The sequence below is a fragment of the Phragmites australis genome, chromosome 5, assembly GCF_958298935.1.
Source record: "Phragmites australis chromosome 5, lpPhrAust1.1, whole genome shotgun sequence".
NCBI lineage: Eukaryota > Viridiplantae > Streptophyta > Magnoliopsida > Poales > Poaceae > Phragmites > Phragmites australis.
The window spans coordinates 45,580,152-45,649,626 of NC_084925.1; the positions used below are offsets into that span (position 1 = coordinate 45,580,152).

The following is a 69,475-nucleotide window of genomic DNA, read 5'->3' on the forward strand; positions in this document are numbered from 1 at the left end:
TCTAATTTACCTCTCAAGTAAAAAAAGCTTCGCTTGTATGGAACACCCCAGATGAAAACTCACCGGGCAAGCACCTATTAAACCCACCACTGTCACTTGAAAAGAAAGCATCTAGCCTCTTATCCCATTTTCACTAGCAAACAGAACACTTGTAGTCTGAAACTGAAAGTGCAGAACAATTGCTTCGTTTTGGGCACATTTCAATGGTATAAGGTCACAACTCAATACAAAAGATATGCCAGTTGCCACTGAAAAGGCCAGCATAGAAAACAGGACAAGACCCCTGCCTCTTGTGGAATAGTCTAACCAAAAGGTTAGTCGTATTAGGTACAGTATTACTTTTGAATTATTACATTCTCTGAAACTGAAAGAGAGGCTCGATATGTAGCTGTTGCATGACGCTGTCCACTTATCACCAACTAATTGTTGGCCCAAAACAATCAAGGAAGGGATGCTATTGCTAATTTGCTATGGAGTCTAGCCTTCTCTTTTCTTTTCTTTTTGACATAATAGAGAAGTAGTCCAACTAATTGATTTGGTCTAACTTACATGATAAGTTAATTGCTTGCTTCTGTTCTCTTCAAGAGGAGGCCGTCTAATGTTCTTTTCTGATTTTCTAATCCCATGGCAGCATATGTTTTCACACAATCACATTCCTCTAGACCTCTCTTTCCATATTATGCAAGTAAAGGTCAGAACAGCCATTTCCCATCGGAACTACTGACTGGTCTTTTGGTGTGCACAATAATGTATTTGGAATGCAAGTACAGTGCTCATTACTCAACAATGATGCAATGCTTGCTCATTGTATTGTGGTCCACTCTTTTGTGAAATTTCAAACCTTTTGATTCCATTGTTGACACATAGGACACAATGTTGTTTCTCTGTCTAAATGCTGTTGAGATAACTATTGTTCATGTGTTGCTTAGTACGTAAATCTAAATCCTAATCACTAAATTAACCAACGAACAGCACATGCACACGTACCAGGTACACCTCCGTGACGAGTTAATCTTTTGTCATCCTGTTGCACGTTCACGTCCATGTAGCGCTAATTTATCTGAACAACCGGCATGGCAAGCAGTGTATAGATGTATCTTATACTGCTTATATTCTGACTCATATGGTACACCTACTCAAATGGACAAGAACTGCAGCATTACAGAGATCGCAAGTGTTGCCCACACACAAGCCTGTCCATGCATTTCTTGCCCCTCTTTGCTTGCCATGCCCGCTACTCTCCCTTGATAGTAACTGCCTGCATAGCATAGCAACAAATGAACATCGATCACATGGTTATTTAGTAGAGGAAATATGAGGTGTCCAAAAGTATATTAGTGAAAGTATGCACAAACTCAATCTCGATCATTGAATCCAATCTAGGTGGTCTATGTGGGAGGTAGGAATTCTCTAACCTAATTATCCACCTTCTCATTTGATAAGTTAGATTGAGCCTAAGTCCGTCCAAGTGGGATGGATGAATTTCCACCTCTTACTTGGGTCACTCAAATTAGATACAAGGCAAGAGAATGAGTTTTTTTTGTATGTTTATCAATATACCCTTGTGCATCTGATATTTACTCTAGTTAGTAACAGGGACAAGCAAGCCAAGAAGATGAGCCAAGACCATGCAATTGCGTGTACATTTTGTTTGTCCTGGATGTTGACTGGATGCGTATGTTTATGATGTTATGTCAGGTAGTAGTATATCGATGTTGCCATGTACCTCCCTTGGCTAACACCTGATGCCATCTATGGGTTTGGTTAGGTGTGACGTCCATCTCCCATGGCGAGCGAGCCAACCAACCAAACCTATCTCGTCACTCGGTTGTGCCTAGCAGCTGGCTAGTCTCACCCACAAGCAAAGCAAAGCAAGCCATGGCAAAGTCAGAAAGGGTAAGAGGCATTTCTTGGATGGCAAAGCTAGAAAGGTGATGCATATTGCAATCTGCAAATTCTGCATGGCATGTATAGATGTCAAAACTAAAGGTGATCTCCCCTGCATTGCAAAGCAGAGAGATGCATGTAGAAGATGGCATGCCCTTTCACCTGTGACGATCTAGAAAAGTGTTTGCATTTGGGTAGCATGATTGTAACGCAATTAGGACACTGTTTAGGAGCAGGAGTGAGCAGTTTTGCATTATTGTACTAGCTCAATCATTCGCACGACATGCGCCAATGTGAGCTTATGGGCAATATATGCCAGTCCTGCATGTGCCATCTATTATTGGTGAAAGGCTCATATGCTCCATTCTGAAAAGGACGAGATGCAGAGTGTGCTGCAGCTTAGGATGACATGATTTTCCTGACCTGAAATAAGCATGGTCAAGGTTCACTCTTCTGACGCCATAACTGAATAATTGCACGCATAAATAGGACAAGATCATGGGAGTAATTATACATGGGGCAATATAACTGCAGACAAATAGACTCCAGTACTCCGCAATAAGATGGCTGTTTTGTGACATTGTGAACTGTATATGAACACTGAATGAACCCTAAGCTATTCGTCATGAATGTTCACAAGCACTTCATTTTCTTCCTGTTCTGTCGGCTCTGCTTATACATCCCTTCTTCTTACTCTTTCATCTTGGGTGATTTCATCAGAATTTCCTAGTATTCTTTGACACTTTACATCCTATCACAAACATTGGTCACGAAACAGCTCGTGTCAAACTGCAGCAATCAACACACCCATCATTGTCTCTCAAAAAAAGAAGAGCAGCTAATTCTTCTCTCTTCGGAGAGAGGGAAAAAAATAGTCCTGCTGAAGAAAGGTAGGAGGGCTGAAAAAAAGTCACAGAAAGAACGAGTATTATAAGGTGATTTTGGTATATCAGGCGCCCCTAACCTGACGAGCTTGTCTGTTGGGACATGGATGTAAGTTTTGTATTATTTTATTATTATTGGATGATCCAAAACTCACTCAATTGAATTAAAAATTCGCTTTCACCTAATTAACTTAAAAAAATAAACTTAGTGATCTAGAACTACCTATTAGGTAACTACTTATATCCATAATTGAGAGCAGATGATATTTGGTGGTGACCACACCATGGCATGGAATGGATAATGCACAAGCACAAGTAGCTAGTTGCACATCTCAAGAACTAAGTAATGATTCAGAATTAATCACTAGATACTCACTTACATTCCTAGTTAAGAGCATATGGCATTCGGTGGTGAACCCACCATGACATAAAATAGATAATGCACAAGCACATGTAGCTAGTTGCACATCTCAAGAGCTTGCAGCACACCAGCACCAAACATCCCCCCAGAAAAGCAGCAAACCCTAAAAAGTTCACGGCAATCAAGAAATCATGTCGACAAATTTGAGATGCCAACATATCCAGGCATTTACTTTACAAAGATCGGGTCTAGTTTGTCCGCCGCAACAAGATTTCTCCCCACTTGCTACATGGAGCTGTTCTGCCCGTCCAAATTCATCCACTTCACAGCTAGGAATGAGAATAGGATGACAAGATCATCGATCGTTCCTCTTCGTTACTAAATTCATCTAGCTGAGTGCCATTTCACTCAGTCCCAAGACCAAAATCCTAAGCTTCCCAAATGAAATATACATACTACAAACTTGTAAGAGCGTTGTCAAAGGACGGATGAATTCGCCTGGTCGTACGGGATGAACAGAGGCCAAAATCCTGGCCTAAATGAATTTTGACTTTGATCATTGATCGATTCATGCAACACTAGCCATTCATTTAACACAAGCAGCATCACCAACAGTTTGTTTATCAGGAAAAAGAATATAAGGTCCACATGTAAAAGAGTATAAGCAGTAGTATGAGACTAGTGGTATCAGGAAAAAGAATACAAGGTCCACACGTAAAAAGTGAAGGTGTGGTGGATTCCTAGAGACTTTTTACTCCATCTGTCTGTCTTCACGGCTGCCAAAGATGAACTTTCCAGCTCGGCGAAAGCAGGATTCATCGAAAGAGCACCGTGACGGTACTGTCAAAATTTGGATATTTTTTACTCTCTGGCATTAGTAACGAGCTTCTGCAATAGGAGTACTTGTGTTTGTTTCGCCAGGACATAGTATAATCTTAAATGCAAACGCTTGCTGCTAAAATGAAGTACTACCAAAATCTCACCAGGCATGCATACTGCTAAAATGAAGCACATCACATCACAGCTCATGCATACTGATCTTGATAAATGATGAAAGAGAACAGATGTGACAGTACAAGAGTTGAAATTAAGCTAAGCTAAGCATGCCAACTGCAGTACTGCTACCACCTCTGTCGACGATTTATTCGACATTTTGGGTATGGATACGACCTTCAACTTATATACCTTCGACCATTACTTTTCTAATATACAATAACAAAATCAATAAATTTATAGTGGTAGAGATATATCATTTTTTAAAAAAAATTGACTGCAAAATATGTTGTAGCGATGTATTTTTAAGATTTGACTGTATGCAGGCTAATAACCAGTCTTGTTTTAGACGAGACTAGCAACAACGCACGTGCTCCACACAAGTGAAATTACTAATATTACGACGGAATCAGATATGTTCATAGAAAAAATCTGAAAAACAAAAGTCTAAAGATACACCTCTATAAATGAAAGAAAATAATAGTGTATTAATATAAAATGTATTAGTTATATCTTTCTAAATTAATTAGAAGTTTCAAAACAAATATGAAGGAAAGAGACGAAGGAACAATTTTAATTATAGACCCTTTAATCATATAATATATATGTTGAAGATCATTCAGATCTAACCCAACTTACCTATTTTAAATAAATATAGATTTACCACCGCTCATGATCCTGCTCGGTTGCCTTCTTCCCTCCTTCCCCATATATAAAGAAAGATTCTTCCCCCACCAAACAAACCATTAAAGGCAGCAGCCCATCTGCCCCGCCATCTCCTCCCCAAACCACCGAGCTCTGCTTTGCCCTGCCCTCCACCCCGGAGCAGAGCTTCCCCGCCTTTAAGATGCTTTACATGGTGTAGGCGGCAAGAACCTCCCCTCTTCCTTTTAAGGGGCATTGCCCTTTCCCCTGCATTTTCCCTATGGTTTAGTGCTTTGGTTATAGTCCCTTGCTCTGGCTGCGAAATGGCGGCGGGGTTGCTGCTGAAGATGGTCGTGTTCTGCGTCTGGGCCCTTTTCTGGCTCGGCGGGTCGGCCACCGTGAGCACTACCGCCGGCGCGGCCTTCGGCGGCGGCGAGGCGGTGGTGGTGGACTCGCGGTCCGCCGTCGCGGTGACGGACGAGGACTTCGTGTGCGCAACATTGGACTGGTGGCCGCCAGACAAGTGCGACTACGGCACCTGCGCCTGGGGCAACGCCTCCCTGCTTAACCTGGTCAGCCCTTTGAGCCTCTCTCTCTCTCTCTCTCTCTCTCTCTCTCTCTCTCTCTCTCTCTCTCTCCAAATTTGAGATTTTAAACGCTTGAAACTTAACCAATGCTCAGCATAATTCGTTAGAATCTGTAGAGCATGGACGGGGGTCTTCAAGGATGTTTCTTTTCCTTTTCTTATCTGGTCGGCAACGGCAAGGATCTTTTAGGTCTTGGGAGCAGTGTTTGATAGGAATTTGACAGCCTAGGGAGTTTCCATGAACCTATGAATCATGTCGGGCCGTTTGCAATTGTAGTTTTATACAATTATACTGGTAACTTTTTCCAACCAATCATGTGCAAATGTAAAAGCCTACCACAGTACAGGAAGACCATTAGACTCATTCACTATTCTAATGCTCGTTCTTAGAGAATGCTTAGAATTTCACCGAAAAAAGAACAGAGGTCAGGCAGTAGAAATTTACTACTTTGGTACGTGCCTCTTCAGCTGTGTGATTACTGGTATTTTTCAATTCAATTGTGTGTATAATAATCCGTGACATGGGTGATTGACAGAGGTCTGTAATGTTTTCCTCCCTGCAGAATCTTTCCAACAAAATCTTGCTGAATGCCGTCAAAGGTAAGCCGTCATGATGATCATCGCTTTCTCTTCCATAAGTGCTGATGTTTAGTGTCCAATCAAGAAATTGAGGGTCTCTTCCTCTTAATGAAAAAAGCGTTCTAAAAAAAAGAAAAAAAAATTGAGGGTCTTGCTTGAGACATATTTCAGTGGTCGATTTTCGATCTGACGGTTTGAGACATACGAGCGGTCGCTTTGACGCTGTGGCCAAGCGACAGCACAAAAATTTCCACTAGTAGTACTTTGCAAGCCATGATGTATTCTTTTCTTAAGATGTAACCCATGGCATCAACATTTTGATACTTTGCTTATTCTTGCACAAAAATCTAATCATTTTTGCAGCTTTCTCCCCGCTTAAGCTCCGGCTGGGCGGTTCTTTGCAAGATATGTTGATATATGGCACCGGCGACCCTCGGCAGCCATGCACGCCATTCGTGAAGAACACGTCAGCGATGTTTGGTTTCACGCAAGGTTGCCTGCCGTTGCATAGATGGGACGAGCTCAATGCACTCTTCAAAAAATCTGGGTACTTTCAGCATGCTTGTTTATCTCAGGCTCAGGTCAGTCTCAGAAGTTGCATTATCTTTGGACATGATAGGCTTACAGGCAGCTTGCCATTGCAGGGCAAAAGTTACCTTTGGGTTGAACGCTCTGAACGGCCGGGTTCCAATGCCTGATGGTTCGTTAGGGGGGCCATGGAATTACACAAATGCAGCTGATTTTATTCGCTACACTGTCGACAAGGGATATGATATCCATGGATGGGAGCTTGGTAAGATATCTGTAATCTAGTGGATCCTTCTTTCACGAAAGAACTTCTCTTTATTTTTCTATGATATGGTTTTGAAGCCACTTTATTTAGGGAGTTTTGATAAGTATGTTCAAAAGGTATTCTGTTAAGCATGTAGAAGAATCTGGAGAAGTATGTCGACATCGCTTTAGATAACTTTGAGCTATCAGTGGTAAAGAATCTGGACAAGTATGTCAACGTTGCTTTCCTTGGCTTTTCACACCTCAGTGTACAAAAGGCGTACTAATCTAAGCAGTAATTTTGTTTGAGAGCATGGGAAAGAGCATAGTATCCTGTTTTGCTCGAGAGGCAATCTAATCTAAGCAGTAATTTTGTATAGGCCTTAACACACTGTTCTTGTAGGAAATGAACTTAGTGGCAGTGGAGTTGGAGCTCGGATTGATGCAGACCAATATTCAGCCGACGTGATCACTCTAAAACACATCATTGACAGCACCTACCAAGGCTACCCATCAAAGCCACGGCTACTTGCACCAGGAGGCTTCTTTGACGCAGCCTGGTTCACCGAACTCGTCGGCAAAACAAAGCCAAATCAACTGGACGTGATCACTCACCATATCTACAATCTAGGCCCTGGTATGCTCACTTTGACTGACCATCAATTCGGTACACTAATTGGAATGATAGATTCTGCATAATATGGATAAAATGTTGAATGTGTCAGGTGTTGACGACCATCTGATTGAGAAAATTCTTAATCCATCTTACCTCGATGGAGAGGCGAGCACGTTCAGCAATCTTCAGGGGATACTGAAGTCTGCAGGGACGTCGACCGTCGCATGGGTCGGCGAGGCTGGAGGGGCGTACAACAGTGGCCACCACCTTGTAACTGACGCATTTGTTTTCAGCTTCTGGTGAGCCAAGAGCATTTTTGAAGTAGCATACATCTGTGCTCAGCAATTGAAGTTACCATCTGAAGAAGTATTTATTGACTATGAACTGGTAATGTTTCAGGTACCTGGATCAGCTTGGGATGTCATCAAAGTATGACACAAAGAGTTACTGTAGACAGACCTTGATTGGTGGGAACTATGGCCTGCTCAACACAACAACATTTGAACCAAATCCTGATTATTACAGGTCAACATACCTAACTTTTTCAAAATTTTCACAGCAGAAGAAAGTACTTTTTAGGAACAAAATCTTGTCCTATACTGAACCAGAAACAGGTGTCTTGAATCCATGGAGATTCACCCCCATTATCCGATCTGTCACCACGTTCCTAAAATCCAAACTAAGCATTGCTTCCACTGCATGTTATCTTGTATAATGAAACAAGGCTTCAATCTTACCATCTTGATTTAACATCTTTCTGTCTTTACCTGCAGTGCTTTACTATGGCATCGCCTCATGGGAACTAAGGTTCTCTCGACAACATTCAACGGCACAAATATGATCCGTGCATATGCACATTGCACAAGAAATTCGGTAAGGGGACGCATGCAACTGAAAGTTCCCTTTCTTTTTGGCAATACCTCTTATTAACTATCCGATGAATCCTTAATTATATCTCCTTGAATTTTTCAGGATGGGATTACTCTGCTCTTGATCAACCTCAGTGGCAACAACACAAACCACATTTATGTGACAAGCGAGGGTGCACATGCCCAGGGTGCAAGGAAGGAGGGAAGAAGGTTTGGCCACATTCCTGGGCTTGGCGAAGCAGCTGAGCTCACAAGAGAAGAGTACCATCTCACTCCAAAAGATGGAAATCTGCAGAGCCAACATGTGCTGCTAAATGGCAATTTGCTGGCTACTGATTCCAATGGAGACATCCCAAAGCTGGAACCTGTACAAGTTGAAGGAACACGGCCCATAACCGTGGGTCCTTACTCCATTGTGTTTGCTCATATCCCCAGCTTCTATGCTCCAGCCTGTAGGTAGATCTAGATCTTTGGTTTGATTGTTTTTTCGCTTTTTCGGTGTGAATGATGCTATTGTCTGTAGATTAGATGAAGTCCGAGTGAACGGCGAAGCTTGTTCACCTGGACATGAAGTAAGCTGTAAGGCTGAAGGATTTGTGATTCGTCATTCTTTTAGGAAAAGAAATGATCAGAAAGTGTACGAGCAAAAAGGAGGGAAATGAAATAAATTAAAAGAAAAAAAAAGGATTTGCGATTTTGGTCCACATTCTCTCATTTGGATTGAGAAATCATAAAAAGTGGACAAGTTGGCAGGGAATCATCTTACGGTTGAAATGGACAGAAGGATATATGAGAGATAACTTTCTCCCCGGAGATACGCTGTTGTTGTGCCGATCATTACGCATCACTATAGTGATCACACTATATTTACCAAGGGAGGGTCTAGCAAAACATGCATACGTAAAAAAGATGAACACGATATGGTCACTCTATAAAGAGCCGGGAAGCTAAACTCCTCGGTGCAATGCGCCTCAGGCAGAGTAATGGAGAATTGAACACACAGGCAGGAAGTGCGCCGTTATTTTACAGGGTTTATTAATGCCGTGGAGTTGCTTGCAGTTGTCCGGGGAGGCAGGGTCTCTTCTAGAAGAGCTTGAAGAGGAGGCCCCCGTGGGTGGCGAAGAAGGGGGCGAAGACGAGGGACTCGACGGCCATGAGCTTGATGAGGATGTTGAGCGACGGGCCCGACGTGTCCTTGAGCGGGTCCCCGATGGTGTCGCCGATCACCGCCGCCTTGTGGCAGTCCGACCCCTTGGGACCCAGCGACCTCGCGTGCTCACTCGCACCCGCCTGAAACCATCAACACAACGATTTTCACGTCGTGCTACTCATCAGCAAATTAACCGTCGAACGACACAAGAACATGCGGTGTACCTCGATGTATTTCTTGGCATTGTCCCAGGCGCCACCGGTGTTTGAGGCAGAGATGGCAACCTGTACGCCTGAGATAAGAGCGCCGACGAGAACACCGGAGAGCGTCTGCACGCCGAAGAAGGTGCCAACGATCAGAGGTGTGAGCATGACCAGAGCGCCGGGTGGGATCATCTGTTTGATGGAGGCGTCGGTGGAGATCTTGACGCAGTTGGCGTAGTCCGGCTTGCCGGTGCCCTCCATCAGCCCGGGGATGGTGTTGAACTGCCGGCGGACCTCCTCCACCATCTCCAGGGCAGCTTTCCCCACGCTCTTCATCGTCATGGCCGAGAACCAGTACGGGAGCATGGCCCCGACGACCAAGCCGATGATGACCTTTGGAGACAGGACGTCGATGACCTTCACTCCGGCTCTGCTGACGAACGCGCCGAAGAGGGCGAGGGACACCAGAGCAGCTGATCCAATGGCAAAGCCCTGCAAAGGAAATTAAAAGGATTAAAAAACAGCTTTTTTCATTAAAAGATTGTTTGATCATTTTTGTGTGCAGAAATGGGTAAGTGCAGTATATATATTACCTTTCCTATAGCGGCAGTTGTGTTTCCAGCAGCATCAAGTGCATCAGTTCTCTCACGAATTCTGTGGCTCATCCCCGCCATCTCAGCAATGCCACCAGCATTGTCACTGATAGGACCGTAAGCATCAATAGAAAGACCGGTTGCAATTGTGCTCAGCATGCCAAGAGCAGCGACAGCTATTCCATACATCGCAGCAATAGTGAAACTGACATAGATGCCAACAGCAATAGCAAAGATCGGAATTATAACAGACTTGTATCCTAGAGCAAGGCCGAATATGACATTGGTGGCAGCACCAGTTCTGCAGGCATCGGCGACATCTTGCACGGGTCTGCAGTATGTCGAGTTAGCAGTTAGCACCACGAATTAAAGCACCACAAACTAGCAGATGAAAAAAAAAATGCAGTAGAAGACTTCTTACCTGTATGCATTGCTAGTATAGTATTCTGTCACGTATCCAATAATCAAACCAGCCCAGAGACCAATCGCAACACACAAGAACAATCCCCTGCAAAGCGGTGTCACAAATAATCAGACAATAATGCATTTCATGATAGTAGTAACAAGCAAGCAGCGACTAATAACTTACCAGTTGCTGACTTCCTTCTGTTCACCAAAATTGAAGATTGTGAATTTAGCTGGGAGTGCCAACCAACTAATCAGCGCAATACCGACAGTCATTAGAGCCGTAGAAATGACGAGCTGCTTCTTCAGTGCAGGTTCGATTTCTTTCACAGCCTTTATCTCAAAAATATCGGTTGCAAAGAGTGTGGTGATCAGGCAGACAATGATGCCAACGGAGCTGACTAGCAGCGGGTAGCACATCCCAGTAAAATCATGGTTGACCCCAAATGAAGAAATGGATGCCACAACAAGGGCGGCACAGGAAGATTCAGCATATGACCCAAAGAGATCTGATCCCATTCCAGCAATATCACCAACATTATCTCCGACATTGTCAGCAATGACCTGAGAAGGAGAACTTGCAAATTCAGTAAAGTAGCACCAATAAACCAGTGAATTGTTATATTACTGCAGTTAAACTGGTATGTTTAGATTAAATAATCTTTTTTATAATACACTTAAATATTAAATTATCAAAGTAAGATGAAGTAACTTATTATGCTTAACAAGGGTAAGAATTCAGGCAAAGGAACATTCTGTATAAAGTAAAAATTTCCATCACATGAAAAAAAAACAGAGAATCTGTGTGTGCCACTTAAAGCAATTCAATAAAGGGATACACTAATCCAGAAGATGAAAAGCTAGGAACTTACAGCAGGGTTTCTGGGATCATCTTCAGGAATGTTCAATTCCACCTTGCCAACAAGATCAGCACCCACGTCAGCCGCCTTTGTGTAGATACCGCCTCCCACCCTTCCAAACAGAGCCATTGAAGATCCACCAAGGCCATAACCGGTGATAGACTCAAACAGACCCTCCCAATCATCTCCATAATACAACTTAAACAAGTTTATAGCAACGTAAAGCACCAAAAGGCCATTTGATGCCAGCAAAAAGCCCATCACCGCACCTGATCGGAAAGCAGTGATAAATGCTTTGCCGACACCTCTCCTTGCTTCCAGTGTAGTCCGGGCATTTGCGTACGTGGCAATTTTCATTCCAAGGAAACCAGACACCACAGAGGTGACTGCTCCGAGCAGGAACGAGACGGTGCTGAAGATGGCGTTAAAAAGAGCAGGTTTGCACTCCTTGTCCTTGCTGTATGTGCACGGGTGGTTCTTTGTACTAAATCCCTCAACGGAGCCAAGGAAGAGGAAGATCACGACGGCAAAGATTGACATGAAAATTCCAACGTATTGATATTCGGTGAAGAGGAACGATGTTGCTCCTGCTCGTAAGAGTCGGTGTCAGACAAATACGATCAAAATTTCTTATTTGATCAGAAGTCAGAACCAATTTCGTAAGCTCAGATATCAAGAACGCGAATACGACATCACTGCCGACCAACGGACCAAGTAAGTTCCGGATTAAGGCTGCTCACCTTCGGCGATGGCGTTCTGTATCTCGGCGCACTTGGCGACGACGTTGTGGTCGTTGAGGCCCTCCTCCTCCTCGATCAGCGAGTCGCCGAACCCGTCCTTGTCCCTGTCACCGCCGGCGCCGCCCGCGGACGGCACCACCTTGACGCGCGAGACGAGCACCCACTGCGCGACGGCGAAGGCGATGCCGATGACGGCGGCGATCGGGATTATCACCTCGGTGGCGCCGTCCGACAGGATCGCCATGGCCGAAATGCGGCGGCCCAAAACCCCAAACCCTCGAGCTGGAAGCGGGGACCTGGAGAGCGGAGAAGATGCTGAAGCTTCTGCTGTGCGCGATGGCGTGCAGAGCGTAGTGTACTCTCTCCGGTGCGCTTCGGAGGTGCGGGGATTATATAGGTGCTCGGTGTTGGAGCTGCCTAGCTTACAAGGGAGCACTGGGACAGGGAGTAGTAGCAGACGAGCCGAGGAGACGAACAGAGCAGAGGACAGGTGGTCATCGCAATTACGGTGGGCTCCAGGGAGTTGATTGTAAAGTTTCCAGAGGAGACAAACAAGACAACTTAATTAATTAAATAGTTATTTTAATCTAAATAAAATAATTAATTAGTTGGTAAGGTTAAATTAAAATGAATATACGGATTGCTCCATGGCCGTCTATAATTGTAAAACTAGAATTTTGTGAACTCTTTGTACGGAAGGCCCTCGCCACAAGAGGATCGATCTGACGGGTGCATGGCAGCGAACAGATGTCGAGACCGACGCGACGGCCATGCCAAAGGGAACGAGAACCGTTGATTTGAGAGAATCGGGTCCCATGTCATAGTGGGGTCGGTAAAATTCGAGGAAAGACGAGCGGGCTGACGTCGTGTGCTCGCGGTTTCTGGGAGATCGTCCTTATCCATCGCCTGCGGTTTCACAAACTTTATTCTTCCTCCGGCCACGCTGCCTCTAGTCACCAGGACGGGTAGCGCCGCCGGTGTCGGCTTTTGATTCCTCGGCGACGCCACTGGATTTCCTTCGACTGCGACCGGCGATGACAGGAGCGGTAGCGGGTTCGTTTTCGCCTCTGCGCGCGCGCCAAGTCCGACAAACTGAGGCGGCGCTTTCACGGCCGACGTCGCTGGCGATGGCAGGATTGCTAATCCAGGGGCCAAATTCCGGACATGTGGACTTGTCGTGCAGCAGATTGCAGAGATGTATTAGCAATTTAGCACCGTGAATTCAGCATGATGTGATGGAGTATATATATGACGCTGCTATATTTTAAACCCCTGAAAACGAGGCTTCCTTCCATCGACGCCTCTTGACCGTCGAAGGGAGATCGATCGTCAGGCATCATTTTCAACCTCTGTTCACAGCTAGGGTGAGCATTCGGTTAATCCGGATATTTTATGTTGGTTTATTTGGTTTATAAAAAAATTAGTTACTGAAAACTAGAAAACGATTTAACTTAAGGAAAAAAACTAAACTAATTAACCTATTTATTTTGGTTCAGTTATTTCATATTTCGGTTTTTAATCGAAATCTTCAACAGAATGAGAAAGCGAGGAGTGAGAAAATAGATGGTTGTGAAGTGGAAGGGTTGGGAAAGATTAGAATATAGTTATAAGTATTAGGCTAACGAGATATTTTCTTGTGTATATATCTATTTGTTTTTTTTATCAATTCGGTTTTTTAAGTTAAAAACCGAATTACACATAGAAAATCACTTAGTATCATTTTAGAAACCGAATAGAAAACTAGAAATTGAAAAAACTGTTAAATTTGATTATTTTGGTTCAGTTTCAATTTTTTGTTTGATTTTTTGAATTATTTTTTCACCTATATATTCGACCATCTTTCTACGACACCCTATTTCTCTATAACGCATGCTCCCTATTTCGTCCACCCGTATCATCTTTGATGGCGCTACCACCATCAGATTCACGCCCACCACCTCTGCCACGCTAACCCGGCTGTACCGACCGATCGTCATGCCTCCCCACGCTGCACCGTCCAACTGGTGATCCGCAGCCACCAACATCCCCGCTGCATCACCGCCCCCACTATCGTGTTCGCCACCACCTCATATGCAGCCTGCTGCCCGAAGGCACCCCTCTAAGCTCGGAGAACGCCGAAGCTCGCCGGCGACATACAAATGAACCTCGATTGAGCACAATCCCGTTTTGATTCGATTGAGATTTTTTAGATTTAGGTGGCGCATTATTTTATATATGTTGGTCTTTAATATTTGTGCACTGTCCAGCTGGTACAATGGCTATACAGTACAAGCCAACTATGCGGAAGCTCCAAACATCATCGCACATACACCTACAAGCTACAACAATTATGTGTAGCGTAGCAGTTTACAGTGGATTGAGCACTTGACCAGGGAAAAGTCCAACACCATTTTTTAAGTGATCGAACCAGATCGACACAACTGCATAAGTGCATACAATAATGCATCAACAGTGTATTCTGATTTCTGAATATCAAGAATTTCCTCGAAGAGAAAAGGGGAGAAGAAAGTCACACTAACTGGGCCATCAACAGTGTATTATCAGTAATTGAGCTCGAGAGGCCCGTAGATCGTGGAACTCCCCGATGGGCCTGGACGTCTCACAGCTACTAGGCGGAGTGGCGCCGCGTCCCTTTTTTTTGTCCGGAGCATGATAAAAAAAGATTAAAAAATTAGATACATCAATTTTGGGAGTCTCAATATTTATTTATGAATTTATCAATATTTAACACATTCATTTAATTATGAAAAAATAGTGTTGCTTTGATGCATGCAAATAATTTTAACATGTAGACGACACTAATACGAACATAACTAAATTTGTTTCATATTTTTTGAGTTTATATATTTTTCTATGCATTTTAGAATATTTTAGTCCATTTATCAATATAACTATTAGTAGTTTCGCTAATTTTCTGGAATTTTAGAAAAAAATTATGTGTACGTACACATGTATACACATATATACGTACATATACATATACATATATACATACATGTATATATATACATGCATGCATGTATACATATACGCATACGCATATGTATTCGTATATATGTACATACATATAACTTGCCCCTATAATTGCTCCAAATCTTAGACCTTTAATATATGTAAGCATTTTAATATTTATTGATGAATTTATCAATATTTAATACATCCAATTAATTATGGAGAAAACAGTAGTAGTTCATGTATGCATATAATTTTAGCATGTAGAAGACAGTAATACGAACCTAACTAAATTTGTTTTATATTTTTTGAGTTTTATATATTTTCCTATACATTTTAGATTGTTTTCAGTCAATTTATCAATATAAATATTATTACTTTTACTATTTTCTAGAATTTTGGAAAAAAAATATGTACATACATATATGTGTATATATATACATATACATACATATATAAGTGTATGCATGTATATACATATACACATATATGTTTACATGTTTACATATACACATACGAATATGTACCCATATATATGTGCTTACATATATGTGTGACATTTATAAACAGCAGCTACAGTACTTAACCTTGAATTACTTTAAATCTTAACACTTTAATATATGTAATAGATTAGTGCAGTTGCGGCCTGCAGTCTGGTTCATCCCGATCACCAAAGGCCTCTTGATTTCCTAAAAAAGAACAAAGGCCTCTTGATTTCCTCGAAAAAAACAAAGGCCTCTTGAATCCTCTCGAAGAAGAAAAAAAAAAGGTCTTAAGTGTTTGGTTGATCTTTAATATCAATTTTTACAGTAGAATTAATAAGAGTTTTGTCAAACAGTTCAATTTCAAAAAGTGATTCTATAAAGGTGATTTCTAAAATAAACTAGATATTGAGAACTGAAAAATTAACTTTCTTTATTTTAATTCTCTTATAGAATCATTTTCCCAGTAGAGTTTATCTTAAAACAATATTAGAGAAAATTATAAAATTATTTTTTATAAAGAATTTAGATCCTATGTGCTCTACCAAACATTCCTGAATTCTCTAGAAGAAGAAAAAACAAAGGCCTCTAGTACAAAATGCTCAGCTTTCACGATTTCATTGGGCAGGCGAGATGATCGCGACGTATGTGATGTCAGGTCAGGAAAGGAGATCCAAACATTCGTAGATTTCCTCAAGGCTTTTTGTCCTCTCGAGTTCATGCATCTGTAACCACACGAGTCTCCATTAGTATTTTGCTTTGCTTGCTTGAAACATCACCTCTGCTGCTCCATTTGTAGCATTTATTTTTCTCGTGGCGACAGGTAACTGTACATCCTTGAGACCTCTCGCTGATGAGTTCAACAGTCAGATTCAGGAGATGGATCTTGTTTGCAAGCATTAGGCGTAGACATCCACAGATTGTGCATCTCACAGTAACGTCACGAGCCCACAACGCTGAGAAATATCAACCGGTAGTACTCGCTCCGTTTACAAATAGTCGATAACTTTGATTTTTACTATTCACATTTTGATTAATTATAGTTTTTAAAATATTTAATTGATTGATATAACATAAGTATCATTTGATATGCCATCAAAAGTATTTTTATAACATTATACACCTATAAATGTATGCTCATGTATCTGTGAAAAAATCGATGGTCAAACTTTAAACGGTAAAGGTAAAGTTGTTAATTATTTGTAAATAGAGGGAGTAAATATTAAGCGTTAGACCGCATGACGTGACGCTAACCGATGACCGCGTGGCGACGAAGAGCGCAGCGTGCTACAGTGAACTCGGCAGAAGCTTTCAAGAGAGGCCACGCAGGTCTGAACTCGGCAAAAGCTTTCAGGAGAGGGAGTAAATATTAATCGTTCGGTGCACGCAGGTCTGTACGAATCTTCACGAGAGGCCATTCCTCGTCCCTTTCCCTTTCAAGTCATGCATGTTATCTGGGTGGCCAAAGACACGGTGCAATCCTGGGACGGCGATGGTAACGCCGAGAAGAGGAACATTCTCGGGCTTCCAAGCAAGGCCGCGCGTACCAGCCTTGCACGTAATCCATTCCAGTCACCATCCATCGAACCCCGCCCCTAATATCTAAACACATATATCTCTCATATATATACAGAGAGAGATATTATTGTCTCTGTGTAGTCTATAAATCTAGATATGTACATAGGGTGTGTAAGTAGACGTGTGTGTATATATATATATATATACGAGAGAGATAGAATTATCTAATACTTAAGTAGACAACGAGTATATTATAATTCTATTATGGATCGACACATAAAACAACTGTAACGATATTAAATATGAGTGAGTCCATGGCTCGTTTTCCCCCTCTATCTATCGTAGGCCATCTCCAGCGAATCTCGCAAAAACGAGCGGCATCTACTGTACTGCTAGATTTATCATCGTTGCTGGCCGCATCGTGCTCCAGCGAAGCCCGTTTCTAGCACAACAGGGATACAGATGACTCTTTTTTCAGGACGGGAGCAGCTGCTGTATCACTATTCATAGAGTATGCAGTGGGTTCGAGGGGAGTAGGAGAGTAATGGAAAGTAGGAAATATGGTAGCTGCTTGAGATAGAAAAAATAGATAGTACTGTAATAGTGTTAGAGGATGCTGTAATAGTATTATAAGGGATAAATTTTTAAGACCACCTCCAACAGCTATCTCAAAATTCCATACTCTAAAATACTATTACAACATCCATCATTCCATCTATCTCCAAGAGAAACTCTATATCTCATCCACTATCTTCTCTCTTCTATATTAAAATGTTTTTTGTCCCACCGCCATAGCAGCATCGTTTTTTCCACATGCTCCTGTTGCAACGGGTATTGAATGGCACGATTAAAATTGGTGGTACTTTAATTTTCATTTATTCAAAAATAAATATATTTTTTAGCATTAATTTTTTTAGAGCTATTTTTTTTTTGACACCAGCAACTACGCAATCACAAATGATTGCTTGCAACGTACGAAACGGATGTGGCTTCCACTGCAATATAGCTTGTACAGGAGGTCACTCGTCCTACAGCGGAAGCCTCACGACTAGTGGCTTCCAAGGGAAAGAACTGCGGTGGCTTCCGTCATAAGGCTCAGCATATCACTAGATATATGAGGCTAAGGTACTCTCACTTGCAAGCTAGTTAAATGGATCCTTGTTTAGCCTGGAAGCAATACTTGAGAGAGCTGTGTTTATCCAACAATTCTTCCGATGAGGAAGATGATTTGTTCTTAGCGACTCTCAGCGCCTAGCATGCGGACAAGGAGGCATCACATCGGGGACCTTGGGGCGGTTCAGTGCTGGGTCATCAGCGTATCCACCGGAATCGGCTAGAGGGCCACAATAGGTTATACAACGACTACTTTGTTGATCCTACGGTGTACCCTAACTACATTTTTCCATCGCAGGTAATATTGTAAACAGAAGCTCTCTTGTGTAAGAACTATGTACTGATGTATGTGTGAGGAGCTAATGCTCGGTGGTCGTGCAGGTTCAGGATGAAACGTGATCTTTATCTCAAGATTGTGCAGGCGGTTGAGGAGCATGACCCGTGGTTCCAGCAGAGGAGGAACGCTGTAGGCAAGCTCGGGCTGTCCTCATTGCAAAAAGTGACTACGGCATTCTGTATGCTAGCATATGATGCTCCTACCGATTCTTTGGATGAGTGCCTCCGGCTAGGGGAGAGCATCATCATAGAGAGCATGAGGTAGTTTGTTTGTGCCGTCGCTGAGGTGTTCGACGATGAGTACCTCCGTTCTCTGAACGAGGAGGATATTGCTCTCTTCCTTGCTATCAATGAGCAAAGAGGGTTCCCCGAGATGTTGAAAAGCATTGACTGTTTGCATTGGAGGTGGAAGAACTGTCCGACGATGGGGTCGGGTTCTTTCACCGGCCATGTCAACGCACCGACGATCATTCTAGAGGCGGTGGCATCGGAGGACCTGTGGATTTGCCATGCCTTCTTCGGCATGCCAGGTTCTCTGAACGACATTAACGTTCTGCACTACTCACATCTTCTTGACAATCTTGCCGCTGGTGAGGCCCCCTAAGGTACAATACTCTATTAATGGACACCATTAAACCATGAGGTACTACCTTGCAGACGACATCTATACGGAGTGGGCCACATTTGTGAAGCCCATACAATCTCCAGTTGGGAGTAAGCGGCAACACTTCGTCCACCTCCCCTGCAGAGACTTCTTGTTACAGGTCGAAGGGAAGTCTTTGTGCTTGTGGAAATATGTCTCGATCCTCTGCCAGAAAGCCCCTATACTCTGGTTGCTCCCCACCACAGGATCCATGCTCACGTTCAGCCATGCCGACACAAGATGAAGGTCCTCCTTCATGGTGTAACTGCATCCACAGTCACACGCGGTTGCCACCTCTCCCGATGCCTCTAGGTGCTGCACATCTGCTACATGATCATGTGTCCCGATGATGTCTTCTTGGGTGCGCGGCACAACATCGTCCCAAGCCATGCCATCATCGTCACCGCGAAGGAACAATGTGTACTCCATAGAGTCCCTGCAAACCAGTAAATAAGCAATGAAATATAACACCATTTAAAAAAAACTAATGTCAGTTATCCATCCATTTCCACATTTCTCCCCATTATTTACTACCATATCATCGACACCGATTTCATTTGGTTTGCCCATATGACAAATAAAGTCTACATACGTAGACAAACCATATCATAAACAGATCACACACACCAAATGTAAAGTGCAAACAGACATAAGCAAGGATGCAAAAAAACCCACAAAGGCATGGCTATATGCATACATCACGCGAGAGTACCGAAGTACAAGAGCAATAACTAGAGATTAACCGTAAACCTATAGGGAGTGCCTACCTCAACTCGACAAATTTCAAACAACTAAATACACACCCTACCCAACTACAACCTCCAAGAACGATTGGATTCAATGGACATGCCATCGTCCGAATCCGCACACAGAAGCTTATGCGAGCTCCAGTCAGTGGAAACAATGTCGTCGTCGTCAATGTCCTTCGAGCCTGACGCTTCCTCTTCCATTGCCACGCTTCTATTGTCGGCGTGACCAACGTGGTTGGGCACACCACTGCTGCTCAGAGCATCTTCAAGTTGAAACACGAGCTACTCCAAGTCTGCCGCAATGCTGTCGATCTCCAACAGTGCTCTGTTGAGCTCTACGGTAGCAGGGGTGCTGTCCGTACTCAAGTTGTCATTGGCCACCTTTTTCAACACGGCAGCCGCCTCCTGCACATGGTCCTGCATCTTTGACACAAGAGCGGCAAGTGCTGCAGCGTCCATCTACAAGCATGGGAGAGGGATGACTAAAGCGAGGAACTAAAATTGTACACTTCTTAAGCATTTCATGCATCGTAAAGATTGGTATTAGTTGTTTCAATCCATGTGGAGGAGCCACTACCTCTGCTATGATACTATTTTTGGTGGATGACTCAAACGCTTTGTCTAAGAATTCTGTAGTTACTTCATGATTTATAGTCTAAATTTCTTTCCCTCAGCTTTTACTTTTAATCAAAGTATAATTATGAAGCATCAGTGATTCAGTGATGTGACAAATGCCAGACATGAACATGCACAATGCAGTCAGAAACACTATAAACTTACAGTCAGGTCAGAAGATATGCAACAGGTCAAGTGTAAACATGTCGCAATCAAGCAGCTTCCGGTGCATAATTGCATATACACGACAGTGTGACTGGGATTCATTTGGGATTTGTGCACCCAACTATCATCATCAAAGCTTATCTCTAGAACAAGTTTTTCCCATTTGGAGGAACGACGATCCAACAATTAGCTTCGGGTACAAAATCCAATTTTAATCACACAAAAACACATACTAGTCATCCCCTTCCAGAACCCCATTCCTATTCAATCACATATGTGCACTCCAAAATCGAATCTACGGCGTTGCGCTTCGAAATGATTGATCACCCTAGTCCATGGCAGACCAGCGTCTCACCAAAGATTTAAGAAGCAACAATCCAACCAAGCAAAGAGATGGATCAGGTGAAACCAAGCAATGAAACCAACCAAGCAAGCAAGACCTCTAGAAATACACAGGATTTTCTTCACTATCGGCGGCGACCAACCCGAGCTCCGACCGTCGCCCACGCAAAGAATCTGGGACCCGATGACTTACTAGAGGCTTGAGGAGGACCACGATTTTGCTACTGCGGCCGAGCACATGGACAGTGGGGAACCTTCTAGCGTGATCGCCATATCCGCGTCGCCCTAGTCGTGAGCCACGGGGGAGGATGTGTCATCTCCCCGGTCGCCGGATGCTCCTCACTTCTGCCAGCCACCGAAGTTGCCCGCCTCGCCTTGGCAAGGGCTCGCCAGCTCCCCTTCCGCCGTTCCACGGCAGCTCCGCGGCAGCAACGACCCCTTCACGAGTCGCCTCGCGCACAGGGAAGCGGACGTCGCATCGCTTCGTAATTTTACTGTCGTTGGACCCCCTCCCCGCATCGCTGTTCACCTCGATACGATGTCTATTAGAGACGAGTTTCGGCCTCCCGCCGCCCCGCATTCAACGTGGATACGGGTTGAGGGCCAGATACAACGTCCGTTAGAGATGGCCTTACAACTAGTTACAGTACGAAACCCCTGACGATCGATTCTCCAACCCATGCTAATGCAAAAGTTAGTTATGCAAATTAGAAATAGCAAAGAAATCTTAATTATGTGATCCACGCAACGCTACCGCGTGTGCACCACTACCGTCATTTCCTTGCATCTCTTCCATTCAGATAAGAGGACCCGGTCATTTCCTTCTCAAGACGTCAATTCCAAAAAAAAATGAAATGTCCCCTTTATTTAAGAATGTAAGACGTATTTTATTAAAAAAAAAAATCAAATTTTATAATTTTTAACCGATAATTAGTTAAATTATATATATGTTTAGTATACAAATTTTGTTTCGATAGATTTATATTTTAAAGTATTTTTGGTATGATATTATTTTTATAGTTATTGACAACATATTTTTTTAAATAATAGTTAAATTTTATTTTTAATGTTTTTAAAAACAAAATACGTCTAATATTCTTGAAAAAAAAAGGAGTAATTTCGCGAGGTGGCCCATGCAAAAGCAGCTGAATTGAGGCATAAAAAACGGAACATGTTTCTGTATGGTGGGGTGGCATCGAAAGGCTGCGCTGTCTGATTCCGGAATAATTCTAAGGATTTAGTAGCGATTATTCCCTTACGCTGCAGTCGTGTGACGACGGCCGCCGAAACGACGCCAGTGAGGCTCGACGACGCTGCTGTTCCGCCCGCTCGTCCGTGCGCGCGCGCAGAGGTCATCCGTGGGCCGTGGCCGTCGGGCTATTTTTGGTGCGCGCACGCGCGATTTCGCCGTGTTTTTTTTCTTGTCTATCAGGTGGTGGTTGACCACTGCAAACTCATCTAGTGGTCAGTCCATTTTAAAACTTCGCGTCAGCCGGCTCCATAGGGCGCAGTCGTAGGGACTAAAGAAAACGGGTTAAGGTATGTACATCGTAAGTTGACATGATCAATGTGTCGTGTCACACGTCAACCTAATTGCATGTACGTGTAATTTGCTAGAAGTACCAGTCTGGGAAATAGACACGTGTTGTAAAAAAAAACTCTAAGAATTTGCTGATTAAAATGGAATTGACCACTTTTCTACTATGCTTAATACACCAATTTATAGGACTTGTATCCAAACTTACAGAATTTCTATTGATCTTTTCCTCCGAAAAATTATATTAGAAGATGTTATACATCATGTCTAAATATAGTATTATCTTTGGTCGAAGGATAACATCCCTTGGATCAAAATCAAACGACCAACAAACTTTCTTTTATCTCTCACACATCTCGCTCTTCCCCGCCTCTCGTCAGCATTGGTTCGTCTCCAACGCGTGACCCCGCTGTCAGATCACAACCCTTCCTTTGCTAACAACTCATTTTCGTGTTTCCCCATCTTGATTATCAGCCTTCCCTTTTCACGTAGAACCGCGCTAATTCCTCAAATCATCAGAACAAGGAAGCGTTCCCAATCCCCAAATCATCCCTCAAGAAACAAACAAATAAACAATACGGCACCCAAAAAGCAGGCGACAACAAACACCGCCTTCCCCAACCTTCCAATTCCAGTTGTCATCGACGGGCCGCGGCCGTGCCAGCTCGGACCCCCCCCCCTCTCTCTCTCCGTTCCCTAATTTTAAACACCACTTCTCTCTCCTACCCACTCGCCCCCCTCCCCTCCCGTCCCCTCCCAACCGCGAGCGAGTCGCGCTCTCTCCCCCGCCCGTGCCTTGGCTCCTCCTTCCCGCGATGGCGACGTCCATGGCGTCGCCGCGGGGGCGGTCGATCCGGGAGACGGTGCTGGAGACCGTGGCGGCCTACCACCACCAGCAGCGGATGAGGCGCAAGTTGCGCAAAAGCCTCTCCTACGCCGGGGAGCTCTCCTCCGCGGGCCGCGCGCGCGGGGAGGGAGCGTCCTCGTCAGCGTCGGCCACCTCGCTCTATGGGCCCGAGGAGGATGACGAGCCGTTCTGGGAGGAGGAGGAGGGCACCGTCGAGCTCGTCCAGCTCGGGGCCAACCGCGCCAAGAATGTCCTCATCCTTATGAGCGACACCGGTGGCGGACACCGCGCCTCCGCGGAGGCCATCAAGGACGCCTTCCGGATCGAGTTCGGCGACGAGTACCGGGTTCGCTCTTGATCTCCTTGCGAATTTCAATTTCATTTTATTGCGTGAAATTGAAATAATATACTATTGGTGAGTTGGCATCTGTCAAGTGGCACTAAAGATTTCATAATTATTTGGGCATGACAGGTCTTCGTTAAGGATCTGTGCAAGGATCACGCCGGGTGGCCGCTCAACAACATGGAGAGCTCATACAAGTTCATGGTGAAGCATGTGCAGCTCTGGAAGGTGGCATTCCACAGCACCTCGCCTAGATGGGTCCATAGCTTCTACCTCGCCGCTCTCGCCTCATTCTATGCCAAGTAAGGATATTTTTCTCTTTCGCAATTCAAGAAGTTGTACTTTTTGGGAGGTTGATTAGTTCTTCGAACGTTTTCCTTGTTTCACTCTCTGCTTCGGGATTATAAATAAATTAAATTGTGATTTGTATCCGTGTTGCTGTTGTTGGTGGCATCCTGCAAATTACTCACCTAATCGCCAATTTCCTAATGGCCCAGCAGTTTTGTCATTATCACATACACTTATAGTATAATGTTGGATCTAAACGCGTGATACTGCGGTAATAAATTTCTGGTCCCCAGCCCATTCCCTCGAGTGCAATCATCAATTGTGACGTTGGACCTGGTCTACAAATGCTGAAGTATCGGGATGAAATCATTTTCATGTATAGTATGAAGTTTACCGTTGAAATGCAATTCCAAATAAACTGCTAGTGAGGTGAGATAATCAGCCCCTTGGTCGTATGGGTTGGCAAAGTGTAGGACAGGAACAGGAAGGATCTCAAGAAATTCAATTGGTGCCATGTGCATGAAGCCACCAAAATGGCCACTATGGCACCAGATGGGTGTGGTTATTTTTGCATACTTGAAGGGGCACTGTAATTCATTGCAGTGCTGCCATTCCTTGTGCAACATTTAAGTTCCTGTAAATGAGCTGAAACTAACATATGTGCTTTCAGAATCGCCCGTCTTTTCCTTAAAAAAAAAAGAATAATTTTTTTCCTTGCATATAATTATTTCATTGTTTGCATGCCGTGATCCGCATATTATCCACCAGATGCTCTATTACTTATACAGTTATACTTTACTTTTTTCTATGGTCAAGAGACTACGATGTACATGAGATACCTTTTTTTTCTTCTTCTTCTGAATGGTTTCTTGCTTATGGGTGAAGGAAGGTGGAGGCTGGACTGAAGAAGTACAAACCAGACATCATTATTAGTGTCCACCCCCTCATGCAACACATTCCTCTGTGGGTGCTCAAATGGCAAGGGCTGCAAAACAGAGTAGTCTTTGTAACCGTCATCACGGATCTCAACACTTGCCACCCTACATGGTATATTCAGCTATCTTAAGGAAAACTGAAGTACCCGTATTTTTAGTAAAGCAATCCGTTGACTTGATCTGACAATAAAAAATACAGGTTCCATGCTAATGTGAATAGATGTTACTGCCCCTCAGAAGAAGTTGCCAAGAGGGCAGCATTGGATGACCTACAACCTTCTCAAATCCGCGTGTTCGGTCTTCCGATTCGACCATCATTCTGCCGTGCCGTTCTTGTTAAGGTATGCACTCCTTAGTTAGCACAGCATTTCTATTCCTGCTAATTTTAATTTAAGTCATGTGACCTTTCAGAAGGCACGGGTTCACTTTTGATATTCATTTTACTAAGTTTTCTTCCTTTCTTTCTTTCTTTGTCTTGGCGTGAGCTGGGCTCCGTGTGTTGTAATGCAATGCTTGTTGGGTTTTCGGGTCCGGTTTCCCTTATAAACAGTATCATTTTTTTCTTAATATAATGACGCGCAGCTCTCCAGCGTGTTCGAGAAAAAAAAATGTTTCGCTCTGTTGCGTTTAACAAATAAATCAAGGCGCTTGTGCTTTCATAACTGCTGAGTATTGTACGCCCAAAATCATTACTGTTCAAGTGTCAAGAAAACAGATAAAAATTTGTTTGTTACCCTGATGTGTCTGAATACAGATACTTCTTGTCGCTTGTCTTCTCTTGAACTAAAAAAAAAATCCTTTTGTGATATCAATTACTCACCAGGATGATTTGAGGAAGGAACTTGAGCTGGATCCTGAGCTGCCTGCGGTGCTGCTTATGGGAGGTGGAGAGGGCATGGGTCCTGTCAAGAAGACTGCAAAAGCCCTTGGAGAATCATTGTTTGACAAAGAGCTCGGAAAACCAATTGGGCAGCTTATTGTCATTTGCGGCCGGAACAAAACACTGAGCTCCTCACTGCAGGCCCTCGAATGGAAAATACCAGTAAAAGTATAACTCATAACTTGTTCTTTTAATTCTTTAGAAATAAGGATTCAAGTGGTTTCTTCCATAGCCCAGACAACAAGAGTGTTCTTTATGCACCGCGGGTTTCTTTTTATGTCAGATTAGGGGATTTGAGACCCAAATGGAGAAGTGGATGGGAGCTTGTGATTGTATTATAACAAAGGTATATCCTTTACCATTCTTGATTCTTTGCATGTTTCTTCCTTTGAAGATTTTTGTGGTATTCCTAATTTTGTTTCTCTTTTTGTTTTTTGGTTCCATAGGCTGGACCAGGCACCATTGCTGAAGCCTTGATAAGGGGTCTTCCTATAATCCTTAATGACTTCATACCTGGACAGGTTCGTGTCTACTATCTTTCTGTGGTCATGAAGTTTTATTGTCACAAACTCACAATGACCATGTGAAGTATATGTGTATGCAACGCTATAGCAAAATCAAAGCACCTTGCAGTTGGGAGATAAAAAGAAATTACTGTATTTCTGCTCTCCTTAGGAGGACCTCCCATGTTTAATTTGTTTGGGTCAAATGTTGACACAAGCTTGCATGCGTTCACTACCTTGTTTTGTTGCTGTGTTAGACTGCTTGTTCCAGGGTGTTGCTTTCTTTTATGGTTATTACCTAATGAGCCTTTTTCCAGTATGCCATATCTACATTTAAAGAAAAGGATAATCTCGTGAAGACATAAACTATGTTGTGCACTCCTGCTGAACAGCTGCTCGCTTCTTCAGCCAACAAATACGTTTTTTACTAAAGTATCTATTCCTTCAATAAATATTATACAAAATAATTGAATTTGGATTACATGCAATAGTACTAAAAAAAATTGTATGCTGGGGTGTCAGCATGTCCTCACACACGTTTGTGTTTTGCTTGACAGGAAGTTGGCAATGTCCCTTATGTTGTGGACAATGGTGCAGGCGTGTTCTCCAAAAGCCCTAAGGAAACTGCGAAACTTGTTTCCCTTTGGTTTGGTCCAGACTCAGAGGAATTGAAAAGAATGTCAGAAAACGCATTGAAATTGTCTCAGCCGGAAGCAGTCTTTGACATTGTCAGAGACATCCATGAGCTCTCTCAGGAGCAAGGGGTGATATCACAGATCTCTGGTTCCTTGACGTCATCCTTCTTCATACCATCACCTGAAACCACACCTATCCAGTTTATCTGAAACCTTTAAGCTGTGTATATCTAGAATTGCAATCTTTGACCTTGTGAGATTCACATTCTCCCTACAGTGAGACCTGAAAGTGGAACTTCTGGCAGGCAGGTGAACGTCTTTTTCATCAGTTGTTGGCATTGGGATTCCACAACTTTCAGTTCATGCGCTCCCGTGGTGGTTATGGGCTCGTTTGACTGACAGCTACTCGTGTGTAATGTTGCATTCATGTTAACTTTGTTAAAATCATTCCTTCACATCATGTTCCCCTCTTCATCGAATGGGGGATTGGTGGTGATGGCTTGTAAAATACACTCAATTTTGTGCATCGAAAAGTCTAAAACCAACCCTTATCATGTAACTCATGTGATCCATTCATTTAAGCGGAAGATGTGTATAATATGGTGACAAATTGTTTGAGTGAAGGTTTGTGTTTGCTGCGAGATGTAGTGAAGTGCATTCTATTGACTGTGTTCCACTCAAACATGTGTCTGGTGAGTATCAGAGACTCAGGGTTGTGATGATGACCTTCAAGCCGAAGTTATTTAGGATATGTTTGTTTGCTATTTTTAATTTTGGTTTTTATGAAAAAACTGTTTTTGAATTTTAGCGGCTGTCTTTTATAATAAATTTTTAACTTCTTAACACATAACTTTTCAAAAAAAGCTACTTTTAGCTAATTTTTTAGCTTATAGTTTATTTTCTTCAAAAGTTACTTTTTATTAATCTCGTTTGTTTAGACTTATAGTTTGTTTAGACTTCTAGCACCTGAGAAGCCAGAGGCATCATCCAAGGCATCAAGGCAGTCTTCTAACATCCCTGCGTTTAGCACTGATTTCCACAGCAAGCATTGTAGTATTTTGCACTTCAAACTGAATTTGCCGAGTTTGACGTTCAAGGGATCCTGCTGAGATAGGAGTATTTGGGAACAACGACCTTGACGCTAGAGTACTCAGTGTAATGAAAGCAGCCCTGCTTCTGACTGCGCAGAATCGTCAGTTGCTTAACTATCGTTGTAGTAGGAATGGGACTGGTCTAGCGTCTCGTGTTGTCAGTCGCTGCTTCGCTGCCTTTTCGCAGTCGCAGCCGCAGGATAAACCACCTTCGTAGCCATTGGACGAACGGACCCGGCCGTCTGTCTCCACTCCAACCATCTGGTCCCGTCCAGACGAGACGACCAACGTGAGTGCGAGGGCCCGGGACGCCGGACTCCTCGTCCTGACAATGATGAAGCCCCGACCTTTAGAAGACAAACGGCGATGGATGCATCACGATGGCTAGGCTAGGGGGTGCTTGGTTTTGGATGGCCTTTTGCAGGTGCATTCTTCTGCTCTCGCACTTCACCGATCGTCGGGTCCCCTTCACCGATCCTGTTGCTATGAACTTCGTAGCAAGTAGCAGCAGTGCCAGGTTCCAATGTTCCATGGACATTTGGCAACTAGAAAAACACTTCCTTTCGACCATTCTACATCAAACGTTTTTTAGGAGGCATCATTCAAACGTTTGTTAGGGAAGAGTACTTTGCAGCAAATTTTAACTGCTTCGGTAGTATCTGAAAGGGAAGATGGCTTCTCTGTCTCTGTCATTGCGTCACTAATCGTCTTCTACCAGTTTTTAGACAGGTTAAAAAATTGTTACATGTTGGACTCTCTTGTGTACATGGATGGGAGTCGTCTCTCTCTCTCTCTCGGTCTCTCCTACCAAGTCCTAGCTACACGACACGAGAACCTCTACTATTCACAGAAAGGGAAAATTAATAAGGAAAGAAGAAGGCGCGCACCAACCACGAGTCCACGGCGTACGCGGCACGTGGGCCCGCAAGTCAGCGGTGCAGGCAAGAAGCTATGGCGTGGCGCCCCAGAGCACCTCGGCGAGCACGGTGGCCTCCTCCGCCGGCGACACGGCCGCCTCCCGCACCCGCCGCAGGATCTCCAGCTTCGTCGCGAGCTTCTCCCGCTGCCTCAGCCCCTCCCCCACCTCCACCTGCACCGCGAACCGCGCCACCGCGCTCACGAACGGATGCGGCGAGGCCAGCGCCGCGGCGCCGTCGTCCTCGCAACGCGACCCCAGGAGCCAGGCAAAGAAAACGCCGCCCTTGCCGTCGGGTTTATCTTTCGGGGAGAAGTACGCGTCGTCCGTATCCGCGAGCGAGCCGCCGAGGTCGGAGCGCTGGAGGCAGAGGAGGCGCTTGACGAGGCCCTCGGCGAGCAGCGTGTCCACGACCTCCTTGCGGCCGTAGTACCCGACGCGGAGCGCGAAGTCGAGCGCGAGCGCGCGCACGCGGGGGTCGGGCGCGTAGAGCAGCGCGACGAGGCGCGGGAGCTCGCCGCGTGCGTGGAGCTCGTCCACGAGCGGGCTGCGGATGGCGGCGACGAGCCCGTTGAGCGCGCGCAGCGGCGCGGGCGAGTCAGACGCGGACGCCACCAGCGCGCCGACAGCGGGGCCCATCAGAACCGGCCCCACGAACACGTCCTTGTTGAAGCGGACCAGCGCCAGCACCGCGGCCGCGCAGCCGTCGCCCACGGCCGGGTCCCCGAGCTTAGCCTCCACCGCGGTGAACACGCCGTGCTGCAGCAGCGCGCGCTGGAGCCGCTGGTCGAACCGGCCGACGGACAGCAGCCGCACCTCGAGCTCCGCGAGGAGCGCGCGGGCGGCGTCCGCCCTGCCATCGGAGCGCCGCAGCGCGGCCACGACGCGCGCGATGGTCTCGCGGTCGATCCACGCCTGGATCTCGCCGGCGACGGCGCCGGCCACGCGCGCGATCTCCTTCCGCGCGGCGCGCCGGCGGCAGCGCGCGCGCAAGGAGCCAATAACCCCGCCTCCCTCCCCAGCCCCGCACAAGTCAACGGAGCACGAGAGGGCTCTAAGCCGGTAGAGGAGACGGCGCAGGGCGGAAAGATTGGGATCGCCGGCGAGGAGGTCGTCGGCGCCGGCCTCGAGCGCGAGAAGCGCCTGCAACGCCGGTCCACGGTCCCCTCCGGCCTCCACCCTCCGTGCGGCGTGGCGCAGGGCTCGTAGGACCTTGAGGAAGTCCTCCTCCTCCATGGAGATGGAGGAGAAGGGGGGAGGCAGGAACCGCGAGGCTTTCCTTTTATTTTCTCCGGCCTCTTCTTACGGCCACAGCAAGGCGCTGTCAGACCACTCAAGCGGCCGCGCAGTCAGAATCTTCTTACCTGTCGTCGGCCGGCGGCGCGCGCGACACGTTTTCTATGCTGAACGGGACGCCGACGAGTGTCTTGCCTTGATCGCACGTTTTCCAGGCAAAACCATGTCCGATACACTGAGAGTACACTTGTAGTATCATACTGTATGATTTATGCAGTGTGATGATTGGTTGTAATTGTACCGTTCTCGCACGCATCATGTTTCGGAGTAGGATAGTTGGAAGTGGCGAAACCAGAGACCTCCAGATTTTGCCGTGCCGGGCTCCAATCCAGTGATGGTTGAATCCTAAGCCAAGTCGTTTTGACTAAACCAGGTGATTTTGACAAGCTGTTGAACGAATGAGTGACGTGGCACTTGAGGAAGGAGGATATATTTCGAAATGATCGTGAGCACGTCAATGTCAGTGGTGTTACTGATGAACATTCCCGTGGTATATCCGGATCTCACACCGAGGGACGGATCGACAGATGCTTTTAGCAACTGAGATAACCATCAGGGATGCTCTTATGCCTTGCAGGCTTTGACAAACGCAACTGGTGCATGCAGCGGCTCGCTCAGGGTGGATTTGGTTTTTCGAATGTCTAGTTCGGTAGATACATATCTATAATTTTAGAGAGAATTATTTTGTTGTCTATATTTAGTAGTCCAGTCTGATATAATACAAATATACGATTTTATTCTGACCCAACAGACGCAGCTTCTGTATCCGCTCGTACATACGGATACAATTATTAGTGTCACAAAATTATCTTTACACAACTAACTAATTATAATCTTAACTTTTGAATTCATTCATACAGTCTTAAATTCAGTCAACCAAAAAAAATTTAGCTTAGTCTGTTCAAATAGATACAAACAACAAAAAATTATTTATTAATATGTTTAGTTGTCCGTATCAGAGGCATCCTGACTCTGCCCCGTGCGTATATACCTACGAAAAAGATCATTTGGTTGCATATATGCACTGTTTCTCTCTATATGGACGAATGTAATTATACGATTGGAATCTGATTCGATAGATATATTACATTCGCTATGCAATAAGCCCACTCATTAGTCCCAATACAGAATCACTGTATCATACACACAAACAATCAAACATCTCACATGATCACGTATCTACAAATTCACAAATCTGATCGCCATCCGCCGGTCATCATCCACCACCCACTCGGCACACGCCACCTGGGATCCGCGAGCGGCTGCTCTGCCTCCGCAACGAATCCACGTCACGGCCATGGGACCGAGGTTCTGTTCCGCCACATCCGACAGCGCTTCGGCCCACTGCACCAGCAGATTACACAGCCCAGCGAGGGCCCGCGGCTGAGGGCTGATCGCTCGCGCACTCTACTGCTGCTCCTTGCTTCGGCCTTCTCTTCCACAAAACCCTATGCTGCAGCGGGAGGAGTAAACCCCCGCCGCCGCCATGGCGCTCCGCCGCATCAATGCCCGGAGGAAACCCCTCCTCCTCGTCCCCCGCGGTTTCTCCTCCTCTTCCTCAAAACCGCCCTTCCCTCCGCCCCCGCCCCCGCCACCGGCCAACGATCCTGACGCCGCCCACTCCCGCTCCTCCTTTCCGCCCGCCAACCCCGGCGCGCCCCCGAACCCCGCGTCGTCGCTCTTCCATGACATCCGCGAGCGGCTACGTTCGTCCCCGACGCCGCCCCCGCCGCGCCGGATCCCGATGAACCCGCCACGGCCCAACTCCACGCGCGGCGCACCCCCTTCCCCGTCCATCGACGAGATCCGCAAGATGCTCGAGTCCTTCCGCGGGAGCCGCGCCGCCGGCGGTGCGCCCTCCCCGTCCGCTCCCGGCGCCACCCCGTCTTTCCAGGACCTGCTGAAGAACAGCGCTGCCCTGGCCCCCAACGCCGGGAACAAGGCGCCCGGCTTCGACGCCATCCGCGAGAGCCTCAAGTTGGGCCAGCAGCCGCAGCAGAGGCCGACTCGTTCGCCGACGCCGTTCCTGTCCCCTTTCTCGCACAATATCTTTAGCAAGGAGCTAGTGGACAGGACCCGCAAGGCGGAAGGGGCGGGGAAGGAGGAGGAGAAGGATCATGCCATAGCGCTCACGAGGATCTACAGCTACGAAGAGCTTGGGAAGAGGCTAGGGGAACTGCGGCCGGCCGGGGCGGCGAAGGACGGGAAGGAATGGTTCTCGCTCGAGGAGCTACAGGGGCGGATCGCCAAGCTGGTGAAGTTGGAGGAGCAGGATGTGATGTTCGGTGGACAGTATTCGGAAATCCGGAAGAGCATAATGAGCATGAGCACCAAGCAATCAGAGAAATCGGCTCGGTTGTCATCAATGCAGATGGCACTGCTCAGTAACATTGGTGGGCAATCCACGTTGGACTACATGCGTCTGCCTCCGCAGGAGGAGCTGCTAGAGAGGGTGAGATTGATTCCTTTGTCACCTCCTATTATGGTCATGGAAGGATTCATTAGCTTGATTAAGTTCTTTGGATGTGATCAACGACTGCAGACACACTGATGCATTTTGTTTTCTTCAGTATTTCCATCCGGACCATATGTCATCAGAAGAGAAGATGAAACTGGAGCTCCAGAGGGTGAGGGATGAGTTCAAGATGTCCGAGAACGATTGTGGTTCTGCTCGAGTTCAAAGTAAATATTTCACCCCTTCCGTCCTGAGTGCATTTAAGCTGACATTTTTCTGTTTGTTAAATATACAGAATACAGTGTACACTATTTCATTCTTTACTTTACAGTGCCATTTACTCCTCACCTCTTCATTGTTTCTCATATATCTTGTTCTTTGCAAGGTTGCATAATACATACAGAACAGTGACATGTTTGTATAAAATAACACACGCAAGCTTGCCACTATAGCACTTTATTATTGTATGTTTTTCTGTAACTAATGTAATATTGATGTCATGAAGTCGATAATTGTTGTTTGGCTTGGTTGATGAAAGTTTTGCACTAAGATTCTCTACTTAAATACATAGTAATCAACCACTATTGGCTCGTTTCTTTTGAAATTCTTCTGTATGTAGTTGATGGAATATATATTTTGAGTTTTGAAGTGGTTCATTGAGGTTAAATTTATTTCATCAGTTTTAACCTTTTGTTTTCTAAGTGTCTGCATTTCTCTTCTAAGCTCTCTCTTTTCAATGCATGTTGCCAATTTTGTTTGTGATGCTTATATCTGTAGGAAGCTTCTTCATATATTCCTGAAACTAAATACGTTTCAGCTGTCTAAATCTCTCGTTCTGGACCTTCTGGTCACTGGAGAGAGGCTTCCTTTTGTTATGAGAGCTTTAATGAGGGCTCGAAGCAGTTCTGTTGTATTTTTCAAAAACATGATTTTATGCCCTTGTAGATTTGCTGCCCTCTGTTATGGCTATACGCACAGTGGATGTTACTGATATGTACATCTTTTTTTTTCAGTTGCCCAGCTGACTGTAAAAATCAAGCATTTGTCATCTGTTTTACATAAAAAGGTATGCTTCACCTTGGTTTCATAATATGTACTGGGCTGTTTTACCTCAACATCTGGCAGTGATACTTCTGGGACTGTTTAATCTTAGTTTACGAAGTAATTTGTGAGCTTTTCGTTGCGATGCAGGATAAACATTCTAGAAAGGGACTTCAGGATATGGTCCAAAGGAGGAAGAAATACCTCAAATACTTGCGTGGAACTGACTGGGACTCATACTGTCTTGTTCTGTCGAAGCTGGGGCTTCGCGATGTGCCGGAGTACAAGGCTCCTGATTACAAGAACAAGTCCATCACCAAGGCCAAATCTAAGAAGAGCAAAAGCAAGGGCAAGAAGAAGAGAAAGATGAAGGCATAGAACCGTAAAGAAATACCTTTCTTGCCCATGAATTACGTAGCCAAAAAATCAATCGAATCGACGCCCAGGAGCAATATGGCTTAACCCGGTCTTGCAGTGTTGTATTTCTCAATCCTTTTGTAATAACCATTTCTTTGGATGTCAAGGTTTTCCTTGTTTTTGCTAGGAGCTGCAGCCTTTCTGTAACAACTGATTGCTTATCGCTTTTCAGTTCTCCCGCTCAATTTCCTAAGGGATGATGTTTGATGCAACTTTGCCAAAATTCTGTAACACGAATGCATAAACAATCTTGAAAGTTTAGCACGCATAAATACATTCGTTCGTTAATTTGGAGCTCGGAAAGTGCAGATATGTCCCGCACCCACTATCGTGTTTGTAAGGCTTGTGCTACTGTCTGTTGCTTCAGGGCGTGTCTCAAAATTGTAGTGATTAGGAATGGCGTAATTTCCGCAGTGGAAAGGCCATAGAGCCACCGGTCAGTCCACGGGCAATTGAAGTCCTGCCTAAGGACGGTACGGCTGGGTCTTCAACCTGATCATTGTGAAAACATAACTTTAGGATATCATTATAATCTCTTTGATACCCATTGAGCGGAGTATTTAGTGGGTTGATTGACACTTTATTTTAATCTATTGCAATTTTAGATCTTAGTGTCTACTTCCTCCTGATACAGATAATGGATCCAAAAATAGACTCTGGAATTGAGAGAACTGGATACAATTCCATTGAGGAAGCCATAGAAGATGGTATTGCTCCAATCCCACTTAGTTTGGACAGAACACTTGACATTCAACACACTCTTGACGTCATGGATCATCTTTTCTCATGTGAGGTACTTCAGTGCTATCATGCATATAATACCTGCAACATTTTCAATTTTGCTAAACTACTCTATGTGGGTGCTTTATTTTTCAGGCAACATGGCACAAGGGTCACACTCTAGCTCAGACTGTCTTTACCTGTATCTACCTTATGAGAATGGAAAGAACTTCATCGCATGTTGTACTACATGTAATGCTATAATTTCTGTCGTTTCCACTGCACGAACTCGTGAGGTATTTGTTTGTTGGAACTTGGAAGTTCTCTATCTCCATGTTTTTTTACCTGATTTATCAATAATTGACTGTCCGTCTAGAATGTTTGAATTTGATGGTTCTACATGTAGTTTATGCATACTTGTTTATTGAAATGAGGAAATCTTGTACAGCAGATATATTATCTCAACTCTCAAGTCAGATAACATCTTTAATAAGTTAATGCCATTTTCATATTTTTTTCCTGCAATAATGTTTCTACTGGAAGTGTGTTTAATTATTGACTTTCTGGACCGAATTCTTTCTTGAAATTCCTCATATCTATTGTGTTGCTGAACTTATTGGATCTGAATAAAAGCACCTTGTGCAAAACTGCATATATTTTTTTAAGATTTGCTTCAGTGCTCCTCATATAAGTGAAAAGCACACATCTAACAGCATGTTTCAAGATCTGTGCAATTTAGCATGTAAGTAAGTGGCGTAGTCTACTCTCTAGATAACGGATAACTGATAACATTTTATTTCCGCGCTGCATCAATGTAGTAAGTTGTTTCCATTATGATTTTCATGCTTGCATAATGAGAGAACGTATCAAGGAAGGTAAATATGCCATCTCTAGCAAAAGCAAAATAGCAATGATAAAAATGAAATGACTTCCACAACGACATATAGTAGCAGACTAGTAGGGGAACTTTGGGGCGGTATTATTCTTCCCATTTAAATGTGCCCCTGCAAAGTTGCACTTCATCAAAACTGGCATCCTCAGTTATCTGCTCCAACAAATCATAGAAGATAAAATTGATGTTCCACGAATTCCTTGTGACAGGAAAAAAAAACAATGAACAATCAAAGTACTGGATTATGAAATACTGCAATCCGAAACAAAAGCAAACATTCAGGCAAACCCTATCAACTCATGCCATTCAGTAACCACCAGAATTCATGATTCGCCAACAACAAAATAGAGCAGTGCAAAAACCCTAAGAATTCACCAGTCTAACCTGCAAAAGTGGCCAATCAAGCCTGCAGAAATAGCACTTTATAACCTAAACCCACATCGCCATAACGCAGGACTGAATGGCAAACCCTATCCATAGCATAAATTGAACCAATTGTGCCAGCTGGTTCCAAACCTAGGCACCCCATCAACTATAGCGATGTAAGCAACAAAAACAGAACCCATCACCCTGTAATTTGGAGGAACTGCGAGTCATGACGACACCAGACACGACCAGGCTAATAAACCGTAGATCTCTCCTGCAGGACGCAATCCAACCAGACCATAGATCTCTCGAGTTCGTAAGCCATGGATCGAAACGCCTAATCAGCGAACCGGAAGAAAACGGAAGCAGCGGGAAACCCTAAGGCGAATCGAACCCTAGTAGCCCACGCAACGCGCGAGCAGAGGAAGAGGGATTTGCGCGTTCGGGCCCTAACCCTGGGGCAGTCCATGGGCCAGGAATGGGGTTAGGGTAGAGGAGGACTGGAGGAGGCGACCATTCCTTACCAGCCGGACGGCATGGTCGGTTGCTTCCCCGCGAAGGCCCGAGGCGTCAGTCCCCGCGCGCCGCCGCAGCCGCAGGAGCTTGGAGAGCGTCGGCCTCGCGCGCTCAGCGAATCGAACCGAGCCGAGCCGAAATCCCCCGGCGGAGTCGAGGATGACGTGTGGGCCTCAGGGGCCGTCTAATTTTATCTTTTCGGAGCAGAATAGCAGGAAATTTTCGGCCCAGAGGTTAATAGGAGTATTTCTTTTGGATTTACAGTTTTGAAGTCATCTGGACGGGTCAAACCGTTGCAATTTCATGCAACCCGATCCTGCTTTTTCCCACTTTCAGGATATTTCTGTGTACGTACAATTATGCAAAGGTCAATGAGCATGTCAACATTGGTTTTAACACATTTGCAGGGTCTACCAGTGAACTCGGGTAGGTAGAAAAAATAATTCGGCCTAGAATATCTAATATATTCGGTTTATGGTCTACTAGTGGATTCGATAGAAAAAAATATATCATGTATTATTGGTATTTTGTTTAAATTTTGATCTGATATAACCGATAAATCATATTTACCAGTAAATTGGTAAATTTTATTTACCGATAAAAAAATCTAGAGTTGGATAACAATGCCTAGCTTTTATATATGTACGACCCGGTAGCCTGGTGGCCATGTACTATTGTACTACATAATGTTATACCTTGTGCAAATTGCAGCACCCATGAATCACGAGGACATTGCCCCTTTCTGATCCCGAATGCAATACATGTTTTTTTTTGGGTTTGGTATCGAGTTGGTGGCAATGATATACCAACCTACTTAGTTTATGGAGACGAAACCAAGTTCTCTTTCATTCTTGGAAGCCCAGCGTGATTTTTTTTTTATATGGCATTTGTCCAATCCAGGGAATCTTGGCTCTCGTCGTAGCAAGCACACGAGTTTGACGCCATCGAACTCTGGCAAGTTCGACGCGACCGGGCAGGTGCGACTGGCCGCTTGATCACGCGAATGCGACGAATTGAGCTTCCGGAGTCAAAGAAAAACCAATTGATCACGCGAATGGCCACTCCATGCAGAAAAAGAATTATGCCACACTTGCAGCAGCAGCAACAAGTTAAAAGAGCGCGAATTGCAGGTTAGGTTAGTTTAGCTTTACCGACCAAATTATATTAGCCACCCGGACAGCATAGATTAATCTTGACGATCTGACTGCAACAAAAAAAATAGTTAGCCGATCCTATTCATTGGACTAGAAGAGAACAGATGAGAGAATAGAATAGAACAAATGAGAGAACGCGAAGGAAAAGGAGACAGCGGCATCGAGAGAAGCAAGGGAAGTCTACGCAGGAGGAACAAAGGAAGGAGACAGTCGTGTGACTGCGAGAGTGCGTGTGTGAGTTCTAGTGGTGTTTCTGAAAAAGGAAAGGAGTTCGTTGGTCAGAGGGCTGGTAAGCGGCCGAAGCGCGCGAACACGTGCACGCGGCAAAGAACAGCGACTTCGTCCGTCCCTCTCCTCCTCCCGTCTCCAGCCTACACACACAACCTGCTCTCCTCGCCTCTTCCTTCGTCGTCCTTCCCTGTCCTACCAGGCAAGAAGAAGAACCCAACTGGCTCTTGCCTGCTGCTTGCTGCTCCCGGACCCGGGTTTCCCTCCAGTTTCGGTCCCCAGGCGAACGATCTCCTCTCTCTCTTTCTCTCTGCCGCCGGTCGTGTCGAGACCTTTCTTTTGCCAGGTTCGTTGATCTGTGGCTCGGTTTCATCCATCGCGGGGAGGGGAGTGGGTGCTTTGCAGTCGATTTCTGCAGGAGTGGAGCCTGCTGCATGATTCGATTTTTTTTCTTCTTCTTCCAAATACTTGCTCCCTTCTCCCTTGATGTTTCAGGTTTTTCTTTTTTGAGATGGTGGCAAGTGAATAATCTAGCTCATTTTAGCCCAAGTTGGCATATTCTTCTTCGTGTATGACCTTAACTGAAGCAGGTTACGCATTCATTTCAATCTAATCATGCTATTTATGCGGGCTATTTTTGGTGAAAAATTGGCCATTCAAAAAAATTAGTATACCTTAACTGAAGCAGGTTACGGAGTTCGTACCAACTCCAACGATCGCTTTCGTTTTCGCAGCTTTTTTGGGGGTGTTTGTTTCGTCAGTTGGTAATCTACCGCCGCCGCGCAATTCGAATTGTTTCGAGTTTTTTTTTTCCTGCCTCTGATCTTGCTGCCGTTTTTTAGGATTTTGTTGGAGGTACGTTTCTCTGTTCCATGTACGTTGATTGGGCCCGGAAATTTTGGTGGGGCTTTGTTTTCGCCGGTTCAGCTTATTTATAGCTAGCTCATCTCTCACCGTTTCTTCTCGGGAGTTTACTGATTTCCCGGATTTCAATTTTCGAACACCCTTCGTGATCTTCTAGGTGCATTTCCAGATGCTCCTATGCGGTCTTGCCTAGACTGTTGGGCCAAGGTTTGTTTTTGGTGAGCCATTTGGCAGTTCACCACTGACTGATGGTATCAGTCTTGGCTTTTCTTCGCAGATCAATCAGCCAAACTAGGAGACTTCTGTGTCAGGGAGAATGGCCGGGGGTGGCACGGGCATCAGGAAGTATGTTGGGGCCCTCAAGGACACCACAACCGTTAGCATAGCAAAAGTCAACAGCGATTATAAGGTGACCATGATCGTAATCTTTAAGGTTCTTATTCAGGTCCTGGCCGTGTTACATTGGCAGTGTTAAACTGTTGTTGTTATTCTCTCTTTGTAACAGGAGCTGGAGATTGCTATTGTGAAGGCCACAAACCATGTTGAGAATCCAGCAAAGGAGAAGTACATAAGAGGTGATCACTCATATACTTTTGTCCTGTGAATTTTCACCATGTTTCTGCTCACATCCTTTTGGTTTGCAGATATCTTTTACCACCTTTCTCCTGGAAGGGCGCGGGCAGATGCAGCCTACTGCATCCGTGCCCTTGGTAGACGTCTTTCAAAGACACGCAACTGGGCGGTATGTCTACTATACATTTCGTGATGTTCATTATAAGTAGGTATGTTATGCTCCGTTTCAAATCCAGTGGACGGAATTTACCTATATAATTTTCTCCACGTGTCAACAAGCTAATTTGATGGGATTGAGTTCTGCATTGCTATTTCCATTTGGACTGCAATATTTAAATTCACATTTTTTCAGAGAATATCTGGATTTGTGCCTGTTCAAGTAACATGCATTGACGATGTGTCTTTATGCCTGCCTATAATGAAATTGTTGCTTCTACGACAGATCTATTCTGAGTAGTAGTTCCTGGTATTCAGCACAGCTTGACCTTCATTTTGATAAAAAAGCACTGATTAACGTTTCATTATCCTGGGGATCTCTTTTAATATTTTGCTTTTTTCCTCCTGATATGATTTTTCAGGGTAATGCACAAAAGTAGAAGCAACATGGTACTAAACTTTTGTATCTCTACTTTATATGACAGGTTGCTCTGAAGACATTAATTGTCATACACCGTGCTCTTAGGGAAGTTGATCCTACTTTCCGTGAAGAGCTTATTAGTTATGGAAGATCTAGCTCCCATATGCTAAATCTGTCCTACTTTAAGGATGATTCTAGTGCAGAAGGTACCTAGCTGCTTACTTAACCCATATCCTGGATCTAGTATTAGAATTTATAATTATTTGTCATTTACGCAGCCTGGGATTACTCTGCATGGGTGCGCAATTATGCTTTATATTTGGAGGAGAGACTTGAATCTTTCCGTGTACTGAAATACGACGTTGAAAAGGATCCATTGGTAGGTAATCTATTTCGATTTGCTCTAGTTTATAGTGTTTGCTCCCCGAAATTAGTCGTGGTTTAAATTGTATTAGATATGCTTGATTTATCATTTTAGACCACAATAAATAAGCTATAGATAGATCAAGGGTTTAGATTGTCAAAGTTTTTTTTATGATGCATTCTTGAATTCTGCACTATGTGCATTACGGGGAACTCTTGCTAACCTAGTACTGTTCATTATACTAATAATGGAATCTAACTTTTGGACTATAGCATAGGATCTCAAGGGGCTTCTTGAGCATTTTATTTATGAATTCTCTTATATCCACAGAAAACAAAGGACCTTGATACAATTGGATTGCTTGCTCAACTGCCAGCATTACAGCAGCTTCTTTTTCGGCTACTTGGTTGCCAGGTGATTCAATCTTTGTTACCCTCTGTAGAAAGGAACCAGTTTTAATGTTTCAGATTTGCCATTAACATTTAAAAGGCGCCTTTCTGACTTTTCATTTTTTTTTAGCCACAAGGGTCATCATCTTATAACATCATTATCCAGCATGCACTTTCAATGGTAAGTATTTCAGATTACACGTTAGCATCATACTAGTGATCTCAGCGTTCCTTGACCCTTTTTATGTGTTAATGGAAGGTTGCTCTAGAGAGTGTTAGGATCCACACAGCCATCAATGATGGGATGCTCAATCTTGTTGACAAGGTGCCGATCACTAGCTTGCTGTTCAAAACAAGAAAGAAAGAATGTGTATATGTGTTTATTTCGCTTAGTTATTAATTTACATGTCCTGCAAAATGCAGTTCTTTGATATGCAAAGGGATGACGCTACTAGGGCACTCGACATATATAAAAGAGCCATTAACCAGGTAAATCATGATCACTTTTCTGCAGTTGGTTGATCCATTAAACTTTTTCATTAGTTGGTCCTTGATATTTAACAGTTACAACGTCAGAATTCGCAAGCTTAGTGGCTCAATAGTTTATTATCTCTTTTTTGGTACAGGCGGAACAACTTTCAGAATTCTATGGAGTGTGTAAAACTATATATATTGGGCGTGGTGAGAGATTCCTAAAAATTGAACAGGTTTGACTGGCATTCCCATGATTATCAATATGTACCTTATTGTTACTTTCCGTGTGAGTAGCTTGCTGATAACCTATTGGTAACATGTACAGCCTCCTGCGTCGTTCTTGGTAACTATGGAGGAGTATATGAGCAATGCTCCCGTTGCTTCAACAGTTCCGAGAGATCAGGTTTGGAACTACTAAATCTTTGTAATGGAGTGTTGCTCGCAATTTCAACTAGTATATTTGCACTCATTATTTAAAACCACATTTTATGAAAATTCTTAACATCAAGAAACAATGGAATAATTTTTACACCAGTTTCCAGGGAGCAATCATGTTTTGGCTAGGGTACAGTTAATCTTTTGTTTTGGCACAACAGCTGTTCAAAGTTTCCTGGGATTTAGTTTTCTGTTCTGATATATAAGCAAGCTGCTTCTGATTATTTTATTGAAGTCACTTTAAGGCAGCATTTTGATGGTCTCTTTATGGTTGTTTCTTTGTTTTTAGGCTGTACTAGCTATAAAGTACAAAAGAAAATCAGAAGTTGAAGAACCATCAATGTCACCTCCTCATCCTCCGGCTCCAGCTCCAGCTCCAGAACTTGAGCCAGTTAAAGAAGTCTTACCTGTATCTGAACCAACAGATTTGCTGGTAATTTTCCAGGACACTGCACTTTTCAGGAACTAGTCATTAGCCTATTTCCAGTCTTGCGTCCTAATACTTTCATTCTGTCTTGGCAGGGAATGAAAGAATCAACCCCTGACACATCTGAAATGGATCATAAGAATTCTTTGGCCTTGGCAGTTGTTCAACAAGGTATATAAATATATATCTTACAAATGAAATTAAGTTCTTTGTTCATCATTCGAAGTTAGAAAAACGTCCTAAAATGCACTTCGCTGACTCGCCTTTCTCATCACAGATAATGCGCTTAAAGCACCTGTTCCTGCCAGTGCTGAGAACGTGGCTACTAGCTGGGAACTGGCACTAGTCACTGCCCCCAGTTCAAATGGAAATGCTGTTACTTCAAACAAATTGGTGCATATTTTGGGATATATTCATATAAGATTGTGGTATTCACTCTCTCTGGAATCATACTAACTTCTCTTCCTTCAGGCCGGTGGACTGGACCTGCTTACACTTGACAGCCTATATGACGAGGCGCACCGAAGAGCGCAGCAGAATGCAAGCTACAACCCTTGGGAGACGATTCCAGCATCTGGTCCAGTGATGCAGCAGCCGATGCACGACCCGTTCTACGCCTCTAATTATATTGCCGCAGGCCTCAACGTGCAGATGGCTGCGATGACACAGCAGCAGCAAGCTTTCATGCTCCAGCAGCAGCAGATGATGATGATGGCAGGTCCACAAGTTCATCACCAAGCCTCTTCCAATCCGTTCGCTGACCCGTATATGCATGCCGGCGTCCACCCTTATGGTGCAGGGATGCAGCTCCATGCAGGCAATGCATACACAGGAACTGGGATGATGTAGTGCGCTACAGAGTCTGCTGTTTTGTTTTGACACCTTTTTTTTCATTCTCCCATTGTAAGAGTTGCGTTGTGAAAGGATTAGGATAACTAGATGAAAGTCATGAAACCCGTCAAGATGAGCACAGCCGTTGTAGTTTTTTTTCTGGCTGTTCATGACCAAGGGTTGATGCGCAGCTGCGAACTGAAGGACTATCCTTACAAATTGAGTGCGAGAAACCCGTGAAATTTTGTGAAGCAGATATGGAGAGCTTTGTGAAACGAGTTAAAAATGTCCTCCGGAAAAACCGAAGTAGTGTGCAATTTGCACAATCAAGTTAATATTTGCTCTCTGAAAGGACCATTGCACAATCGGTGCGAACTGATTGCCGGCCGCAGGGCCGCGAGTGTTGAAACTGCTTGTTCCTACAAGCAAGCAGCAACACGGCAGGCTTTGAGCTCGCAGCAAGCGGATGGGGAAGCGAACCGGCTGCAGCGCAGGGAGGTGCCCGGTGGAAAGCGGTGCTCGTGTTGCAAATCTGCGAGAAGCGTGCCGGCTGCCGGTGCCGGAGCCGGAGCCCGCCGGCCGACGTCCCGCACGGGCCAAGCAAGCCGGGGCGCTGCTTGGAGCACACCGGCGCCGACTAGGGGCCAAACCGGGCATGTCACGCACCCATTGCCCCCTGTGCCATGCCGTGTTACGGCGAGCAGACTCGGGGAACCGTGGGAGCACCGGCGCCGACTCATGAAGCTGCCTTTCTGCGTGCCGGAGGCAACGCAAAGGAAGAATGCAACTACTTCGACTGACATGGAAATGGGGGCAGGTAATATGAGCATCAAATATCAAGTGAACAAAATTCTGAATATCAGGCAAAGCATCACCGGACGAACAAAACTGCAGACTTTGGTCAGTGTATCCAATCGAACAAGTTCACTTTACTAAACAAGTTCAAACAAGGGCAATGCTTCGACTGTAGCTGTACAAACAAGTTCACAACTATTTTGCGAAGGTATCATGCAGACAGGAGAATGAGCAGGTTCGAATTAGAACACACCACTGTGCTCATCTTCACCGTTCATCTGAAGAAACCACAGGATTGCCACGCCAAAGACCAGGAAGGATGACAGCTCCATCGTGAGGGCCCCCCATCCAATGACACCAGCATGCTTTAGGATCGACGGAATGGCGATGCTCCCCACTATCGATGCGCCCGTCAAGAATTTTGTGAAGTTCACCCAACTGCAGAGGCGATACAAGTACACCAATTCACTTCACCATATACAAAACAAGAATTTAGCCATATATGAAAGGGAATTTGGGGGATGCAATCACCCATTAGCAGGCAGGTACTACAACTGACAAGCAAGTAGCAGCATGTGTGCAAGCCAACGCTCATATATTACTCAACAAGCAAACTGTTTCATGGCAGCGAACCTCAATTCAATTGTGCACCAGAAGCTTGTTGTTAAGGAAAAGAATCCTCAGTGGATCATCACAACCTTCGTTTCAGAATCTCTAAATAAAATGCTACGGGTTCCATGAGTGCCAGCAAGGCAATGCATATCTTGGGGGCAAATATAGTGCTAAAAATTCATGGTGACAAGTGTAATTAAGAACAAAAGCAGCAATCACGGACTGATAGAGAATATCACTTACCCATCTCCCTCATTAGACATCATCGAGGAAGTATCAGAACCCAGGAAAAATATGAGGGGCATTGGTAGTATAAGATACATCAGAACTGCACAATGTCAAAGATTACTTACAATGTCCATACAAACAATTATTCGGAAATGAAGAAAGTTTGCCAGTGCTAAACAAAATTCTCTAACCTGTCAACATTGGCCACCAGTTATTATATAGAGCACAAGCCTGAATGAACCAAATATAGAGATTTAGGTGACAGTGGGAAAGACAGTGCTAAGATATTAAATTTAGATGCTTACCAAAATTTGCAACACAATTCCACCAGAGACCAATATCGCAAGAAGGGCAAGTCTTCCACTGTGCAAACATGTTCTCATACTACGTGATAGTGCCATTGTTCCCTTAGCTGTTGTTCACTTGAGCTGCAATTTCTCCTTTAATGTAAAAATGCGCGAAGCTCTTGCTTGTTCTCGGAAAAAACTTCAGCTACAATTTTTGGGATGGGAAAAGGACAGATGAGTAATACATTGCTGGAAAGCAACTAAAAAAATATCATGGTCTATAACCAGCAAATTGCTATAATCTCTCAGATTCTATTTTCGAAGCTCTAAGTGGTCAAGTGAGCCAGCCACAGGGAGGATAGCCTTGGATTAATTTTTTTAGTAGAGATACAGAAATTCTAAAGAAACTCCCCAAAGGAGTTAGTGTGGAAGAAGTCAAACAGAAAATCAACTGAGCGCAATCTACAGAGACTCAATCACAAGCATATGATTTGTCATATGTAACGTTGAATCATAGCAGTCAATTTAGAAAAATGACTAATCCCCTCAACATGCCTGGTATCCTCTCTCAGATGGTCTTTCCAAGTTTATTTAACATCGTAACTAATGAATTACCAGCTGTCTAAGATTTACACTTGCAGTACAGAAATGTCCAGCAAAAGGAATGCAGAAAGCAACTGGCAACATAAAGAAGAACACGACCATGTGTTGTTAGTTCCACTTGTATCAACATATGCCGTTTCTTGTGACTTGACATAATGGATGAAAACTGTAGGTTTACAGGCATGTGTGCTCTCCTAGCATGTTTTTTTGTGACTTTACTAGCTATATCGTGGGGGTGTGAGGGTTGAGCAGAACCCTCAAATCTGTTTTGAAATTAACCTGGACCGACTGAGATTGATCTTGAGCGCACTGAAGAATAAGAGCCTAACAGGACTAAACCAGAACAATGGATGAATGGACCGAATCCGTACTTCACCAAGCAGCAGAGAAATCTGCTAATAACTGGTGAGAGAAATATTAGGATTTGATTGCTCACAACAATTAAAAGATCTCCCAGAAGCTTACTCTTATTAGAAGGGAAAAAAACATCGAAACGATCTACGGATCTCAATCCCAAGTCAAGAATTGTTCCTAGTTACTGATATCGGACAGCCAACCGAAACAATAAAGGTGCAAATTGGTGAACCTAAGGATACCTACCAATCCTCTTTAGTTCAATCAGTTACACTAATTTCTGAAAATTTGCATAATTTGAGAAAAGTAATGTCATTAGTTGAACGGTCGGTTAGGGACGGTGGATACTTAGGTTCACCAATTTGCAACCCTACTAAACAAAGCCTGCGTATCAACTAATCCGATCACAATTCCAGTCTAATCCATAGTGATCTCTTCTCTCCGGTCCGGTTCTCCAATCCAGAGATCCAAACACAGACCATATGACGGAATTTTGGATACGATGCAGGCGAATCAAGCATTCTAAACACTAGATAGCAGGTCGCACCGAATCAACAAGGCATGCGGGGAGGGCGAGAGGGAGGGAGGAGATGGGTGCGTACTGTGGCTGCGCGCGGCAGGAGGGCCGCAGGAGACGCCCGCCGCCACCGCGCGGGAGAGCCGGGATGACGACGCCCCGTCAGCCGCGGCGGAGAAGGGCCACGCCCACGCTGCTGCGGTGGCCGAGGCAGCAGAGACTTCGTTGAGGAGCGAATCGAAGGGTTGGTGACGTGGACAGCCCACCAAATATCATTTGGTGGGTTAGCGCCTTAGTGGGTAGGGCGAGAGGCAAACGATATGTCATGATGATACGATGGGTGCTTAATTACTACTCTCTTCTTCTTTTTTCGAATTGTGAGAGCTTTATTAAACATTAAATAATTTTATTACAAATGAAGACGTGAATGCACTTAGAAATGCTAAAAAAGTACACCTGACTACAACTCGTTTTAATTGCTACTTGCGCAAGCTCATACGTAAACTTATTCTGCTCTCTCCCTATCTTGACAAATTCAACTTCATGCAGCTGCTAGCTTCTTGTCAAGCATCATGGATGATAGGTGTCACCACAGAAAGATCAGGTAAGCTTGTTTGGAGTTTCTGCACCACTGATGAGAAGTCGGACTGAGGATCGTCGTCTTATCCGGTCATATGACCGCCAGTCGAATCCCTTCTAAATCCCTTCTAAGCATGAAGCTGTTTCTGCCTCCTCCGTATCCCTATAATGTGCGAAGAATCGTCTAAATAATATTCTAATTAATTATTAAATCAATTATTTAAATAATTATGACTCTAATGATTAACTAGAATACCATTCTGTTAGTCCTGGTAAATATTTTATACCTAAAATCGAAACACATGTTTTTTCAACGGGTAACATCACAACAAAATTTAAAAAAAAACAAGTAATTAAATTATATTACAAGTCTTTAGAAAATTATCATTTATAATAGTTTACAGAGATGCTACACAACGAAAAATAGCATATAAACAAAAAAAACTAGGTAAAACCATATGTCCTTAGGCTCCACCCATAAACATGCCACTTGAGTAGACAACACTACTCTTGCCCGCCACCGGCATCGGTAGACATGAAGTAGCCAGCAACTAACATTTCCTTACCTGCAAACCTGAAAGAGCAGCATGAATACGAAGTTACTCGTAAGACAATCCATATTGAGTACATATAATAATCCGACTCTAAGTATTATGCAATTGAGCCATTAGCAAAGAATATGCCACAATATTAAGTAAATTTATATGTGTAAGCAACATTAACACATGTACTAAATCACAACTAACTTTCTACCCTGTAACTAACTGCTTGCACATGAAAGTAAGTGAAATCATCTCATATAAACAACTAACATCATTCATCATAATCAACATGCCATACCAAAACCCCAAAATCGGAACTCTATAACCGATGCAGATGGACGAAGCTTGTTCGATAATCGAGAGCACGACAATTAGAATTGATTTTACACCCTGCAGTGGGTGCTTCTAGACCCACACGACACGAGACCATCGCTCACACAACCTGTCAGCTGCGAATGATGATTCACGTACCCACCCCGAACCTTTGTCCCCATACCCGATGTATGTGGAGGCCACCGAGACCCTAAACGTACTATGATTTACCGGCACTTCTTGATGCCGCTACAAGCCTTTGCTCACACCTTGGGCGCATAGGCAAATGAAAGCGGTGACTTATGGTACTTGGTTTACCTGTCCCATATCCGAATATGTGGTAAGTACGGAAAAGTGATAAGAGCCGACAACACCAATGATCAATGCTTAAATGATGCAAGTGATCTATAGCATTCGAGCTCCTCTCCCTACCTATCCCTAGCACCGCTCGCATCTCATCTCATCCTCACGTCTCATACCATCCAACATCATAATCATACCTAGTGTGAACAATAAGCAAGCCCTATGCTCACGAACAACAGTCGTACCATCGCTCGACTTCTACTGAGGACCTAAGTATTAGTAAGCATTTCGATTAACCTTTGCAGTCAGACATTAACAAACCATACCCAGGTTACAAGGATAAGAAATCATCAATAATTCAAGGCAGAGGCAATGCATCAACATAGGTTCTACCCATCTCACCTGATATCGACTCACTAATCATGCAAACATACCTAAGTAGTAACTCATCAATTTAGATTTCACTTGATTCAAATCAAAAGGGTGCAATGTGCTTAGATGCTTGCCTTGCTGCTCCAAGTGCTTCCTCACGTTCATAACAAGTTCGGTGTCGATCTTGACCACGAAGAATGGTGACGCATCACTCTCTAAACAAAATATGAATGTATCAAATAAATAATCAAACAGTGAAAATATGTGCATATGATGCATGCTTGAACAATAATAGAGCACCGTATTTCGAAAATATTTGCAAAAAATCACCAAAAAAATAGGGTTTCAAACTCCGGGCAAGGTAACCCAAGTACATACAACTTTGAATAGCTCACAGTCAGGTCGGCGGGGAAGTGGCGGTCTGACCGGTAGCCAGTAGAGAGCTTTGGCACCTGGTGGTCTGACCGAAGGCATGGTGGCGGTCAGACCGCCGACCAACGGTTAGACCGGCCCTAGCAGCAGGGCCCACGGGTTAGACCCACTGAACAGTAATCTGGCCCCACATGAACAGCGATCGGTGGGACCCACATGAACAGTACAGATTTGGATCGAATGAGCTTGGATGGGTCGGATCTGGGCCTAGATGGGCCTAGGCTGGGTTTGTACGGTCGGGCTGCACAGTGACAGCCTGTTCGGGTTTGGGCTGGGTGGCTTAGCGGGCCCCTTTGAACCGCTGGGCTAGCCTGGCAGGCCAGCGGTGCTCGAGTCGAGCCGTGGCTCAATCGGCCAGGCCGAGTCATGGCTTTTGGACGGCCCATGCGAGCGTGTGGGCATGCGGGCGAGCGCTGGTGCACGCGAGCAACGGAGGGGAGGGGGAAATCGGCCGGCAGCGAAGAATCGACGACGGCGCGCACGGGGAAGCTCATCGGAGAAGCGTTTCGACCAGGGCTCCATGAAAACAAATGCACGCCGACCTACTACGCGCTATGGCGGACTCGGCTGGGCACTCACCGACGGCAGCCGGCGGTGAGAACGACGCCAGATCACGGTCGGAGAGGAGGCAGCGGCGCGACACAACTGGACAGCACCTCCCCTGCACTGGGAGGTGCCAACATGCACAGAGAAATGGGCCTATAGCCTCTAGGCATCATAACACGACGGTCGGCCACACAAACAGAGCACCAGCACACCGGTGACGACAGCTACACGGCGGCGGAGAGCTGAGCTCACGGCGGCACGCGGCATCTAGCTAAGAGAGAGCACGGGGATGCCTACACGCTATCTAGGAGGGGGTGCTAGGGGCTTGGGGTGCTCACCGTGCTCAAGGACGATGAGAAGCAGGTCGGTGGCCAGCGATTCGTCGAAGAGGCGGCGGCGGCGCTGCTCGGCTATTAGCCCCCTGGTACCCCTTAGCAGCACATTGACGGTGAATGGGCGACGGTGAGGTCACAACGGCGGAAATAGCAGCGGCGGCAGAGCGGTGGCGAGGCGAAATGAAGAAGAAGGGCGAGAGGAAGACTGGCTGCGCTATTTATAGACAGGTGAGGGAGCACGGGGAGGCGGTGCACGCGTTGGCATCATGGGGACGTCGGCGGCAAAGGTGGCAGTCGGCGCCCACCTTATTTCCCGGATCATGGGCATGCTCTGCGCCGGCCAAGCGTGTGGGCGCACGAAGTCACGGCGTAGACGCATGGGCAGTAGAGAGAGAGGGGGGGGAGAGAGAGAAGAGAGAGAGCGGAGAAAGGGAGGCAGGTCGGGAGAGCTTCCCGGGGAACGATGACCGGTGGAGGCGTCGTCACGCTGGAAAGGGAAGGAGGGAGAGAAGGCACGCGGAACGGAGGTCGGATTAGCGACGCGTGGACATGCGGACGGCCAAGCGGCGCGCGGGGCACGGGAGAGCACGCGTGAGCTGACCGGCAACAATGTGACGTGGGCCGAGCGTGGTGAGAGAGAAAGGAAGGGCCGGCACGCGGGAGGAAGAAAGGAAGGCCAGCTGGTGGGCTGAGAAAGAGAGGGAGGAGAGAAATTCGGCCCGGGTGAAAAAGAGAAGGAGAAAAGGAAAAGAGAAAAAGAAAAGAGAGAGGGAGGGATTTTGGGAATAATTTGAAATCAAATATTTTGAATTTGAATTTTGACTTGGGATTAAGATCAACTCCATTTGGAATATTTAAACTTTGATTTGAATTTGGAATAGGATCTTTGGGGAAAGGATTTGAAACAAAGGATTCGAACTCAATTTGGATTGCAGCTGAATAGAATCTAAGAGTAGATTTGAAATTGAGAAACATTCAATTTCAAACCTCCACCCAAAGAACCAAAGAAATCTCAAACTAATGCATATGAACCAACTTAATGCAGAGACTATTTTGAAATTGATTCTAGTGCACTTTGAATTACCTATGCAACTTAGCACAACTTATAAATATAAATGTATATATATACTGGTATATATACATCCACATATCTATTCTCTTAACCCATAGTTAGCTTACTTAACCCTAAAAAGTTTTAATTTGAAGCGAATTTTGTAATTAATTAACATGCTCAAACTCAGGATATTTGGCTTCTCACTCACATCTCGGCGCATGAGTCAAATGAACACGGCGACTTGTGATATTTGGCTTATCTTACCATTAGATCGACATATGGTAAGTATGAAAAAGTGCTAAAGCCAAAGACACCAACAATCGATGCTTAACTGATGCAAGTAGTCTATGGCATCCGGGTCCCTCTCCTGGCCTACCCATAGTACCACCCACATCTTGTCTCATCATCACACTCAGACAACCCTAACATTGTTTTCATTATGGAAGTAATTAATTCCTATATTCGCGAACGATGGAACATTCCACCGCTCGACTTCTACCGGTGACCTATGCATTACTAAGCATATCAAATAATTTTAAGTTGAATAATAATATGTTATACCCGGGTTACAAGGATAGGAAACATCAATAATTCAAGGTAGAAAATGTATCAACATAGGTTCTACCCATAAAACCCGACACAGACTCGCTAACATGCATAACATACATAAAGCAAACTTATCAAAGTAGACTCCATATGATCCGAAATATGAGGTGAAATATGCTTAGATGATTGCCTCGGTGCTTAAGTGTTTCACACACAAAATCACAATCAGGTTCCACCTCAAGAATATCTCAGCCGCTCTTTGATTCGTCGATCGTAAAAGAAAGAATTGTACATCACAATTAACATGACAAAATACTATGATACATGCACCGAATGCCATAAAAATAAGATGAGGTACTGAGTTAAGGACATGATGCAACAAAAATTATATGAATTGAAGTGTGAAAGCTCATGATGTAAAAGATTTATATAAGGTCTATTCAAAAAGGACTGTAATTAAACTACCTATCAAGATTAAATGAGCTTCACAATTTAAACATCAATTACATGCCAAAGTATATTTTTCCTAGATATCACTGATTATAACATGAATTGTCCAATTAGTTTCATAATTTTAGGACATGGTATTAATTAACTGTGGTTTAGTTGAGCTAAAACACATTTAATTAATTATCAAAAGTATGTTCTTGAGTTCCAACATTTTTAACATGTAGCTCATACAAAGCTAACGCAACTGGTTTCATAAATTTTAGAGTTGGTATGAATTAACTACGAAATATACAAACTATTAGCAAAGTAAAATAAAAATATCGGATAAACACATCTAAAAGTTCCGAGGTACGGAACTTCCGGGTGAGGTTCCGAGTGAGGGTTCTCGATTAAATTTGCTCGGGTTAATCCAGAACTTTCGGACTATACTTGGAACTTCTGGGTAGGGTTGTCGGGTATTTTTAGCTAGAATTACCTGAAACTTCCGGGTTGTAACCCGAAACTTTTGGGTTGTAGCAGAACGTGAGTTTTTTTATGATTCGGCAGCCGATTCGACTTACATGTTAAAATCTAATCCACATAAGCATGTATTGGCACTAATGCATGGATTCTGAACCTACAACACCCATTTCACAAGCACGAATCGTTAGCTCTATCTCATCCAAACCTCTCCCACTAGCTACGTTTCTCCAAGAACACAAAAGTAATTTGCACTACGAGAACGCAGCTGCAAAAACTCGAATTTACCCTAACCAATTCATGCATTCACACCATAGGAAACCTAGGAGACTTAACCAAAGTCCTTGTCAAGGTTTGTGACCGTCGGTTGGAGGAAGAATCGGACGGAAAAAGCTCAGTGCAGAGAGGGCAAACTGCAGCTTCTTGTTGCTTCAACCAAAGAAGAGAAAGAGCTCAAGAACAACGAGGAAATCTTTGTGCATGCGAAAAATAATTGGATGGATTGAAAGCCTAGAAGCTAGGGATCGTGAGGGTATCACATGCATATCTTGATTCTTGCTCTTGAGGGAGGGATTTGGGGAGAAAAGAGAGAGCTTGAGGGAGGAGATGAGCAGCAGCTCCTGCTATCTTTGGGGCTGCTTGGTTGGGAGTGAGGGAGCACGTGAGAGAGAGTGAGGTGGAGGGAGAAGGGAGCTGCCGGTGCTAACGAGAAGGAGAGGTTGTGGGCTGGCCAGCTCATGTGGGCCTCACTTGTTAGAGATACAACACCGACTCAGCTATAAACTTATTTCTTTTTCTTCTCTCCTCATATTCTTCTCTCCTTTAATAACCCAACACGAGGTGCTCTACTGCTAAAAAATTCTAAAAAATTTTGTGCCATGATTGCAATACGAGATAAACCCATTTTAATGGATTTACCCGCAACGCCCAAGAGGAACTTAACTAAAAGAAAAAAACTCTAACATCGATTATTTGAAAAACTCTACGTAAATTTAAGCCACTATTAGAAACTAACAAGCACTCAACAAATGAACATAATGCTCAACATAAAAAAACATGATATTTATGACACATGATTATACTTAATATATGTTTACGAGAATTGAGATGTGACAAAACCTGAGCCCGACTTGACCCGCTAGACCGGTTGATGAAAATATGGACTTGAACATAGACCTGTCGAACACAGAACCCACGGGTACCCAGACCCATGAGTCCAATTACCGGCCCTACTGCTACCTTACTATTTTTGTAATACTAACATAGTATTGATTATGACAAATTACTTCAACTGTTACATGTAATCTCAAGGAAATTATTATCGTTAATTATTACCCTGGTGAGACTGCAAGGAGGTCAAAAAAATATGATTCAATTGAAGTTTTAAGATTACATGAAGGGGTGGGTGTGAGTGTGTGGCTAAGAGAGAGCACCCCACCACCACACACACTGTTGAATTCACATTGCAGTTGGGGAGAGAATTTTTCCTCTAGAGTTGCACTCTGCATATGTTTTTAAAAAAAATACTTGTTCAACTCGTAAATACGCGTACATATTTATACTATCATGTATAACACCTACATAGTAAGTACTTAAAACCGAAAATATGAAACTTAAAATTTAATAAAATCATCATAAATATCTTGATATGGACGAGTGAATTGTCTACTGCTAAAAGAAGACAAGTAAACCTACGGTTTATGATCCTTGGTTTGCATGAATCAATTAATGCATTGCATGATTAATTATTCAGCTATCAAAGTCAGGGTGAGCGCAGCGCTGTCAAATGCCAACCCTGCAGCAGAAACCTTTTTGACAGCCGCATCGCATGTTATGCATTGGAAGGATTCAGATCTGGATCACGGACGTACGTACGTACGCGCCAGGAGCCCTGCAGTGCATGAGCCGCGTGCAGGCGGGGTACTGCAAGTTGTTGGTTGATTTGGATCGTAGCCAGCTTACGTTGATGGGCCATGGAAATCATTGTAGGTAGGCTCTCGATCGATCGTCTCCTGATGATTTATGCATGGGAGCGTCGATCGATTCCATCAGCAGTGCACTACACTCGCTGTCACAGATGCGTTAATAAAGCTGCATTGTCCTTCACTGCACACAGAGGGGCTAGTGCCGTGTGCCGTGTGCACATGTAAAACTGTATTTTCGTTTATATTTCTCACTTATATTTATAAGTCTGTTAATTCTCTTTCTTACTCTACAATATTTTTATCTATTTTTTAACATAAATTTTTAATACAAATTAATAGTATAGATAAATCATATGTCCGCATGTTCCACGGAAATTTCCGTGTTCTTGTGCACATGCAGGCATGCATCATATTAGTACTTCATCATTAGTCTATAAACGACGGAGTACACCGTACGCGTACGTGCGTGTAAGCGTGTGACAACACATAAGGCCCCGTAAATTCGTGCGTCGGTACGTCGTGCCCGTCCGTCCGGTCGACGGCCCGTGCATCAGCTGTACATGCATGCGTGCGTACGTGCCGGCTGGGCTCACCACCTCTCGCAGCCACGCATGGGCACGGCGTCATGCGTCGCCTAGCCGCGCCTCTTCGCTGTACATTATTCGCCCTGATCGCCTCCCTGCGACACTGGAAACAAATGATCCACATGCATTTGCATGACACGAGAAAAAAAAAAGATGCTAGCGGCCGTCGGACGTCCTAATAGTCCGTTACAGCATCTAACAATAACGCTTGTAACGTCTGAAGTTAACATTTACAATAAAAAATATACTAAAATAGTTCTTTGTATATATCTAATTTCGAGAGAAATTTTTTTACCGTAACAACTCGTCATATATTGCACGTAACATTTCATGTAAAATCTATATGGTGTAGAATTAGGTGCAACATATGAAAATAATTATAGCAACAAATTTTTATAACGTCCGAAATATTAGATTGCGCATCTGAAATATTAGAGATGCAAAAATGTAGGAATTAACTCAAATGAATAATTTTTTCAGACCAAATTTGTACGCAAGAAATTCCAAGATACAACATATAAAAATAAATATTACAATAAAATTTTATAACATCTGAAATATTAAACTTTAATACTTGAAATATTAGAGATGTGAGGATAGAGATGTTAAAAATATGCGGGCCGTCGGACGCTAGAGTTACAGCATTATCCAAAAAAAAAGCCTCTCGATAGATCCGACCCACACCAAGCCACCGCCCCGGGGACGCGACGAGCGAAACACGGCTTTCCTCGATCTGCCGCGCGCCGGCCGGCCATCGCGCTTGCATGCATGCCTTCAGAGATCGCTCGGCCGCTGCGTCAATTCCTTGCGTGGTTTAGTCAAGGGACTCTGGCGGTCTGGCCGGCGAGGCGACGACATGCGCAATGTTCATGCGCCTAACTTGCCGGCCGGAGCATAGCGCTGGGTCGCAAGCTATAGTCCAACGGCCGCGGGAAGCGGCCGGCCGGTGTCGCGATTGACCCTCATATCCTGGACGTGTGCGGCAGAGTCGTCGCGAATCCAGTCGATCGGGCAACAGTCATATGCCGCTCGATCATCTCGATCTATCGCTGCATTTGATTCGCACTGTGCCCACGGGCCACGGTACGTACGTACGTACGCTCTTGATGACTCCGGCCTTGTCGGGACGGTATCTGACCGATTGTCGATCGATCTGAAAAGCTCAACACCGGCACTAGCCAGCTGCTGCCTTGAAATATAATACGCTTTTCTCTGCACGCATGAGCAAATGCTCGAGGCTATCTCGCTACTGATCATGCACGTCTCTGCATGTTTTAATCTTGGATCTTGGCCCGATAGACAACTAATATTGCCGCCTAATAAATTCTACTAGCGTTTTTCTGCACCATCGTGCAGACAGATGGTTGCAGTGCCAAATCGATCGATCGCACCGGCGGGTGTGCGTGGTAGCTTCTGCTTTCTGCAGGGGGCATGCATGTGCACGCGATGAACGACGCCGGCCCATTTTGATGCGTACACGATAGGGGTGGTAGGTTGAAGAATAAAGAATACGTAGCAGCGGTCGGAAGCCATCAAGCGTGCTGGGGAGAGACAATCGAAAGCTTTCCACCCGCTATCCAAACAATCGTAGAATCACAATCCATAACTAATTCACACGAAACGCCCGAAAACGTAGAACACGAATTATGGATGCCAGAGGGACGATCTTCTCGCGAGTCCAAGAGAATTCACAAGAGCAATGGTGGAAGAACTCTAGCAGCCTTGTTCCAATTCCATATATTGGTTTATCAAATGATAAAAAGTAGAAGTAGAGGGGTACTTATACTAGGAACAACTCTCTTAGTTAGATATGAACATAAGTCACCACGTTTGGGAACTGGAAAAGGCCAAATTGGTGAAGCAGTCAAAGAGTTTCTTGGGTTCGCGCGCACCCGCTCAGCTTCTGTGCAGCCTTGTCGTTAAAACGGCCATAACTTCGTCCTCAGAATTCCAAATGAGGCGCCGTTTGTTACATGTGAAACTAGACTCGATATGCTTTCACACGGTATGGCCCATGACCCTTGGAGTCGTCCAGATCAGTATAGGTTTGCCTTGGAGTAGAACGAACAGACTTGTGTTGATACAGCTCTCCTTCCTCACGTGATCCATCCTAGCAGCACGTAATCCTTCTTCACGTTTCATGCCGATGCACCTAAGCTCAATCAAAGAAGAAGATATGGGAAGTATGACCAAGCCACATGAATCTGAAATGCAGCTTAAGTTAGCGTTCATCTGATTAAACTAAATTGAGATGTATCTTGGTTTGTTTGTGATGAGTTATTGATAATGTTGGTCTTGAGTGGAACTTAGTTGGCATGGGTGCGTTTATACATGATTTTGTTTATGGCTAACCATTGTTGGAAAGTACAATGGAGTTACTGTGAGTCCAGAAAAAATTACCTCGCTGGATCATTCGGTGCTTGAGATTTTGTACTCACCGGATTGTTCGGTGTTAAGGTGAAGGGAGCACCGGAGTATTTCAGCGTAGAAAGAAAAATAGGAGTAGTGCACCGGATGGTCTGGTGAGAGCAAGCGATGTCACCGGACTAATTCTTGCAGAGAGGGTGTAGAAGCGAGTCATGTGAAGATGAAGGCATCAAATGGTCTAGTGCTTATGTGTTGTATAAACTAGACTATTCATCGGACAAATTCTTGCATGGAGGTTGCAAATGAAAGTCTGGTGTATGTGAACTGACCGGATGATCCGCCGATGGACATGAGTTTATCGGAGCATCTCACCGGAGGTTTTTTGCAAAGAACAAATTTTCTGTGCGCAAATGAGTTAAACTCACCGGATGGTCCAGTGTTCAGAAGCTGAACACACCGGAACATCCGGTGTTCACGATTTTTGCATGATGTGCTTTCATTTGAGGATTTTTGTTTTGAGCTAACAAAGAGATGGTTTTGAAGTAGGAGAAACATGTTTGCTTGTTTTATGGTGTGCAGGCGATGAATGTAACTTGGCGATCGACGACGGGATGATCGGGCCCAAGCGGGATGCTTGGTGCCGGCCGATCAAGGAGGCCGAGCGAAGTCAAGGGTGATCCTAGCAGTACACGTGAAGGTAAAGCAAAGTATGGATAGAGAAGGATGAAGATGGTGTGTTGACAAAGTCAAGCGAAGGGGATTCCGGTGCAAGTGACAAGATGGCCCGAGGGATCGGGAGCGAGAGAGACTTTCCGGTGGTCAAGATCGCAAGACAAAATACACGCATCAACATCGGAGCACCTGCTTGAGGCAAAGCAAGTGGTGGCTTGTCACACTTTGAAAAATGTACTAGGGTTTCACGATTTTGCCATAAAACCACTGGAGGACTGGAGGGTCATGTGGCATCATCGCAAAGCTTGAGTCGAGGTGAAGCTAAGTCGTGAAGAAGTCATGATCGTTCAATGGACCGAGCGAAAAATTAACCAAAATACCCTAGTGGTAGATAGGAGTGTATTACCAGCGAGTGGTATTTTGAGAACAAGAAAACTTAAGAGTCAATGCATCTCACTAGGCCTATAAATAGAGAGAAGAGGATATGCTTAGTCTTTGTAATAGGCTAGAGCTTTTATGAGTGAAACAATTTTGTAATCCATCTAAAATAGTGCTTACCTCTTTGAGTAATAAAGTTTATTACTTTGCGTATGCTTGAGGTTCCCTCCTTCTAGTCTCTCTATATTGGTTCTCTTGTAAATTTACAAGTTTTCCTTTTTTGGTTGTATTTTTCGTTTTCATTTTGAGATAAAGTTTTTCCACCTTGTGAAGTAATTCTTCTCGTTGCTAGAGACATAAACATCCATATACGTATGTATTTGAGAGGTTCTTGAATCCCTTTGCCTCTAGACCATCAACTTGGAGAGTTGCTTCTTTCGGTGACTGTCTTTTGCTTTGTTATCCATTCAAGTTTCAAGATTTGTGCACAAAGACATATGGAATGGTCTTGATTAGAACCTATGGTTTATATTCTATCTGTGGAGTCATGTTGTCTTGGAACTTTTTTTCTCGCTTTGTCTCTCTAGAGTTTATGCTTTCATTAGTGTGTTTTTTAGGAGCGTTGGGTGAATTAGGAGTATACCATCTATTTTGCAATAAATCTGTAAGGTGCCTATTCACCTTACAGATTAGGTGTTTTTTAGGAGCGTTGGGTGAATTAGGAGTATACTCTAGTCGTCTATCTCGATCCTACAATTGATATCACAGCTGGTTTGATCATTTGGTGACCTTAACCGGCTTTGTGATATGTAGACGATATGGAGAGAAGTGGAAAATTTTCGTTGTTTGATAGAAGAGACTTTCCATACTGGAAGGTACACATTGAGACTTCTCTTCTAAGCTAAGAAAGTGTAATATGAGAAGTATTTAATTTCAACTATGAGATCCTCGTTGTTCGCACGACTTAGGTTCAAATCAAATAATATGAGGGCAACAACAAAGCCAAAAATATTTTGTTCACTAGTTTGAGTCGGAATGTGTTTGATAGGGTTCAACACTTTTGTACTGTTCGAGAGATCTAGACTACTCTGAGTATCTTACATGAAGGCACTAATCAGATTAAGGTCAGACACCAAAACACTTACAACCAAGAATATCAAATATTTGTGCAAGGGTCCGATGAATCTTTGGATGCTATGTTTGCTCATTTTGATGGAATTGTGAGCAACCTTAGATCCACTGGTGTTTTACCCTACTCTGACTATGAGAGAGCGATCAAGCTTCTCTATACTCTTGACTGTAGCATATGAAAAGTTAACATCTCGAGTGTCGGTGTATTTAGAACCAGGGGTCCCTAAGTCCCGAGGCCAAACCGGCCGCCCACCACATATCACCACCCTGCAAGGTAAAAGCAGAGACTCGGGAGAGGGTGCTCGGGGCTGCGCGTGGCAGCCCCCGAGGACTCGGTGCCCCGAAGGTCCCTCTAAAGTGCTCGGGAGAGGGTGCTCGGGGCTGCACGTGGCAGCCCGCGAGGACTCGGTGCCCCGAAGGTCTCACTCAAGTACTCGGGAGAGGGTGCTCGGGGCTGCACGTGGCAGCCCGCGAGGACTCGGTGCCCCGAAGGTCTCACTCAAGTACTCGGGAGAGGGTGCTCGGGGCTGCGCGTGGCAGCCCCCGAGGACTCGGTGCCCCGAAGGTCCCTCTAAAGTGCTCGGGAGAGGGTGCTCGGGGCTGCACGTGGCAGCCCGCGAGGACTCGGTGCCCCGAAGGTCTCACTCAAGTACTCGGGAGAGGGTGCTCGGGGCTGCACGTGGCAGCCCGCGAGGACTCGGTGCCCCGAAGGTCTCACTGAAGTACTCGGGAGAGGGTGCTCGGGGCTGCACGTGGCAGCCCCCGAGGACTCGGTGCCCCGAAGGTCCCCCCAAGATGCTCGGGAAATAGTGCTCGGGGCTGCACGTGGCAGCCCCCGGGGACTCGGTCCCCAGAAGGTTCGCGCAAGATCGTTCAAAGACTCAAAGGGCCCCGTCGCCAGAGTGTCATCCAGTCAAGGGCCCGATGCCGCATTTAATAGGCGCGCGTGGCCTGGCATTCTGACATCCTGACATTCTCGGCTGCCCACGCCCCAGTGTCAGACCCGGCCATGCCCTGGCTGGGGGGCGTGGGTTCATTAAATGCACGGGTCCCGTCCCGTTTCCACTTGCGCACCTCGGGATAACGTTACCAGAATCGAAGCACTCGGCCTGCCACCCTGCCCTGGCAGGAGAACAAGACAGAGTGGGCGCACCGGGCACCTCTGAGGCTGTCCGGTGGGCCTTTTTTTTTGTGGCACCCCGAAGCTTCCGCAGCGGCTAGTGGTCGAATGCGCGCCGCCTTCCTCCACCGCCCCTGTCACTTCGCCAAAATGAGATGATTAGGCTTTTCTCCGTGGCACCTGGGCATTGGCATCCCCTCTTTCCCATTCAGGATATGTCGAGGTCGGCGCATCTATAAAAGGAAAGGAAGGAGGATGCTAGAGAGGACGGAGAGACGAACAACGAAAAAGAGGAGGACAAGAGAAAAACAAGAGGTCAGTCGAAGAACAAGAAATCACCACCCCCGATCACAAGACAATCAAGAAACCAGCTAGCTAGAACATAAGAGCCTCCTGCTCTTTGTAAACAGCTCTCCCTCGAGAACCAGATATACCCTTGAAGGATCTCCTTCAAGGATAGATATAACACTCATACAGGAGTAGGGTGTTACGCCTCCGCGCGGCCCGAACCTGTCCAAAAACCCGGTGTCCCCGCAAGCCATCGCATTTTATTTCCTTTTCCGCTCATTTCCCGTGCAAGCTTTTCTAGGATCATCCCCCCGGCCGAATCTCTAAAAAGGGGTCTCTCGGGATCCCTGCGACAGGAGTTCACTCTCCGACAGCTGGCGCGCCAGGTAGGGGAGGTGTCCAGTCGCGCGAAGGAATGAATAAGTTGTCCCCTGTGTGGGAAGGTCCGTTCACCGTGATCGCGGTCCCCCGGGCAGGTTCTTTCAGGTTGGCAACGGAGGAGGGGCAGCCACTCCCGAATCCGTGGAACATCGAGCATCTCCGACGCTTCTACCCGTAGATGGTCAAGCTCGCGGTTCAGGTTGATAAGGCCGGGGGCTTCTCCTCGCCCGAGCAATCTGGAGGCTTCGCCCCGTATGGTAAATCGCTGTCGCCCAACCTTGTAAATATCGTACATTCAGTATTTTAATAAAGCAATCACTATGGCGAATTATTTCTCTGGATTCCCTATGTTTAACCTGTCTGGTGAGGTGCTCGGTTGTGCGAGAAAAAGTTCGCTCTCTCGTTTTTTCCCATTGATAAAAGAATCCCAATCGGTATACATGCGGGCAGTCGCCACTGACTTACGTCCGACATGGTAGGCAGTGGTATTCGGTGTCGTAACGGGCTCCCGGGTACTAACCGAGTTTCGGGGCGCTCTGGGTAATCCCATCACTCGAGCTGCTCGAGTAGGCCGGAGCTCAGGCCCCCGGAGCGAGCTGTCGGTGCTCGGTCTGGCCTGTCATACCCGGGCGCCACCGAACCATAGGACCTCTAGGTTATGCCTCTGACCGCCCTTGTCTTCCGGTTTGGGTATTCGAGAGGTCTCGGGTCGAAAAAACAAGAGCAGTCTAAGGCAAGTACCGCACTAACAGAGCGCACCAGACAAAGAAATTCTACATTTTCTCTATCAAGTCACAGGACAGCAATCACAAGCAGCTCGGCCGCGAGGGCTTCAATGCCCCGGTCTCTGGTCGGCCCCCAGGGTTCTTCGGGTGGTCCTACCGCCTAGGCTTGGGTGGTCGAGATCACCCGACCCTAGGAGCCTCGTATGCCCATGGGCGGTCGGGCGCTCCGTTGAAAGGATCAAGTTCCCGGGCCCCCGGGCTCGGAATCAACCCCTTCTGGGTCGGCTGGCCGGAAGGCCGACGGCTGCCCGGTGAGTGGTTATATTCAAACAAATCTGCTTTCAGTAACTTTATGTTCCCGAGTCATTCTCGGGGGCTCTCGCACTTTAATCTGCTCGGTGAGGTGGTCTCCTGGCCCGTGAACAAACCCTGCCGCGTGTCGGCCTTTTTCTAGAACGACAGAGCGGTTCGTAGAAAGGAGTACCGTGCGTGCGATAACGTTCGACCGAAGCCCTTCGTGGTGGTCGTGGTGGTCGGTCCGCTCTTAAGGACCCCGAGCACTACCGAGTCCTCAGGTGCCCTGGGTAATCCTATCACTCGAGCTGCTCGAGTAGTCCGGAGCTCAGGCCTTGGGGGCAGGCTGTCAGTACTCGGTCCGGCCCTTTTTTGAGCCCGGGCACCACCGAACCGCGAGGACTCTTGGTCACATTCTCGCTCGCACGCGTCTCCCTTCTACCGGCTGAGTGGTCGCAAAGTGAAAAGGTGTTCACTGGGCACGGCGTGTTCCGGGCAGGGCCGTTCTATCTCCCGAGCAGGGAGTCTGTGTCTTTGTTTCTTAAGCTAGGCAGTACGGACTCGCGAGAGCTCGAAGGCTGGCTGCGCCAACACCAGCGACCACAACTATTTCGTTTCTCGGGGATGGGAAGGTCGGGAGCGGCCCGACTGAGTACTCCTCGGGACTTCCAGGCAGAGCGCCGGAGGAAACATTAAGCGTACAAAGAAATTGGAGTTTCGAGCCCAAGGAAAAGCTGCCATTATATTCACAAGACCTGGACAAAGCTTTTTCTAAAGGTTCACTCCTACATCTGCAACAAAAAAGATAAGGGCGCCGACGGCCTAGTCTGCGGCAGAGGCGTCGGCTGAGTCTTCTGAGTCGTCCCCGGGGGCTGGCGGTGGCGGCACCTCCCGCCTGAAGCCAGCCGCCACCACAGAGGCGGTACTACTAACCGCTGCCCGGGCGGCCTCCTCCTCAGCCTCGACCACTCCCTCCCGCGCCGGCTCCAGCGGGAAGTTCGGGTCCCTGCTTCGGTAGCAGGCCAGGACATGCTCAGCCACGGCATGAGCCAGGCCACGTCCCTCCCGGGCAGCGAGCTCCTGGACTGCCCAGGGCAGGGTCTCGAGGCGCTCGCAGACTTGCTGCAGCTCCAGCACTTGCCGTGCGGGGCCGTCGCCCTTCGTGTCGCCGACAAGCCGCCCAAGGCCGCCTTTCTCCATGGCCCGTCGCATCCGCCGGAGTATATCCTCCAGCATCTGCACCAGGTTAACCCGCGAGACGAAGGCCGCCTCGAGCTTCTCCTTGGCGACCCGCAGCTGTGCCTCAAGTCCCTGGTCCCCGGCCGGACCAGAAGAACCGCCAGCTGCGGCAGGGGCAGCATCCTGCTTCGCCTTGGCCACCACCTCGGACAGGGCTTGTTCACGGGCGGTCAGTTCCGCCTCGTGTTTCGCATTCTCTTCCGCCCTGGTAGCCGCGGCGGCCGCCGCGGCAGCTGCCTCGCCTTCCCGGCGACTCAGCTCGCCTTCCCGGCGACTCAGCTCACTCTCCCGCCGGGCCAGCGCCTCCTCCTGCTGGACCACCGAGTCCTCCCGGGCTCCGAGGTCAGACGCAGACAGCGCGTTGTCCACTTCCCGGATGGAGACGTCTTCTTCCCAGCGCTTGATTTCTCCTCTGATCCTCTGGAGGTCGTCTTCCCAGCGCTGGAGGTCGGCGCGCGTCTTCTCGACCGCGCCCTCTCGGCGGGCCAGCTCGGCCTGCCGCTCCTCTGCAAGCCGCTCCCGGGACGTGACCGCCGCCTCCCTCACCTGCGCCTGCCCCATCCTCGATCTGCGCGGCAACCGCACGGGCCGCCCGTATGATTATCACACCCCTCGGAAGTTGTATGGACACGCGTCCACTCATTTGCCCGTTGGGGTCTGCTTGATGTCTAGAAACCGCAGGGGCCACCTCCGGAAAGCTTGCCGCGTGGCATTCGGCCCGCCTTGACCTCGGTCGCGACGAAGGGCCCATTCGCAGTCTCTGTCCCATCGGCTGCCAAACGGGCCCGGGGGCTACTGTCGGTGTATTTAGAACCAGGGGTCCCTAAGTCCCGAGGCCAAACCGGCCGCCCACCACATATCACCACCCTGCAAGGTAAAAGCAGAGACTCGGGAGAGGGTGCTCGGGGCTGCGCGTGGCAGCCCCCGAGGACTCGGTGCCCCGAAGGTCCCTCTAAAGTGCTCGGGAGAGGGTGCTCGGGGCTGCACGTGGCAGCCCGCGAGGACTCGGTGCCCCGAAGGTCTCACTCAAGTACTCGGGAGAGGGTGCTCGGGGCTGCACGTGGCAGCCCGCGAGGACTCGGTGCCCCGAAGGTCTCACTCAAGTACTCGGGAGAGGGTGCTCGGGGCTGCGCGTGGCAGCCCCCGAGGACTCGGTGCCCCGAAGGTCCCTCTAAAGTGCTCGGGAGAGGGTGCTCGGGGCTGCACGTGGCAGCCCGCGAGGACTCGGTGCCCCGAAGGTCTCACTCAAGTACTCGGGAGAGGGTGCTCGGGGCTGCACGTGGCAGCCCGCGAGGACTCGGTGCCCCGAAGGTCTCACTGAAGTACTCGGGAGAGGGTGCTCGGGGCTGCACGTGGCAGCCCCCGAGGACTCGGTGCCCCGAAGGTCCCCCCAAGATGCTCGGGAAATAGTGCTCAGGGCTGCACGTGGCAGCCCCCGGGGACTCGGTCCCCAGAAGGTTCGCGCAAGATCGTTCAAAGACTCAAAGGGCCCCGTCGCCAGAGTGTCATCCAGTCAAGGGCCCGATGCCGCATTTAATAGGCGCGCGTGGCCTGGCATTCTGACATCCTGACATTCTCGGCTGCCCACGCCCCAGTGTCAGACCCGGCCATGCCCTGGCTGGGGGGCGTGGGTTCATTAAATGCACGGGTCCCGTCCCGTTTCCACTTGCGCACCTCGGGATAACGTTACCAGAATCGAAGCACTCGGCCTGCCACCCTGCCCTGGCAGGAGAACAAGACAGAGTGGGCGCACCGGGCACCTCTGAGGCTGTCCGGTGGGCCTTTTTTTTTGTGGCACCCCGAAGCTTCCGCAGCGGCTAGTGGTCGAATGCGCGCCGCCTTCCTCCACCGCCCCTGTCACTTCGCCAAAATGAGATGATTAGGCTTTTCTCCGTGGCACCTGGGCATTGGCATCCCCTCTTTCCCATTCAGGATATGTCGAGGTCGGCGCATCTATAAAAGGAAAGGAAGGAGGACGCTAGAGAGGACGGAGAGACGAACAACGAAAAAGAGGAGGACAAGAGAAAAACAAGAGGTCAGTCGAAGAACAAGAAATCACCACCCCCGATCACAAGACAATCAAGAAACCAGCTAGCTAGAACATAAGAGCCTCCTGCTCTTTGTAAACAGCTCTCCCTCGAGAACCAGATATACCCTTGAAGGATCTCCTTCAAGGATAGATATAACACTCATACAGGAGTAGGGTGTTACGCCTCCGCGCGGCCCGAACCTGTCCAAAAACCCGGTGTCCCCGCAAGCCATCGCATTTTATTTCCTTTTCCGCTCATTTCCCGTGCAAGCTTTTCTAGGATCATCCCCCCGGCCGAATCTCTAAAAAGGGGTCTCTCGGGATCCCTGCGACAGGAGTTCACTCTCCGACATCGAGCATTGAAGAGTCATCACATTACGATACGTTAACTTGTGATAAACTCTTTAGTAAGCTCAAGTCTACTAAAAATAGCTAAGGCGACTCAGATAGGCCTCGGAAACCCCATGTCTCATAACATGACGTTGGTTTTCGGACCTAATGGTGGCAATCAGATTGGAGCTAGTTATTCTTGTGCTAACACTTCGTCGAGTGGTTTTGTTTTATCTTACTTGGTTTCTATCACAGAGGAGCAGGTGGATGCACTGGATGATGAGGATTTTCCTCTCATTGTGAAGAAGTTCATCCGCTTCTACCACATCAGAAGAGATCGGAGGAGAATGAGCTCTCATGCTTGTTTTGAGTGTGGTGATACCTCTCACTTCAAGACGGACTATCCTAAGTTTAGGAAGAGGGAGGACCGTGACTACGACTCCGACAAGCACAAGAAGAAGAACAATAAGCCCTTCTTCAAGAAAAATCATAACAAGATGGCCAAGAATATGGCCAAGGTGGCTTCTAGGGCGGTCGTGGCGACTCTCAACGACAACAACACCTCTTAAAGTGAGGAGGAAAGCTCGAAGGAGGAGGAACCACAAAAACAAGAAAAAGGTCAAAGACTTCACCGGCCTCTGCTTCATGGCGGATGATAAAAACGACAGCAACCCAGAGCTTGATCCTTCAGAGGTATTACCTTCCAACTATCAGCTTTCCATCCAAGTCAATACCTTGAATGATTCTCTCGTTAGCCAGGATATATTACTTAAGAAAATTGTACGTGAGTTGAAAGAGCTTAGGCTTAAGTATGAGTCTATTTCTTCTGAACTTGAGTTGCTTAGATCTAGAGCTAAGGTTGAGGATGAGGATTGTGAGAGTTGTTGTCATAAGTGAGCTTGCCGAGCTTCAAACTATGCATACTCAAATTGTTAGTCGGCTTGAGACTGCCAAGAAGAAGCTCCTAAAAGAGGAGTCTAGACCTACTCTCTTAGGTACTTGCAAAAATTATCTTTTGCTCTCAAAGAATGATGATGTGAAAGATAAGCGTATAAAGGAGTTAGAAGCTAGATTAGAGAGTACTGAGAGTTCTACGGATGTGCAGCCAAAGTGTCATACCTGCAAGATCCTTAAGGACAAGCTTAGCTATAGGTTAGAGGGAAAGTTAAAAATCTCATGGCTGAGAATGAGTATATCCTTTCTCTTGTGGAGAATTTCTTAGAAGGCAAGGGTAAAATAGATTTGATTTTGGCTAAGATCAAGATGTGTACTGATAAGGCTGTGTTAGCTTTAGATTTGGGCTTTGAGAGAGTTGCTTACACCAGTTCTGGCAAGACTATTTTCACCTCACCCGCTACCCTAGAGTCGAAGAAAGCCAAGATAATTACCTCACAATCCATGCCAGAAAAGAACAATCTTACACCTCAATCTACAAAGAAGAAATTCACACACAAGAGAGCTCCACAGCCTAAGATAAGGACACCAGTGAGAGAGCCTACAGTGACCGATAGTCGAGCTCCTGAGAGACTTTACCACTACACCTACTGTCAAAGGAAATGTCACTTGGTTTGGTTTTGCTTTCGTTGTAGGAGAGATGAGTGGCGTAAATGGGAATGGAATACCCGAGACATGTACCGCCCATCTGTTGGTATACATGAGTCTTTTTCCCGCTCCTACCCACGAGTCCCTAGCACTTTTCAGTCTTTTTCTAGAGGCGTTGCCCGGCATGAATTTTACCATAACTCATATGGTTTTAGTCCACATGTAAGGTTTTTGAGTCCCAGTGCTTAGGCGAACAATATTTTACTCAACGTGGTACTGGGCCCCAGCATGTTAGTGTTAAGTTGCATGCACCTACTATTTCTGCTTCAGGACGGATAACCCAGTACTGGATTCCGAGGAGGTTTTTGACTAACCCTAGTACTGAGCCATCCACATTCTATTCTTCTCGTATGTAGGTGGCAGACAAAGGCCTGGAGAACAAGTGGCTCATCAACTCTGGTTGTTTGTGTCACATGACCAGAGATTCATCATTGTTCTCTAGCCTCACCCTAATAAAGTATCACGAGTACATCACATTCGGGGATGATCAAAGAGGTAGAGTGAAGGCCAAAGGGACTGTAAAGGTCAGTGAGAGTTTCACTCTCAAATATGTGGCTTTGGTTTAATATCTGGGATACAACTTGCTTTCTGTATCTTAGTTGCTTGATGAAGACTTAGAAGTGCGCTTCAAGCGTGATACTTCTCGAGTTCTTGATTCTTCTGGCGTTTTGATTTGCAAGATTTCTCAAGTTGGGAGAGTTTTTGGAGCCAATTTTTCTGAGTCTTCTGGTTTTCTCGGTCTTTAATTGTACAAACTTCTTCTGAGCTTTGGATGTGGCATAGGAGACTAGGTCACATGATTTAGTGATGGACATGAGTTCACAGGAGCATCTCACCAAACTTTTTTTGCAGAGAACAAATTTTCTGCGCGCAAATGAAGTTGAACTCACCGGATGGTCTGGTGTTCAGGAGCTGAACACACTGGAACATCTAGTGTTTATGATTTCTGTATGATGTGTTTTCATTTAAGGATTTTTGTTTTGAGCTAACGTGGAGATGATTTTGGAATGGGAGAAACATGTTTGCTTGTTTTATAGTGGTCAGGTGATGGATGCAACTTGGCGGTAGACGATGGGATGATTGGAGCTAAGCGGGAGGCTTAGTGCCGGACGATCAAGGAGCCCGGACGGAGTCAAGGGTGATCCTAGCGGTACATGTAGAGGTCAAGCAAAGCATAGATGGAGAAGGATGAAGACGACGTGTTGACAAAGTCAAGCGAATGTGATGCCGATGTAAGTGACAAGATGGTCTGATGGATCGGGAGTGGGAGAGACTTGCCGGCGGTCAAGATCGCAAGATAGAGTACACGCGTCAATATCGGAGCACCTGCTTGAGGCAAAGTAAGTGATGGCTAGTCACGCTTTAAAAAGCGTACTAGGATTTTATGGTTTGGCTATAAAATCATGGGAGGACTTGAGGGTCACGTGGCATCATCGCAAAGCTTGAGTCAAAGTGAAGCTAAGTCGTGAAGAAGCTATGACTGTTCGATGGACGGAGCGAAAAATAGACCAAAATATCCTAGTGGTAGGTAAGAGTGTATTACGGGTAAAAGGTATTTTGTGAACAAGAAAACTTAAGAGCCAAGGCACCTCACTAGGCCTATAAATAGAGAGGTGGGGCTGTAGAAAGAGGTGAGCTAGCCATTTGAGAGCCTAGTGATAGGTGTTGGAGGAGAGGAGATGATATGCTTAGTCTTTGTAATAGGCTAAAGTTTTTGTGAGAAAAATAACTTTGTAATCTGTCTAAAATAGGGTTGTCCTCTTTAAATAATGAATTTTATATTTTTGCATATGTTTGAATTCTCCTCCTTCTAGTCTCTCTATTGTTTTCCTTGCAAGTTTGCAAGTTTTCTTTTTTGTGAGAAAAATAACTTTGTAATCTGTCTAAAATAGGGTTGTCCTCTTTAAATAATGAATTTTATATTTTTGCATATGTTTGAATTCTCCTCCTTCTAGTCTCTCTATTGTTTTCCTTGCAAGTTTGCAAGTTTTCTTTTTTTTTAGTTATCTTTTTCGTTTTTCTTTTGAGCTGCA

The 69,475-nt window shown here is 45.7% G+C and overlaps 6 protein-coding genes and 1 long non-coding RNA gene across 12 annotated transcripts; 4 read left to right on the forward strand and 3 right to left on the reverse strand.

Annotated features, from left to right (window-relative positions):
* The first annotated feature begins 4,858 nt into the window (after positions 1–4,858).
* Positions 4,859–8,896, forward strand: LOC133920016 (heparanase-like protein 3). The gene is made up of 9 exons (XM_062364630.1): positions 4,859–5,342; positions 5,920–5,956; positions 6,299–6,482; positions 6,580–6,728; positions 7,110–7,343; positions 7,432–7,621; positions 7,722–7,847; positions 8,096–8,195; positions 8,295–8,896. Exons 1-9 carry the CDS (start codon positions 5,094–5,096, stop codon positions 8,649–8,651), a joined length of 1,626 nt encoding a protein of 541 aa, XP_062220614.1. The 5' UTR covers positions 4,859–5,093; the 3' UTR covers positions 8,652–8,896.
* A 192-nt stretch (positions 8,897–9,088) lies between these two features.
* LOC133920015 (pyrophosphate-energized vacuolar membrane proton pump-like) lies at positions 9,089–12,611 on the reverse strand. Its single transcript, XM_062364629.1, has 7 exons — positions 12,143–12,611; positions 11,415–11,989; positions 10,727–11,106; positions 10,559–10,645; positions 10,138–10,468; positions 9,566–10,036; positions 9,089–9,481 (listed from the first exon to the last, which is right to left on the reverse strand). Exons 1-7 carry the CDS (start codon positions 12,384–12,386, stop codon positions 9,275–9,277), a joined length of 2,295 nt encoding a protein of 764 aa, XP_062220613.1. The 5' UTR covers positions 12,387–12,611; the 3' UTR covers positions 9,089–9,274.
* Positions 12,612–23,313: 10,702 nt separating this feature from the next.
* Positions 23,314–27,648, forward strand: LOC133920017 (probable monogalactosyldiacylglycerol synthase 3, chloroplastic). The gene is made up of 8 exons (XM_062364631.1): positions 23,314–23,787; positions 23,914–24,086; positions 24,958–25,119; positions 25,207–25,348; positions 25,831–26,055; positions 26,171–26,233; positions 26,334–26,408; positions 26,948–27,648. Exons 1-8 carry the CDS (start codon positions 23,410–23,412, stop codon positions 27,233–27,235), a joined length of 1,506 nt encoding a protein of 501 aa, XP_062220615.1. The 5' UTR covers positions 23,314–23,409; the 3' UTR covers positions 27,236–27,648.
* A 4,056-nt stretch (positions 27,649–31,704) lies between these two features.
* On the forward strand, positions 31,705–34,434 carry LOC133920018 (uncharacterized). Its single transcript, XM_062364632.1, has 4 exons — positions 31,705–32,780; positions 32,899–33,010; positions 33,797–33,849; positions 33,975–34,434. Exons 1-4 carry the CDS (start codon positions 31,815–31,817, stop codon positions 34,200–34,202), a joined length of 1,359 nt encoding a protein of 452 aa, XP_062220616.1. The 5' UTR covers positions 31,705–31,814; the 3' UTR covers positions 34,203–34,434.
* Positions 34,351–36,921, reverse strand: LOC133920019 (uncharacterized). Of its 2 annotated transcripts, XR_009909988.1 has the most exons (3): positions 36,744–36,916; positions 34,564–34,733; positions 34,351–34,466 (listed from the first exon to the last, which is right to left on the reverse strand). It is a non-coding gene; the product is annotated as an uncharacterized LOC133920019 (long non-coding RNA). The 2 variants fall into 2 exon arrangements; XR_009909989.1 differs by lacking the exons at positions 34,351–34,466; positions 34,564–34,733 and adding an exon at positions 35,768–36,052 and having other exon boundaries at positions 36,744–36,921.
* A 1,095-nt stretch (positions 36,922–38,016) lies between these two features.
* LOC133920021 (putative clathrin assembly protein At5g35200) lies at positions 38,017–43,372 on the forward strand. 5 transcript variants are annotated; one of them, XM_062364634.1, is made up of 16 exons: positions 38,017–38,463; positions 39,240–39,390; positions 39,487–39,556; positions 39,626–39,723; positions 40,196–40,337; positions 40,410–40,510; positions 40,826–40,909; positions 41,015–41,065; positions 41,144–41,209; positions 41,308–41,373; positions 41,511–41,591; positions 41,684–41,761; positions 42,083–42,226; positions 42,316–42,391; positions 42,498–42,613; positions 42,692–43,372. In XM_062364634.1, exons 2-16 carry the CDS (start codon positions 39,298–39,300, stop codon positions 43,067–43,069), a joined length of 1,644 nt encoding a protein of 547 aa, XP_062220618.1. In that variant the 5' UTR covers positions 38,017–38,463; positions 39,240–39,297; the 3' UTR covers positions 43,070–43,372. The 5 variants fall into 5 exon arrangements, with proteins under 5 accessions (XP_062220618.1, XP_062220617.1, XP_062220619.1 ...); XM_062364633.1 differs by having other exon boundaries at positions 39,259–39,390; XM_062364635.1 differs by having other exon boundaries at positions 38,017–38,399; positions 39,259–39,390.
* Positions 43,373–43,960: 588 nt separating this feature from the next.
* Positions 43,961–46,693, reverse strand: LOC133920022 (vacuolar protein sorting-associated protein 55 homolog). The gene is made up of 5 exons (XM_062364638.1): positions 46,533–46,693; positions 44,992–45,178; positions 44,878–44,917; positions 44,702–44,786; positions 43,961–44,284 (listed from the first exon to the last, which is right to left on the reverse strand). Exons 2-5 carry the CDS (start codon positions 45,085–45,087, stop codon positions 44,089–44,091), a joined length of 417 nt encoding a protein of 138 aa, XP_062220622.1. The 5' UTR covers positions 45,088–45,178; positions 46,533–46,693; the 3' UTR covers positions 43,961–44,088.
* Between the last annotated feature and the right edge of the window lie 22,782 nt (positions 46,694–69,475).

Coding starts and splice junctions, on each gene's coding strand:
- LOC133920018 (XM_062364632.1), top strand. CDS start 31,815: ATGGCGCTCCGCCGCATCAATGCCCGGAGGAAACCCCTCCTCCTCGTC. Junction 33,011..33,796: donor TGGTTCTGCTCGAGTTCAAA/GTAAATATTTCA, acceptor TTTTTTTTTCAG/TTGCCCAGCTGACTGTAAAA. Junction 33,850..33,974: donor CATCTGTTTTACATAAAAAG/GTATGCTTCACC, acceptor GTTGCGATGCAG/GATAAACATTCTAGAAAGGG.
- LOC133920017 (XM_062364631.1), top strand. CDS start 23,410: ATGGCGACGTCCATGGCGTCGCCGCGGGGGCGGTCGATCCGGGAGACG. Junction 25,349..25,830: donor GCCGTGCCGTTCTTGTTAAG/GTATGCACTCCT, acceptor ATTACTCACCAG/GATGATTTGAGGAAGGAACT. Junction 26,409..26,947: donor ATGACTTCATACCTGGACAG/GTTCGTGTCTAC, acceptor TTTGCTTGACAG/GAAGTTGGCAATGTCCCTTA.
- LOC133920021 (XM_062364634.1), top strand. CDS start 39,298: ATGGCCGGGGGTGGCACGGGCATCAGGAAGTATGTTGGGGCCCTCAAG. Junction 40,338..40,409: donor GGATGATTCTAGTGCAGAAG/GTACCTAGCTGC, acceptor TCATTTACGCAG/CCTGGGATTACTCTGCATGG. Junction 42,614..42,691: donor CTGTTACTTCAAACAAATTG/GTGCATATTTTG, acceptor CTCTTCCTTCAG/GCCGGTGGACTGGACCTGCT.
- LOC133920016 (XM_062364630.1), top strand. CDS start 5,094: ATGGCGGCGGGGTTGCTGCTGAAGATGGTCGTGTTCTGCGTCTGGGCC. Junction 5,343..5,919: donor ACGCCTCCCTGCTTAACCTG/GTCAGCCCTTTG, acceptor TCCTCCCTGCAG/AATCTTTCCAACAAAATCTT. Junction 5,957..6,298: donor CTTGCTGAATGCCGTCAAAG/GTAAGCCGTCAT, acceptor TCATTTTTGCAG/CTTTCTCCCCGCTTAAGCTC.
- LOC133920022 (XM_062364638.1), bottom strand. CDS start 45,087: ATGGCACTATCACGTAGTATGAGAACATGTTTGCACAGTGGAAGACTT. Junction 44,918..44,991: donor GAATTGTGTTGCAAATTTTG/GTAAGCATCTAA, acceptor TGGTTCATTCAG/GCTTGTGCTCTATATAATAA. Junction 44,787..44,877: donor CTGGTGGCCAATGTTGACAG/GTTAGAGAATTT, acceptor GACATTGTGCAG/TTCTGATGTATCTTATACTA.
- LOC133920015 (XM_062364629.1), bottom strand. CDS start 12,386: ATGGCGATCCTGTCGGACGGCGCCACCGAGGTGATAATCCCGATCGCC. Junction 10,646..10,726: donor CAGAAGGAAGTCAGCAACTG/GTAAGTTATTAG, acceptor ACCGCTTTGCAG/GGGATTGTTCTTGTGTGTTG. Junction 10,469..10,558: donor TATACTAGCAATGCATACAG/GTAAGAAGTCTT, acceptor GACATACTGCAG/ACCCGTGCAAGATGTCGCCG.